The following is a 72,089-nucleotide window of genomic DNA, read 5'->3' as shown; positions in this document are numbered from 1 at the left end:
TCTCTCTCTCTCTCTCTCTCTCTCTCTCTCTCTCTCTCTATCTATCTCACTCTCTCGCTCTGTCTCTCACTCTCTCTATTCCTTTTAGGAAAGTTATTTAAGATACACTGTTGCTAAAACTCTAATAGTTTGTCTAATTTCAGTTTATGTGACAAAAATAATATATCGTGTAGATAATCATTTTACCATCTAAACTGCTGTGAAATATATTTTCCATAACCAAATATATTGTATTTTCAGCTGTTTGAAGCTGCTGTACAAAACTGAAAGTAAAAGATGCAAAAACTAAAGTTAAGAACGGGAAGCATAGAAAAAATGCACACACATATAACCGATCTAACGATTCTTAGACTTGCTTTCAATAGCAATTACATATTTATAACTCTATTACTTTATTATATTATATTCATAACTTTATTTCTATGTGAATTGGGTCGGGTCGCCCAAAAACTTACGTATTTAAAGCGTGACTTCAATACTTTCGTGTTCAAATGTAGCCTTCAAAAAAGGTTACAATGTTGCACTTACCATGAACCCCACCACATAGATACATTGTATAATCCGTGTTCGTCTCCTTGGTATTTGATTTAATATGCTACATTTTGCGTTATTCATTCTCCCGCAATGACAGCACGCTACGAGTCGATGCGGAAGCGCTCACTGTCATCTACAGTGCCGATCAACCATAACAAAGAACACCCTGCACTCTCGCGAATATTCGCTCTCTTTAGGGGTGTTCGTGTTCAATTTAACTTCCAACCACCTCAATTCTCAGTTAAATTTTGAGGATGTACCGATATTGTCATATTTGGCAGAAAATAGCGTACATTTAATCAAAGTGGATTAATTGAAGCGTCATGTGGATGATTGACCTGCTGGGGTCTAGTCTCGTCCCATTTGGCGCGAGAGATCTACCAGGTGGTATCGACCTGATGTCAGACAGTAAGCCAAGCGCTGTATTTAATATCTGTCAGTCGTCCTAATACAGTAACTCCCTCAGCAAGACTCTCAGCTGGACTCTATGCTAGTATGCATACATTCTGTGTGTCTTGCTATGACTGCGTAAACGTGTCTGCAGTTATTAAATCGTTACTTAAATAGTTAGTGTGAAAGTAACGTGTGTCACGGCTGAGGGAGATGGCAGGCGCGGGACAACAGTCTTTCATGTGAAGTCGGGTGTATTATTTACAGCCCGGTGTTCAGTGTTCAGCGGGCGACTTGAATACAAATAGATCCAGAATATTAAGCATAAACCAGAATAAACTTTTCTAGTAAACACTATTCTCAGTGTACTACAGCTATTTATCTTTGAGCTGCTGGTTGCTTCTAGTCCACCTACTGGACGTGGCTGGAACATTAAATGCTTCCCATTGTCACGACGCATTCCACTTTTCTAGCGTGTCCTGAATCGCATCGATGTGCTTGCAGTCTTATCACTGGCACGTCTCACACTGTTATAGCAGATAGATGAGGCCATTCCTTTACTCACTTTCCTCCTCTTCAGGCCCAGAGGTTGAGTTCTCCAGGTTATGGGGTATTGTGATGTCATTATGGGGTATTGTGATGTCATTATGGGGTATTGTGATGTCATTATCGGGTATTGTGTGTAGATTGGTGAGTAAAAAAAACTGTTTAATCAATTTTAGAATAAGGCTGTAACGTAACAAAATGTGGAAAAAGTCGAGGGGTATGAAGACTTTTGGAAGGCACTGTATAGCCCTATATAGATGTCCTAGACTACCTCTTTCAGGTAATACATTTAATGCAGTATTAGCCTTATATTTAGATAATTAATTATGGGCTATGCATAATAAGCTTCTAACTTATATCATCTGTCTCTTGCGCAATATGCACACAACTGTGCTCCGCTAGTGTCACGACTTCTGCTGAAGTCGGATCCTCTCCTCTCCTTGTTCGGGCGGTGTTCGGGGTCGACGTCACCGGTCTTCTAGCCTTCGCCGATCCATTTTTCATATTCCATTTGTTTTGTCTTGTTTTCACACACACCTGGTTTCAATTCCCTAATTACATGTTGTATATTTTCCCTCTGTTTCCCCCATGTCCTTGTCGGGAATTGTTTATTTGTAAGTACTCGTGCTATGTGTTACTGGTGCGCTACGGGTTTTGTACCCATGTGTTTGTTGTTTTGTATGCCGTTAGTTTTATATATTAAACTGCTCCAGCTATTCACCAAGTTCTGCTCTCCTGCATTTGACTTCCCTGACACCAGTTACGCACCCCTTACAGCTAGCCTCTCCTTAAAACATGCTCCTTAGCTCTTGGGAGTCCCATGCAGGAAAAGCTAGACTAGAGTAGTAGAATGGTGGACATTCTTTTTTTGCATTTTTTATACCAATAGACTATTCGAAGAGGGACGCAAGCTCTTCTTTGCTGAATGTTAAATACAGCATCCAATAGAACTTTGAAAGAAGAGCGAACGTGCGATGGCGGTAGGCTAAAGCAGGTACTTATTCAGACCCATAACTATTCAGATGGCGGTAGGCTAGAGCAGGTAGTTATTCAGACTCATAACCATTCAGATGGTGGTAGGCTAGAGCAGGTACTTATTCAGACCCATAACCATTCAGATGGTGGTAGGCTAAAGCAGGTACTTATTCAGACCCATAACCATTCAGATGGTGGTAGGCTAAAGCAGGTACTTATTCAGACCCATAACCATTCAGATGGCGGTAGGCTAAAGCAGGTACTTATTCAGACCCATAACTATTCAGATGGCGGTAGGCTAGAGCAGGTAGTTATTCAGACTCATAACCATTCAGATGGTGGTAGGCTAGAGCAGGTACTTATTCAGACCCATAACCATTCAGATGGCGGTAGGCTAAAGCAGGTACTTATTCAGACCCATAACCATTCAGATGGTGGTAGGCTAGAGCAGGTACTTATTCAGACTCATAACCATTCAGATGGTGGTAGGCTAGAGCAGGTACTTATTCAGACCCATAACCATTCAGATTGCGGTAGGCTAAAGCTGGTACTTATTCAGACCCATAACCATTCAATTGTCGTGAAGAGAAGTGAAAGCCTTCTGCATCTTATTCTAGTCCTATATTATTCAAGGATGTCATTAGAATGATGAAAATAAGGACAACAAAACTTATTTAATTTAACTGTTAAAAGTGAGGAAGGAATGATCTAACAATAGAGAACGAGGAGGTAGGTAAATAACATTCAGGGAAATATTATGAAAGGTATATATGCGTCAGCCTACTAATTATACAAATAGTCCCTATAATATTTCAAAATTAAAATCTAATTCGCTAGCCTATACTTGTAACTTTGTAACTCATGTGCTGTACCAGAATCGCATGTTCTCTCCCTGCTTTATCATGGTTTGAATAATGTGTGTAATTACATTCCATATAATACATTATAATACAATACAGTACAGTAATACAGTTCACGCCTAAAAGATATTAGCCTACTGGAGCTAGTTTCAATTATTTACCCAAGAGAGCATATACAGTGGGGAGAACAAGTATTTGATACACTGCCGATTTTGCAGGTTTTCCTACTTACAAAGCATGTAGAGGTCTGTAATTTTTATCATAGGTACACTTCAACTATGAGAGACGGAATCTAAAACAAAAATCCAGAAAATCACATTGTATGATTTTTAAGTAATTAATTTGCATTTTATTGCATGACATAAGTATTTGATACATCAGAAAAGCAGAACTTAATATTTGGTACAGAAACCTTTGTTTGCAATTACAGAGATCATACGTTTCCTGTAGTTCTTGACTAGGTTTGCACACACTGCAGCAGGGATTTTGGCCCACTCCTCCCTACAGATCTTCTCCAGATCCTTCAGGTTTCGGGGCTGTTGCTGGGCAATACGGACTTTCAGCTCCCTCCAAAGATTTTCTATTGGGTTCAGGTCTGGAGACTGGCTAGGCCACTCCAGGACCTTGAGATGCTTCTTACGGAGCCACTCCTTAGTTGCCATGGCTGTGTGCTTCGTGTCGTTGTCATGCTGGAAGACCCAGCCACGACCCATCTTCAATGCTCTTACTGAGGGAAGGAGGTTGTTGGCCAAGATCTCGCGATACATGGCCCCATCCATCCTCCCCTCAATACGGTGCAGTCGTCCTGTCCCCTTTGCAGAAAAGCATCCCCAAAGAATGATGTTTCCACCTCCATGCTTCACGGTTGGGATGGTGTTCTTGGGGTTGTACTCATACTTCTTCTTCCTCCAAACACGGCGAGTGGAGTTAGACCAAAAAGCTCTATTTTTGTCTCATCAGACCACATGACCTTCTCCCATTCCTCCTCTGGATCATCCAGATGGTCATTGGCAAACTTCAGACAGGCCTGGACATGCACTGGCTTAAGCAGGGGGACCTTGCGTGCGCTGCAGGATTTTAATCCATGACGGCGTAGTGTTACTAATGGTTTTCTTTGAGACTGTGGTCCCAGCTCTCTTCAGGTCATTGACCAGGTCCTGCCGTGTAGTTCTGGGCTGATCCCTCACCTTCCTCATGATCATTGATGCCCCACGAGGTGAAATCTTGCATGGAGCCCCAGACCGAGGGTGATCATCTTGAACTTCTTCCATTTTCTAATAATTGCGCCAACAGTTGTTTCCTTCTCACCAAGCTGCTTGCCTATTGTCCTGCAGCCCATCCCAGCCTTGTGCAGGTCTACAATTTTATCCCTGATGTCCTTACACAGCTCTCTGGTCTTGGCCATTGTGGAGAGGTTGGAATCTGTTTGATTGAGTGTGTGGACAGGTGTCTTTTATACAGGTAACGAGTTCAAACAGGTGCAGTTAATACAGGTAATGAGTGGAGAACAGGAGGGCTTCTTAAAGAAAAACTAACAGGTCTGTGAGAGCCGGAATTCTTACTGGTTGGTAGGTGATCAAATACTTATGTCATGCAATAAAATGCAAATTAATTATTTAAAAATCATACAATGTGATTTTCTGGATTTTTGTTTTAGATTCCGTCTCTCACAGTTGAAGTGTACCTATGATAAAAATTACAGACCTCTACATGCTTTGTAAGTAGGAAAACCTGCAAAATCGTCAGTGTATCAAATACTTGTTCTCCCCACTGTAGCTAGCTACATCTATGGGCTTTCATAGATGGGAGGCACAATCATTTGGGCTTTTTTGGGCTTGGGCTCATTAAATGTCCTTAATGTAGGGCTCATAAAATGTATTTAATGTATGGCTTATCGAGCTAAGGTAGCATCAGGCTTGAATTTTCGATCTAAGCTCTACTCAAATCCAGATATAAGCCTATTTATATGCTTTATAATTCTTTTGAAAGACAAGACACTTCCAGTTTTGGCGGGAAATACCGGGTTACCGGGAGAAAAGTGATTTATCACCATTCAACCCTACTCTTCACAGTTTGCTGACATCAACGTTGTGAACGGAGTACCCCATGGTAGAGGTGAGGTTATGGTATGGGCAGGCATAAGCTATGGACAACGAACACAAGTGCATTTTATCAATGGCAATTTGAATGCCCAGAGATACCGTGACGAGATCCTGAGGCCCATTGTCATTCCATTCATCCGCCGCCATCACCTAATGTTTCAGCATGATAATGCACGGCCCCATGTGGCAATCTGTACACATTTCCTGGAAGCTGAAAATGTCCCAGTTCTTCCATGGCCTGCGTACTCACCAGACATGTCACCCATTGAGCACATTTGGGATGCTGTGGATCAACGTGTACAACAGCGTGCGCCAGTTCCTGCCAATATCCAGCAACTTTGCGCAGCCATTGAAGAGGAGTGGGACAACATTCCACAAGCTACAATCAACATCCTGATCAACTCTATGTTAAGGAGGGCCTCCCGAGTGGAGCAGCGTTCTAAGGCACTGCATTTCAGTGCTAGGGGCATCACTACAGATCCGGGTTCAATCCCGGGCTGTGTCGCAGCCGACCGGGAGACCCATGAGGTGGTGCACAATTGACCGAGCGTCATCCAGGTTAGTGGAGGGTTTGGCTGGCTGGGATGTCCTTGTCCCATCGTGCTCTAGCAACTCCCTCTGACACGTTGGTGCGGCTGGCTTCAGGGTTAAGTGAGCAGTGTGTCAAGAAGCAGTGCGGCATGTTTCGGAGGACGCATGGCTCTCAACCTTCGCCTCTCCCAAGTTCATATGAGCGTTGCAGCGACATGACAAGACTGTAACTATCAGTGAAAAATAAAGGGAGTGAAAAATAAATGAAACTTAATGCTAAGCAGATGTGTCGTGCTCCATGAGGCAAATAGGGGTCACACCAGATACCAACTGGTTTGCTGATCCACTGTTTTCTGATCCCAGTCATGTGAAATCCATAGATTAGGGCCTAATTTATTTATTTAAATTGACTGATTTCCTTATATGAACTGTAACTCAGTAAAATCTTTGAAATTGTTGCATGTTGCGTTTATGTTTTTGTTCAGTGTAATAACAGTATGATGTAATATAGTAACAGTATGATGAAATATAGTAACGGTATGATGTAATAAAGTAACAGTATGATGTAATATAGTAACGGTATGGTGTAATATAGTAACAGTATTATGTAATAAAGTAACAATATTATGTAATATAGTAACAGTATGTAATAGAGTAACAGTATGATGTAATATAGTAACAGTATGATGTAATAAAGTAACAGTATGATGTAATAAAGTAACAGTATGATGTAATATAGTAACGGTATGATGTAATATAGTAACAGTATTATGTAATAAAGTAACTATATTATGTAATAAAGTAACTATATTATGTAATATAGTAACACTATGTAATAGAGTAACAGTATGATGTAATAAAATAACAGTATGATGTAATATAGTAACAGTATGATGTAATAAAGTAACAGTATGATGTAAATAAGTAACAGTATGATGTAATATAGTAACGGTATGATGTAATATAGTAACAGTATTATGTAATAAGGTAACAATATTATGTAATATAGTAACAGTATGTAATAGAGTAACAGTATGATGTAATAAATACTGAACAAAAATATAAACACAACATGTAAAGTATTGGTCCTATGTTTCATGACCTGCAAAAAACAATTTGCAGACATTTTCCATAAGCACAAAAAGCTTATTACTATAAAACTTTGTGCACAAATTTGTTACATCCGTGTTAGTGAGGAGTATTTCTGTCTGTTATAAAGCCCTTTTGTGGGGAAAAACTGATTCTGATTGGCTTGGCCTGGCTCCCAAGTGGATGGCCTACCCATGGCTGCGCCCCTGCCCGGTGTCATGACGTGGCCCGGGGACTCTCCACCTGGCCATGCAGAAAGAGAGACACAGAGAGACCAAACGATTTCACATGGCAAAGTCCTAAATCCCCAAAATGGGGATTTGAAACAAAAGGTCCACTTGTGAGAAGGTGGGAATGGTCCGTGGACACTTAAGGGACGGGTATGACGAGTGTGTTTCATTTGGTGATCTCAGAGAGGACAGGAAACACACATAACTATATCTCTGAATATGTACATTTCTCAATTATGGGGTTTGCATTTAATTCTTGTATAAAATGAATGAGTAAAGATAAAACTATTTGTGAAATTATGTAACGTGATGTTAAACCTTTAATGTGAGAGAATTGTATTCCCTTTAAAGTTTAACTAAGTCATTGGCCCGCCCCTGTGAGCACAGACATGATCCGGCGTCATTGACCCGCCTTTTCTATTGTTACGAATAAAACCCCCTCCTGAGGAAATCCTCCTCAGACCACAAAAACCTCAGTGTAAGCTAAAGTTGCAATGGTTGTTGAATTCCTAACCATACCATTGTGAACGCTGCGTGTAACACATCCGGTGTCAGGATAAATAAAAAGCAAGGTCTGCTAACTTTCTTTAATTATGTTTAATTACCGCAAACAATGAATGGCAAATGCAATTTTCGTATATACGGGTTCGCTGTATCACCACGCAGGGTACACAGGGAACTGCAGGAAGTACGTAAACAGCTGTTCTTATACCGTGATGACGTAGTTCCAACGCGTCTGTTGGCCTATCACAGTAGAGGCTGGGCGCGGTTTAGACTTTGCCCCGCCTTTGCTGGCCCTCGGATTTGTCCAAGCCCCTTGGCGCGTTCCTTTTGTCCACATCTGGTTGGTGGGTAGATTAGATCCGTCTTGTGTCTGTCGATTCTACACTGAAACAGTTCCTAATATGGTATTGTCCAGTATTCTAACCTCCTGGTTGGCCTAGAGAGATGCACCCCTCCCCTCTCCAGACTGTCCACAGCTTTTATGGCCTGTGTTGGTCAGTCCTTACACCTACACACACACCCCCCTCTGTATTGTTTGTGTGTGTGTGTAACAAAACAATATTCATCTTCAAACAATATGCTAACAGGCTATAGTGCATAAACATAAATCCTAACACCACGTGGAGCATTGGCTACACGGTGGGAAATGGTTCAACTCTGAGACTATCGATCCCGACAGAATAAGAGCAAATCTTAGATACTAATTACTAGTCTGCAGCTAGAAATGATGTAAACCTGGGATGAAGACCGCCAACTGCAGGAACATCTATCTATGAGAACATTTCTGAATGGTACTCTGAAGTATCCATTCTAACCACGAAAGACTTTGATCTTCAGGGAAGCAGAGAGAGAGACTATGATGAACTGACTCTCCAACAGAAGGATTGACGATTCCAACAGAGATCACGATGACACACTGGGCGTAAATATATATGGATTGCAATTATTCCCGAATGAGTGAGCGTTCATGTGCAAAGGATTAGCATTTCAATTAATACAATTATCAACTGTGTAGTGATCCCTTTTGTCTTTCCCGCATGATCTCAGTCCACACCCACTTCCCTTTTGTCTAAAAGGCCTTCATATTGGCTTAGCCCACTAGGGAACCTCCCCTATCATTTCCTTGTAACCATATCTACTGTTCGTTTGTTTATGTATTTCTGTGATTATTTAGTTAGTTAGTAAATAAATGATTAAGCCAATTGGTGTATGGATAATTTATAGGAAAGGCTGGGTTCGTGCAGATAACAAACAATTTACGATGTTTGGAATGAGACAGACGTGAGGTAAATAATAATTCATTAATAAGAAGACTAATTGATCAGATATTAAAATATTTGAAGTTATATTAGGAAAATTATAACTTTGTAATCTGAAGATTTTCCTTGGTCCCCTGATTTCCTAGTTAATTACATTTACATTAATAGTGTAATCACGTAATAATAAATACAGAGAATTGATTTGATAAAATAACATTCTTCACTTTTAATGATGCCAAAGACATGACACCGGTCATGTGAAATCCATAGATTAGTGCCTAATGAATTTATTTAAATTGACTGATTTCCTTATATGAATTGTAACTCAGTAAAATCGTTGAAAATGTTGCATGTTGCGTTTATATTTTTGTTCAGTGTAGTAAAAGTATGTAATATATTAACAGTATGATGTAATATATTAACAGTATGATTAGCTGTTATCTCCATCTCCCTGGATACTAACACAGAGGGAACACAAAGAGCCTCACTAGCAAATCTCTCATCTTATCAGTCCATGGCTCTCACAAAAACAAACAACGTTGGGCTTGCTTGCTTAGTTCCTCTTGTGTTCTGTGCGAAGTGCCTATTTTATTTATATTTTTTACTTTGGAATTACTGTAACTGCCTTAATGTTGCTGGACCCCAGGAAGAGAAGCTACTGTTTTGGCAGCAGCTAATTGGTATCATTAATAAATACAAATACAAATACTACTACTGGTAATACTACTACTACTACTACTGGTACTACTACTACTACTACTGGTACTGGTACTGCTACTACTACTACTACTACTACTACTGGTAATATTACTACTACTACAACTACTGGTACTGTTACTTATACTCCAACTACTACTGGTGGTACTACTACTACTGGTACTACTACTGGTACTATTATTACTACAACTACTACTGGTGGTGGTTCTACAACGACTACTGGTACTACTACTACTACTAATGGTACTAATACTACTACTAATGGTACTACTACTACTACTGCTACTACTAATACTGATACTACTATTACTGGTACTACGACTACTGGTACTGGTACTACTACTGGTACTATTACTCCTAGTACCACTACTACTGGTACTACTACTGGTAATACTACTACTACTGCTACTACTACTGATACTACGACTACTACTACTGGTGGTACCACTACTGGTACTACTACTACTACTACTGGTACTATTACTACTACTACTGGTACTACTATTACTACTGGTGGTACCACTACTGGTACTACTGTAACCAATGTGAAATGGCTATCTAGTTAGCGGTGGTGCGCGCTAATAGCCTTTCAATCGGTGACGTCACTTGCTCTGAGACCTTGAAGTAGTGGTTCCCCTCGCGGAGTTTGTGGAGTGATGGGTAACGATGCTTCGTGGGTGACTGTTGTTGATGTGTGCAGAGGGTCCCTGGTTCACGCCCGGGTCTGGGTGAGGCGATGGACTAAAGTAATACTGATACATTGATGCTGTTGACCCAGATCACTGGTTGCTGCGGAAAAGGAGGAGGTCGAAAGGGGGTTGAGTGTAACCGATGTGAAATGGCTATCTAGTTAGCGGTGGTGCGCGCTAATAGCCTTTCAATTGGTGACGTCACTTGCTCTGAGACCTTGAAGTAGTGGTTCCCCTTGCTCTGCAAGGGTCGCGGAGTTTGTGGAGCGATGGGTAACGATGCTTCGTGGGTGACTGTTGTTGATGTGTGCAGAGGGTCCCTGGTTCACGCACCGGGTCTGGGAGAGGCGATGGACTAAAGTAATACTGTTACACTACTACTACTACTACTGCTGCTACTACTACTGGTACTATTACTACTACTACTAGTACTACTACTACTACTACTACTGCTGCTACTACTACTACTGGTACTATTACTACTACTACTACTACTGCTGCTACTACTACTACTGGTGGTACCACTACTGGTACTACTACTACTACTACTACTACTGGTGGTACTACTACAGGTAATACTACTACTACTGGTACTATTACTACTACTACTGGTACTACTACTACTACTCAGGGTGGTACTTTCCAAATCATCTCCAATCAATTGAATTTATCACAGGTGTCAAGTTGTAGAAACATCTCAAGGATGATCAATGGAAACAGGATGCACCTCAACTCAATTTCGAGTCTCATAGCAAAAGGTCTGAATACTTATGTAAATAAGGTGTTTCTAAAAACCTGTTTTCACTTTGTCATTATGGATTACTGTGTGTAGATTGACATAGGTTTTATTTAATCCCTTTTATAATAAGGCTGTAACGTAACAAAATGTGGGGAAAGGGCAGGGGTCTGAATATTTCCCAATGTACAGTCGTGGCCCAAATTTTTGAGAATGACACAAATATTAATTTTCACAAAGTCTGCTGCCTCAGTTTTTATGATGGCAATTTGCATATACTCCAGAATGTTGAGTGATCAGATGAATTGCAATTAATTGCAAAGTCCCTCTTTGCCATGCAAATGAACTGAATCCCCCCAAAAAATTCCACTGCATTTCAGCCCTGCCAAAAAAGGCCCTGCTGACATCATGTCAGTGATTCTCTCGTTAACACAGGTGTGAGTGTTGACGAGGACAAGGCTGGAGATCATTCTGTCATGCTGATTGAGTTCGAATAACAGACTGGAAGCTTCAAAAGGAGGGTGGTGCTTGGAATCATTGTTCTTCCTCTATCAAACATGGTTACCTGCAAGGAAACACGTGCTGTCATCATTGCTTTGCACAAAAAGGGCTTCACAGGCAAGGATATTGCTGCCAGTAAGATTGCACCTAAATCAACCATTTATCGGATCATCAAGAACTTCAAGGAGAGCGGTTCAATTGTTGTGAAGAAGGCTTCAGGGCGCCCAAGAAAGTCCAGCAAGCGCCAAGACCGTCTCCTAAAGTTGATTCAGCTGCGGGATCGGGGCACCACCAGTACAGAGCTTGCTCAGGAATGGCAGCAGGCAGGTGTGAGTGCATCTGCAATCACAGTGAGGCGAAGACTTTTGGAGGATGGCCTGGTGTCAAGAAGGGCAGCAAAGAAGCAACTTCTCTCCAGGAAAAACATCAGGGACAGACTGATATTCTGCAAAAGGTACAGGGATTGGACTGCTGAGGACTGGGGTAAAGTCATTTTCTCTGATGAATCCCCTTTCCGATTGTTTGGGGCATCTGGAAAAAAGCTTTTCCGGAGGAGACAAGGTGAGCGCAACCATCAGTCCTGTGTCATGCCAACAATAAAGCATCCTGAGACCATTCATGTGTGGGGTTGCTTCTCAGCCAAGGGAGTGGGCTCATTCACAATTTTTCCTAAGAACACAGCCATGAATAAAGAATGGTTCCAACACATCCTCTTCTCCCAACCATCCAGGAACAGTTTGGTGATGAACAATGCCTTTTCCAGCATGATGGAGCGCCTTGCCATAAGACAAAAGTGATAACTAAGTGGCTCGGAGAACAAAACATTGATATTTTGTGTCCATGGCCAGGAAACTCTCCAGACCTTAATCACAAATATTGACTCTTTGCATCAACTTCATGTAATTGTCAATAAAAGCCTTTGACACTTACAAAATGCTTGTAATTATACTTCAGTATTCCGTAGTAACATCTGACAAAAATATCTAGATACTGAAGCAGCAAACTTTGTGAAAATTAATATTTGTGTCATTCTCAAAACTTTTAGCCACGACTGTACTGTATGTTTTTTTATCCAGTTACTTTCAAAGAGGGAAAATGGGGGATAAAAATATCTGTTCATTTCCTTATTAGAGGAGATGAAATAAAAGCCGATAGCACTGTGCTAATTAGGCTGTGTCTTTCTATGGGTGATGTGCTAAATATCCCTGTGTGTGTGTGTGTGTGTGTGTGTGTGTGTGTGTGTGTGTGTGTGTGTGTGTGTGTGTGTGTGTGTGTGTGTGTGTGTGTGTGTGTGTGTGTGTGTGTGTGTGTGTGCGTGCGTGCGTGCGCGCGCGTGCGTGCGTGCGTGCGTGCGTGTGTGTGTGTGTGTGTTGTTAAGAGAATTATGTTCTCAATGTTCATAAACTGAACTTCAATTAAACTACTCTGTCTGTTACCAAGAATGTGTAAGGTTCTTGTTGAAATTAAACAGACAGAGGCCAGTCTACAATAGTCAGAATGTTTATTTAAGAGAGCTCTGCTTATCATTTCCTGTACATTGGTTTATATACCTCTCATTTCGTCATATATGTCCCTCCTCCTCTCAGAGACAATGACAATATAGTTCACAAGTCTTCTCCTTCTCATACATTGACTGCCACCTGTTATACAATCTACTACAAGCCCAAGGTTTCTCCCCTCCCTGGGTGGGGAGACTTCCTTCCCTGTTATCAGTTCCACAGTGGTCACAAGTTGTCTGCCACAGTTCCTCTTTTCTTATGGACAAACATTCTTCATCATTATACAGAGACAGGGTAGAATTATGTTAGATAGAGTCCTATCATTACTTTAAATGTATACATCATTTAGTTATTATACATACAATTCATAACAGTGTGCATATGGCAGTCTGTGTGTCTGCTAATGAGCAGCAAGCTCTCCTCAGTTCCACTCTCATACTCAACGAGACCAATAGCTACAGACTAGCTTTGAAAATAAAACCCTGTGTGTGTCATGTGTTTTTGTTTATAGAGTAATAATTCCTTCCAATTATATAGTGCTTTTCCAAGTGCTCAAATCACTTTGCATTGCGTGTCGGTAATAACCTGGTCCACCATCCTCCAATCAGAGTTGTCACTCACTACTCTACTTGTGCTAATGTGTTAAGTGTGACATTACAGTGCAGTTGGCTATGCTGCCAAGGCCAATGAAACAGTATGGATGCCAGTGGAGTCCTTAATGAAAATGTTAGAGGCCCTGGTCGTCCTATCAGCCAGATCTCAGAGATGTTCAGCTTTACCTCATCTCTGTCTCTGCTGTCATGAAGTCAAGTGACACCTGTGGATCCCATGGAAGTGACGCATGAGGACACATCCTATTTTCACCAACCCCTCCACATCCCACCATGGGGGTGGTGGCTTGAGGTTGTGAGTGTGTGTGTGTGTTGGTCCCGACATGGGGTGGTGGCTTGAGGTTGTGAGTGTGTGTGTGTGTGTGTGTGTGTGTGTTGGTCCCGACATGGGGTGGCGGCTTGGAGTTCTGAGTGTGTGTGTGTGTTGGTCCCGACATGGGGTGATGGCTTGGAGTTGTGAGTGAGTGTGTGTGTGTGTTGGGTTCAAACTTGCAGGACGCAGGAATGCCTTACTCCTGCACCCCCTCCCTCCCAGATTTTATTGTGCATGAAGGGGGTGGCCAGTTGCTGGTAGATATTTCTGTGCCTGAACCCCTCACCCCTACCTCGCCCCAGACCACTCCTGTGACAGTGGGGAGAGTGTGTGCAGCAGGCACCTTCAATCAGCCCCCCAAAATAGCACAGGGGGAGGGATCCACGCCACTGTCAGTTTCCCGACTGTCTTGTCCAGCCCAGCCCAGTCCAGCCCATTCCTGTCCTCAGCAGCCCACAAACAGAGAAGAGAGGAGCCAGGATAAGACCACTATTCGACAATACACAGCAAAGTGGCATTCTACCGTGGAAGAAGAATCGTAGCTTGGACTATTGCAACACTAGGAATAGACACACATACGTAAAGTGTCTAAGTGGACCCAGCATAGACACACACACTCCGACTATGTGAAAATACAGTTTTTGATTTCTCAGAGGAAAACACACACAGGGCTAGTTGATTGGTCTCCATACAGTGACAGTGTGTCTGGCCAGTACAGCACAATGAAGCTGAGTGTGGCTCTGTTCTTCGCGGGGCTGTTTGGGGCTCTGGCAGGCATGTTTGTCCTCCTCTCCTTCGGGACGGATTACTGGCTTCTGGCTTCGGAGACATGTGACAAAGAAACTAACGGAACTATGGGACCTTGGGCCTCCGCCATAGAGGTAAGGAACACTTTATCCCTACCTATATGTACATATCTACCGCAATTACCCTGTTCCCCTACACATTGACTCGGTACTGGTACCCTGTGTATATAGCCAAGTTATAGTTACTCATTGTGTATTTATTCCCTGTGCTATTATTTTTAAATGTTTATATTATTTATATTTTTTTCTCACTGCATTGTTGGGAAGAGACTGTAAGCAAACATTTCACTGTTAGTCTACACCTGTTGTTTACCAAGCATGTGACAAATACGTTTAGATTTTATTTGAACATGGAGGTCTGGTGTGGTTTTTATGCTTAAAATATTGTAGTCCAATTTTACTTCGTATTTACAATAGCCCACTCATTACCTGTGTAGTAGTCATGAAATAATGGCAAAGTATTTACTTTTTGGTGTTATTGGGATTCAGGTGGAAACAGCAGGTGCAAGGCAAGGCAAGGCAAGGCAAGGCAAGGCAAGGCAAGGCAAGGCAAGGCAAGGCAAGGTGTGGCCTCTCTTGGATGTTCCTTATCCTGGTCTCTTTATATATGTGGTCATGAAAGACAAAAGAGCTGAGGAACGTAGCCAGTGGTGTAATATTGGGGGTAACATTGGATAAAACTATTGTCTTGTTTGCTGAATTGAGGGTTAAGGGTTAGGGTTGATCTGGGAGGCTCAGCTGGTCAGGGACTGAGGTGAGACCATGGAGGGCACGGCGACTTGTTCCTATTCTGGTTGAAGTCTTCTTAGAGGAAGTGGTTTTGGGGTGTCAAGTGGTGTCAAGGTCTAACACGGTGTGTGCTCCAATGCACCTGATTCCACCAATCAAAATGTCCACCCCTGTTTGTCACCAGGAAGAGAATGAAGAAACCTTGCTTTAGATCATTGTTTGGTCAGTGTGGTGTAACGTTGCTTCAACATCTGTCAATACTGTGGTTAGGACTGAGATAGAGTCCGTTACATTGGCTATTGGAGATTAAGGTCCTCACCTTAGTGCCGACCCTAAAAGTGTTTCTCATGAAAAACCCTCCAAACCTGGGCACATTTCGATTAATCAATTTATTTTGGTGGTAGTTTCTCATGGGTGGATGGTCCAATAACTCTTTCAGTAAGACTTGACCTTTGCACTGTGTAGGGCTCTGGTATATATGCCTACCTACTGTAGGGGCTGCTAGTGTAATCAAACACCTTCTAATGCAGTTGCTCTTCAACCATCCAGCGATTGAGACATATTGGATTCTCAAGTAATAGAAATACAAACATCAGTATTTACAACCCCACAATGATATCACCCACTATAGCAGATACAGGTAAGCAATGACACAGGAATGTCTGCATGATATCTACACTATCAAACCACATGCACTGTATATAATATACCATGCACACTACTACATAGAGACATATCATTTTTATCAGTGTCCTAATGAGAGAGAGAAGCATGAGAAGGAGTTTTTTTCTGAAAGGTAAAGGTCAAAACAGAGAAAGGTACAGTCTATAGTAGGACAGGAGAACAGGGGAGAAAGGGAGAATAGGAGAGAACGGGGAATAGGAGAGAAAGGGGGAATAGGAGAGAACAGGGAATAGGAGAGAACAGGGAATAGGAGAGAAAGAGGGAATAGGAGAGAAAGGAGGAATAGGAGAGAAAGGGGGAATAGGAAAGAAATGGGAATAGGAGAGAAAGGGGGAATAGGAGAGAAAGGGGGAATAGGAGAGAAATGGGAATAGGAGAGAAGGGGGGAATAGGAGAGAAAGGGGAATAGGAGAGAACGGGGGAATAGGAGAGAAAGGGGGAATAGGAGAGAAAGGGGGAATAGGAGAGAAAGGGGAATAGGAGAGAAATGGGGAATAGGAGAGAAAGGGGGAATAGGAGAGAAAGGGGAAATAGGAGAGAAATGGGAATAGGAGAGAAAGGGGAATAGGAGAGAAAGGGGAATAGGAGAGAAAGGGGGAATAGGAGAGAAAGGGGGAATAGGAGAGAAAGGGGAATAGGAGAGAACGGGGAATAGGAGAGAAAGAGGGAAAGAGGGAATAGGAGAGAAAGAGGGAATAGGAGAGAAAGGGGGAATAGGAGAGAAAGGGGGAATAGGAGAGAAAGGGGGAATAGGAGAGAAAGGGGGAATAGGAGAGAACGGGGAATAGGAGAGAAAGGGGGAATAGGAGAGAAAGGGGGAATAGGAGTGAAAGGGGGAATAGGAGAGAACGGGGAATAGGAGTGAAAGGGGGAATAGGAGAGAAAGGGGGAATAGGAGCGAAAGGGGAATAGGAGAGAAAGGGGGAATAGGAGAGAAAGGGGAATAGGAGAGAAAGGGGGAATGAGAGCAGCTGTTTAGTGAGTAGAGGGGACTCTCCATGCTGACTCAACAAACTTCTCACAACCCCACAGGAAGTTAAGGGTGTTCCCTAAGGTCCCCTTGACCTTAGAGTCACCAGCTTCAGTAGTAGCACCATATACTCTGACAACATTCACCTGAACCAGCTGGCGTGGGGCTGAGAAGTCATTAGCTGATTCACTAGGTATTTTCTAAGAAAATAACAGGTTGAATGTGAAGAAGAAGATAGAAGAAGATAGAAGAAGTTTATGATGTGTTATTATGTCATTGTTATAACTGTAACATGAAGGCTTTATGATGGAGTGTTCTACTAATGTGTTACTATCATTATCTTCCCCCAGCGTCGTCCAGACACCACCTTCTACCACGAGGGCTTCTTTTGGAGGTGCTCCTTCAGGGGAAACCTGGACGACCACACCCTCTTGAAGTTCTGGATCAGTAAGTCAGATAATATTGCACTGCGCTTATTCACTACTTGTATAAAGTAGAACACTGGGGTCTTTCAATCCTATTACTTTCTTTAATTGACATGTTGGCCAGTACAGGGCCAGAATGAAACAATGCAAACAGTTCATGACAGCAGAGAGGAAGAGACGAAGCGAGAGGTTTCACTCTCACCAAAATCTGTCCAATATAAGCCCAATGCGTTTGTATGGGTTTATTTTGGACCGAAGCTTGTTGCCTGCCTTCCCGCCTTTGGGACAACAACTCCAAATGTTAGGGCGGAGACATGAGCCCCACTCATTTATCGAATGTGACTTCTTGATGCCTTGAAGTGGTATGAGACCCCTATCATGTGATATTATTCTTGGGTCATGTGACTCAATGGAAAGGCTGCATGTGCAGTCATTCAGTTCCGTTGTCATCTGATGAGATTTGTTGACAGTCTCTAATAGGGAGACTGTCAACAGGGAGGGTCATTGTCCCAAACACCCTCAAACGTTGGTAAGGACCTGGAGAGGGTCTGCTGAATTCCACAAGGCAGAGGAGAGCGAGAGAGGAGAAAGAGAGTTAGAAGAAATTGAAAAAAGAGAGAGTGGAAATTAACAACATTTAATGCAATTATCAATTTTTATGCATTTGATAAAACTGTAAGACTATTCCAGCTTGTTCTCTGTATAGATTCCACTAGTACATGCTGTCTTTGTAATATAAGGGCCCTTGATGAGGAGAGGATGATAATGCCAGTGTCACAAACCATTTTCCAAGCTGTTGAAAGGCACAGTCAACTTAGTGTATGTAAACTTCTGACCCACTGGAATTCTGATACAGTGAATGTTAAGTTAAATAATCTGTCTGTAAACAATTGTTGGAAAAATTACTTGTGTCATGCACAAAGTAGATGTCCTAACCGACTTGCCAAAACTATAGTTTGTTAACAAGAAATTTGTGGAGTGGTTGAAAAACTAGTTTTAATGACTCCAACCTAACACGGAACCCAAACCGGCTGCTCGCGTGCGCCATCATGCATAAATGTATTTTGTCCCCCCACACCAAATGCGATCACGACACGCAGGTTAAAATATCAAAACAAACTCTGAACCAATTATATTAATTTGGGGACAGGTCGAAAAGCATTAAACATTTATGGCAATTTAGCTAGTTAGCTTGCACTTGCTAGCTAATTTGTCCTGGGATATAAACATTGAGTTATTTTACCTGAAGTGCACAAGGTCCTCTACTCCACCAATTAATCCACACATAAAACGGTCAACCGAATCGTTTCTAGTCATCAAGCCTCCTTCCAGGCTTTTTCTTCTCTTGACTTCATGTTGCGATTGGCAACTATCATAAATTAGGTGCATTACCGCCACTGGTCTCGTTCGTCTTTCAGTCACCCATGTGGGTTTAACTAATGAGGAGATGGCACGTGGGTACCTGCTTATATAAACCAATGAGGAGATGGGAGAGGCAGGACTTGCAGCACGATCTGCGTCAGAAATAGAACTGATTTCTATTTTAGCCCTTGGCGCACACGAGCAGTGTGGGTGCAATAATTGAATAACATAGATTTCTACATTTATTTTCCAACGCTCGTGCACACGACGCGAGCGGTATGGTCAGCCTGTGAGTGTATGTAAACTTCCGACTTCACAGCTGAAGTACACTCACAGGCTGACCACACCGCTCGCGTCGTGTGCACGAGCGTTGCAAAATAAATGTAGAAATCTATGTTATTCAATATATATATATATATATATATATATATACATGTATATATATATATATATATATATATGTATGATTCAATGTATGTCACAATGTGTTTGTTTGTCTCTCACTAGCCAATCAGCCACATGCCAAAGTTTGCACACACGCCTACCTCTTCCCCTTTCCAGTGTCTCAACAGACTCACAATGCCACTGCATATGACTCTGCAATCAGTAAGTCTCTGTGTGTGTGTGTGTATATTATATGTAATTGACATATAATATATGTAGCCTACTATGAGATTGTGAGTGTCCACATGTGCTTGTGTTGGTGTATTCAAATTAAAGTCAGCCTATCATTCTGTTACTCATGGTTCTCACAATGATTGACATTCGTCTCATCCAGTCTACAGAGGCTTCTGGAGTATCTTCATGCTAATTGGTGTGGCTGCCGTCGTAATGGGCGGGTTTTTTATCATCTGTGCTGCCCCATTTGCCAGTCATCGTCTATATAAGGCTGGGGGCGGCCTCTTCCTGATGTCCGGTGAGTCATTGGCCGATAACATCATACATTTCAGGATACACAACATAGGATAGGATTGAGCTAAATAGTTTCCCTCTGTTGAACGGATGTACGAAGATGAAAAGCTCATGAATACCATCCATAATACAAATACCTGCTTCAGCCAGTCTGATACGGTCTCTCTATCTCTCTGTTTTTTCTCCCTATCACCTCCTCTCCGCCTACCTTTCTCTCTCCCATCATCTCTCTCTCACACACACACACACACACACACACACACACACACACACACACACACACACACACACACACACACACACACACACACACACACACACACACACACACACACACACACACACACCTCTTCAACCTTGCCTATCTTTCTCTCCCCCTCCCTTCCCTCAGCTCTGTTCCTGCTGGGTGTGGTGTGGATGTCTGTGCTGTGGGTGGAGTTGATGGATGTGGTGCAGTTCTACGTGGACCACCAGCGCTCCTCTTTGTGCCCCACCTTCGACCTCACCATCCACTACGGCCTGTCCTTCTTCTTCGCCCCCGTCGGCATCTCCTTCTGCCTCCTGGCCGGACTCCTCTTCCTCCTCATTGGCCGGTCCGTACAGATGCAGTATCACTGATTGGTGTTACCGTGACGATAGGGGGAGGCTTCCGAAACTCTGCAACAGGTTTGGGGCCAATTCTATTTCCATTCCTTTAATTCAGGAAGTCAACTGAAATTCCAATTCCACATTCCTCTCATAGAGAAGCATTGAGATACATTTGAATTGGAATTTCAGTTTACTTCCTGAATTTACTGAATTTACAAATAATTGACCCCAACCCTGCGCTGTAACTTCAAGAATGTGTTGAAAATCTCTGCGTTCTGTCAATCATCCACCAATAGAATGAACTCTGTGTTGTCACTGATTTGACTGGTCACATGACATGTTTCAGTCACTGCCAGTGTTTGACAGAGTTCCACCTAAAGTGGAGTTCAGGATCGATTTTTTTTTAAAATGACACCCTATACCCCCATATTAGTGCACTACTTTTCACCAGAGCCTCTATAGGGAATAGAGCACCATTTGAGACGCAGACAAGTCCTAAATTCCCCATCACTACATGTTCTTCACCTGACACATACAGTACTGGGAGACACACGATTGGTTGGTTGAAACGCGGCAGCGGATGTTGGTGATTTGCTTATGCAGGCTGTCTGCAGTCACATGTCAGATGTTGCCGTAGCAGCGAGTAGGAAATGACGATGATAAGGGATCAGGAAAAGTGTTTTGTTTGGGAGTTGTTTCTCTTTGTATTGGTATCCTTAGTCAAATGGTTTTTAGAAGGCTGCTACTGAGTGTGTTGAGTCGAACAAGTCACTTTATATGCTATAGATGTGGTTACCACTTTTATAAATGGAAAACATGTGTATTCCTTTTTCAATTATTAACACATTTTGAGAGGAAATGTGAATGCCTCAACGTGATAGAATCATGCTGCGTGAAGAGTTAGAAATAAGACATAGAAGTGGAGATTAGATCATCATAGAGTGATATTAATGATCGGGGCATTTCACGGTGTGATTTTAAGATTTTGATATTCAGCCTTCTTGACACTGCACTGTCAGTTTAGTCCTTATTTTTGGTCAAACCAGTCAATCAGATATCTTAGTGCCTGCTGAGAAAAATGTGTGTTATAGTGAATTAATGGTTAATATAAGAGCCATATATTTAGAATATATGAAAATACTGTATGGCTCTGGTTATAATGTTTGAGTAAAGGACTTGTTTGCTTTGTAAACACACTGAACAAAAATATAAACTCAGCATGCAACAATTTCTAAGATTTTACTGAGTTACAGTTCATATGAGGAAATCAGTCAATTTAAATGAATTCATTAGTCCCTAATCTATGGATTTCACATGACTGGGAATACAGATATGCATCTGTTGGTATCTGGTGTGACCACCATTACCATAACCCCACCGCCACCATGGGGCACTCTGTTCACAATGTTGACATCAGCAAACCACTCACCCACACAACGGCATACACGCTGTCTGCCATCTGTCTGGTACAGTTGAAACCAGGATTCCTCTGTGAAGAGCACACTTCTCCAGCGTGCCAGTGGCCATTGAAGGGGAGCATTTGCCCACTGAAGTCGGTTACGATGCCGAACTGCAGTCAGGTCAAGACCCTGGTGAGGACTACGAGCACACAGATGAGCTTCCCTGAGACGGTTTCTTCTGTTGTGCAAACCCACAGTTTCATCAGCTGTCCGGGTGGCTGGTTGTGAGGCCGATTGGACGTACTGCCAAATCCTGTTAAACGACGTTGGAGGTGGCTTATGGTAGAGAAATTAGCATTCAATTATCTGGCAACAGCTCTGGTTGACTTTCCTGCAGTCAGTATGCCAATTGCCTGCTCCCTCAAAACATCTGTGGCATTGTGTTGTGTGAAAAAACATTTTAGAGTGGCCTTTTATTGTCCCCCAGCACAAGGTGCACCTGTGTAATGATCATGTTGTTTAATCAGCTTCTTGATATGCCACACCTGTCAGGTGGATGGATTATTTTGGCAAAGTAGAAATGCTCACTAACAGGGATGCAAACAAATTTGTGCACAAAATATGAGAGAAAAAAGCTTTTTGTACGTATGGAATATTTCTGGGATCTTTTATTTCAGCTCATGAAATATGGGACCAATACTTTACATGTTGCATTTATATTTGTGTTCAGTGTAGTAGATTATTTATCGAACAATGTAAATTACTACACATGCAGGTTAAAACACTAATAAATGGATAAAATATTTTTTGTGAATGTGTTTTTTGGATACATTTTATTCAAAATGAAAGTGTAGTTGTTATGTTAATGACTTGAACGTTCACATAACAAAGCCTGATTTTATGATCAAAACATACTCTCTCCTTCAGTGTTTTTTCTGGCTTTTACTCATTCAATCAAGAGCCATGAATTTATCACAAAGTATTTGGAAAGGGAAAGAGGGATACCTAGTCAGTTGTATAACTGAATGCATTCAATTGAAATGCAGTCTGCCGCATTTAACATGCCAAGAAAATGTATGTTTTGGACGTGACACAGACAGGTCTAATCACTGTTCTCTAAACCAATATCCACATTTTATAATATTAGCTACTGCCTTTCTCTCTTTAGTGGCAGCTGTGCATTTGATTTGGCTAAGAAGATCATCATTAGAGAATATTCAAACCCAGACTGTCCCCACCATGCCAAAAGCACTGGGTAAACTTAGACACATCTAATGATTACAATGGCTATTTGAATCTACAGGTGTGCCTCATTGAAAATACCATCTAGTCAAATGTGTCTAATGACTGTCTGTGGTATGGTCTGTTTTGGTCTGTAGTGTGTACTCTGTGTAGTCTCAGAGCACCACTCTTCACATCTAGACAGTGCTCTAGATGGATGTTCTTATCAGATAAGGACTTACTGCAGCTAACCAGATCGACCGACTCACCAGAGACCGAGTGAAACTAGAAGGTCCATCGATGGACCCTCCAGACGTCAACTTTTACCATCCCGGCATTATGAACCACACTACCATGTCTCAGTGGTACAAGTGTTGGGAGTGGCCCACCGGTCTGCCGTTCTACCTGGGAGTTGAGGTGTTCAACTGCCTCCTGGGTCTGGTCACCAACAGCTGGTACCTGTGGCTGGTCGCGGGCGGCCCTCTGGTCCAGGTCATCAAGGAGATCTTCGCCCTCAACCTGGCCATTATGGAGCTCCTCTACTGCCTTATTTCACCACTGACCGTCTTCAACACCCTCTTCATCAAAAGCCAGACCATCTTCCAATTCAGCGGCTATGCGATCGGCTTGGTCAGCACCGGCCGCCCTCTGCTCCAGTGCTTTATATGTGTGGAGCGCTACCTGGCGGTGGTCCACCCACTGCTCTTCCTGAAGTACAGGCCTCTGAGGTACAGGGGGGGGTGTGTGACTCTGGCTTGGCTGCTGTCTCTCATATTCTGTGTTGTGATCGGCTTAATAGGCAGCGTGATAGTCAATGCCGCCGTTTTCTCAATCACTCTGGCCATCGACTTCTTCTGCTGTGTCTCCATCCTGAGGGTGCTGGGCAAGTCCGGTCCAGGGGATGGAGGGAAGGAGAGACAGGGGGAGAAAGAAGAGGGAGGGGACTTGATGAAGAGAAGAGCGTCCCGTACTGTTCAGATCATTCTGCTGACTCTGCTGGTGAATTACACTCCTTCCATCATCGGAGGTGTCCTGGTACGTTGTCTCCCTGATGGTTCAGTGATAGCGTTGTGTGTCGTGGTTCCTATCACTTTGATGTTTACTGTTTTTGGGAGTTTCACTCAGCCACTTCTCTACCTAACCAGGGCTGGAAAACTACCCTCTGTCTGTTGGAAAAGAGATGGATGATAGCCCTACTTTGGAGGAAAGGTTGCCTGGTTAAATTGTATTTATAAACACAAACAAACACAAACAACACTGTTTTTGAATGACATTAATTATAGATACAGTTGTAGGATCTTAATTTGAGCCAGTTTGCTATAGCAGAAAAATAACCGTAAATGTGAATCATTATGTGGATCGTAATTAATGAAAAAAAAATTGTATGGGTTGATACATTTTTCGTTAGGGCAAATCAATTATGAAGTGGAAATTACAAACGTTAGAAGCCTTTTTAAACCTTCAATAGACATTTGCATTTCCTGCAATGCAGGAAAATTCTCAACCACAAAAGAGAGAATTTTTAAAATGTAACCTTTATTTAGCTCTGGATAAGAGCGTCTGCTAAATGACTTAAATGTAAATGTAAATGTATTTAACTAGGCAAGTCAGTTAAGAATAAATTCTTATTTACAATGATGGCGTATCCCGGCGAAACCTGGACGACGCTGGGCCAATTGTGCGCCGCCCTATGGGACTCCCAATCACAGCCGGTTGTGATACAGCATGCCTCATGAGAGCTTAGTTCAACTGTGCTACTCCATCAGAATCTGAAATATAAGCTTGTTTAACTCCAATGTTTGTAAATAAGGTAAATGTAAAAAAACACTGGTAAAATGGTTAAAACTATCATTTTTTATATGGATGGTCAGTCCTTGCATCCATAGCTGTCTATAAATTTGAGAGTGGTTATATTTCTCAGGGGTGGCGGGGTGACCGCTTCCTTTAACTTGAACTGCAGAGTTCCACTTTAAACTTGATAATGTTAGTACATTGTAAGGGTTCATTTTACTTCAGCTATTTGTAATACTGTATGTAATACAAAAGTAATGTTAGTGTAATATCATAATTACTTTTGCAACAAAACCTGCCCAAGCAGTTGTATTTTATTTTTTTGTGATCTTTATTTTGATGTGTTCTTATGATGTCTGTGTGAATTTTGTCTGTGAGAGCTTTGTCTGTGAGAGCTTTGTGAGACCTTGTGCTGTGTTGGCCTATCTTGCTATTTCAAGGTCAGTTGAACCAAAGTACAGACATAATGCCAAGGCTTAACACAGTCAACTTTAAACTTGTATTTCTATCCTTTCTATTTCATCTCCTTGTGGTCCTGTATGACTTATTTCAAAGTCAGATATGTCAACTTCATTATATGCCTGCTTGGTCTGTATGCCATCATTTGTTATGTAAATCTGTCCAAAGAAACAAATAAAAATACATGCCCCATTTTTTTGTAAAATGACAGACCCAAATCCACCCTTTAAAATGTGGAGTAAATGAAAAAAATGGAACTCAACACACTGATCTATTCATATCCTAACCACTAGAGAGCAGTGTTGTCCTATTGCTAATTTAGCCTCTGCTGAGAAACAAACTTGTTGTTTCGAACTATTGTTCGACTGGATTTCTAATCACCTTGTATTTTATGGCTTATGCGTTCCCTCAGAGGGAGGATTTGTATAGAGCTCCTGTGTATGTGAAGATGGATATGAAGGTGTTCACACCTTGTCTGACAGCAGCAGGGTCATTTGACTCATGAATGGAGGACTTGATCAGTGTCCTGTGCTGCTGATTCTCCTGAATCTGTGTTAAAGAAATACCCTGCCATACATCATAATACATTTACTTTTAAACAAAGTGCATCCATAGATTTACCATTCCAGACAGAGTGTGACTTCCTGTAAGAACAGAGTGTGACTTCCTGTAAGAACAGAGTGGCACGGTATTACTGTGTGATCATTCAGAGAGAATTACCTCCTGGCCCTGATGTTTGGGGTGAATAAAGCTATGGAGACACAATCCTTTTCTCTAGAATAAGGAAAACACACACCTGAATGGGATAGGCCCAAGCTGGTCAAACTGACTAACACTCTTGTGCAGATGCCCATGATTTATTATAAGGTAAAACCACCAATGTGTCAGCAAAAGCTGCCTTTCCTCATGCAGACATTCTACAGTACCTCCTTCTCTAAGAGTGTCCGGACACCGGGGATAGACGCCACACAAGTCACAAAAATAGCAGGCACTAACTCTGCCTTGGTTCGTTGGACAAAGCCTATGGGGAAATGAATGCCGTTTTTGGATAAACGCTGACAATAAGTTCTGTGGTAAACACAGGCTTAGGAGATCTGATACAATTTGTTCTGTGAGATAATCTTCATCAGCTAATGTCACTTTTTGAGAATTTGGAAGCATTTATGTCATTTAAAAAAGCACAAAGGCTTCATAATTCATAAAGGTCATGTTAACTGACTGATATTATCTCATAGAACAAAACATATAACATCTCCTAAGCCTGTGTTAACCTCAGACCTTATTTTCGGACTTTATCCCAAAACCCTATTCTTGCCTCATTAATTTTCCCCATAGGGATGGCTGAAGGAACCAGATGTAACTCACTTACTGAGATGATCATATTCCCCATAGGGATGGCTGAAGGAACCAGATGTAACTCAGTTACTGAGATGATCATATTCCCCATAGGGATGGCTGAAGGAACCAGATGTAACTCAGTTACTGAGATGATCATATTCCCCATAGGGATGGCTGAAGGAACCAGATGTAACTCACTTACTGAGATGATCATATTCCCCATAGGGATGGCTGAAGGAACCAGATGTAACTCACTTACTGAGATGATCATATTCCCCATAGGGATGGCTGAAGGAACCAGATGTAACTCACTTACTGAGATGATCATATTCCCCATAGGGATGGCTGAAGGAACCAGATGTAACTCAGTTACTGAGATGATCATATTCCCCATAGGGATGGCTGAAGGAACCAGATGTAACTCAGTTACTGAGATGATCATATTCCCCATAGGGATGGCTGAAGGAACCAGATGTAACTCAGTTACTGAGATGATCATATTCCCCATAGGGATGGCTGAAGGAACCAGATGTAACTCAGTTACTGAGATGATCATATTCCCCATAGGGATGGCTGAAGGAACCAGATGTAACTCACTTACTGAGATGATCATATTCCCCATAGGGATGGCTGAAGGAACCAGATGTAACTCAGTTACTGCGATGATCAGGGAGTCAAAGACAGACAGGAAAGATGAGTGACAAGGTGAATGGAAAGTATACAGTGTGAGATACAATTACAGTTTTTTACAATCACTTTGGCACTAATTTCTGAACCTTGATGTCATTTTTCAAAACTCTAGACAAAACTCACAACCGATGATCAAAATGCATATTTTTCAAAACTCTTAACACTTTTTCCATTTGCTTGGATACAATACACGTAAAGCTAAGATCATTTGTTCATTGAACTAAAATCACATGTTCAAATAGACAAAACTTAACATCAAAGTATTACCATTTCAAAATGCAATTCACACATTACATCTGAGATGACTGTCTATTCATTTCATTACAATGATCTAACTATCAATTAATACAATCGCTCAAAATGATAAGTAACTGTTGCATTACTCTTAATGCATAGTTTTATGGAAACTGACAAACAATACACCATGTTTAGATTATGAAAGTTTCAGGATAACGAGGTCCATTGACACCAATTACCGTGGAATGTGAACCAATTGGACTACATTATCTATGGATGTAATATTTCATCATCATTCTTTATCAGACACTGTTTCTATTGTGCCATGTACCACTTTTCCAGACCATGTTTTCAGATTTGACATTACTGTACACTCACCGGCCACTTTATTAGGTACACCTATCTAGTACTGGGTAGGTGTGTTGTACAGTGTTGTATGTTAAGAGATGCCATTCTGCCCACCACAGTTTTAAACGTCTGTTATTTGAGCATTTGTGGCCTTTCTGTTAGCTTGAATGAGTCTGGACATTCTCCTCTGACCTCTCTCATAAACAAGGTGTTTTTTCCCACAGAACTGCCGCTCACTGATTGCGTTTCTTTATCGCACCATTCTCTGTAAACTCTAGAGACTGTAGTCCGTAAAAATCCCAGGAAGACACTGGCACCAACAATCATACCACGGTCAAGGTTGCTTAGATTACGCATCTTGCCCATTCTAATGTTTGGTCGAACAATTAAAGCTCTCTAATCTATATACTCTATATATTGAGTTGCAGGCAGCCACATGATTCGCTGTTCGAAGGAACAGGCTATTTGCGTTAACACGCATGTGTACCTAATAAAGTGTCCGGTAAGTGTATGTATGCAGGACCACGTAATTGCTTTTCCAATACTGGCAACTTGTTACTGATGATTGATTTCACATTGTGATACGAGTATATAGTGAAATGAGTGGTATCCACCTACAACAACATAGCGAGAACATGGAGCCGCCAGGTGATCCAGGTCACAATAGAGGTCAAGCAGGGTGAGGAGGAAGACAAGGAAGACGTGGTGGCCAAAGGAATAGCAGGGGACAAGCACCCTTTCTGAGAGGTGGTCGTGGGCCTCGTTTGAGAGTATTGGGGGAACGTGGTAGAGGACAAGCACCCCTTCTGAGAGGTGGTCGTGGGCCTCGTTTGAAAGGTGTGGGGGAACGTGGTAGAGGACAAGCACCCCTTCTGAGAGGTGGTCGTGGGCCTCGTTTGAAAGGTGTGGGGGAACGTGGTAGAGGACAAGCACCCCTTCTGAGAGGTGGTTGTGGGCCTCGTTTGAAAGGTGTGGGGGAACGTGGTAGAGGACAAGCACCCCTTCTGAGAGGTGGTTGTGGGCCTGGTTTGAGAGTATTGGGGGAACGTGGTAGAGGACAAGGCCACGGACCAAGAGAGCGGCAGCAACAGCAAAGAGTGTCCAATGAAATCCGAGCAATAGTTGTAGACCATGTCATAAATCATGGCAAGACAATGACTGAGGCAGCTACTATGATTCAACCAAACCTCAGAAGATCTGTCATGTTTTGTCTTTGATCATGTCTTGTCCCTGTGCTTCCCTCTGCTGGTCTTATTAGGTTCTTTCTCTTTCTCTCTCTCTATCGTTCCGTTCCTGCTCCCAGCTGTTTCTCATTCTCCCTACGACCTCATTTACTCTTTCACACCTGTCCCCTGTTTTGCCCTCTGATTAGAGTCCCTATTTCTTCCTCTGTTTTCCGCTCCTGTCCTTGTCGGATTCTTGTTTGATGTTTGCTGTTCCTGTGTCCTTGTTTCGCCCTGTCGTGTTCTTTGCCTTCTTCAGATGCTGCGTGTGAGCAGGTGTCTATGTCAGCTACGGCCAGTGCCTTCCCGAAGCGACCTGCAGTCTGTGGTCGCGTCTCCAGTCGTTCCTCTCTATTGACGAGAGGATTTCAGTTTCCTGTTTTGGATTACCATTGATTATATCCAGGAGAATCATTATTTGTTTAATACTGGAATAAAGACTCTGTTACTATTACGTCGCTTTTGGGTCCTCATTCATCAGCATAACAGAAGAATCCGACCAAGATGGACCCAGCGACTATGGATTCTCTCAACACTGCCGTCGAGTTCCAGGGAGCAATGCTCGGCAGACACGAGCAGGAATTGTTTGCTGCTCGTCATGCCGTTGAGACCCTGGCCGCTCAGGTCTCCGATCTCTCTGGACAGTTTCAGAGTCTTCGTCTCGTGCCACCAGCTACTTCCTGGTCTTCCGAGTCTCCGGAACCTAGGGTTAATAACCCACCATGTTACTCTGGGCAGCCCACTGAGTGTCGTTCCTTTCTCACCCAGTGTGATATTGTGTTCTCTCTCCAGCCCAACACGTACTCAAGAGAGAGAGCTCGGATCGCTTACGTCATATCACTCCTTACTGGTCGGGCTCGGGAGTGGGGCACAGCTATCTGGGAGGCAAGGGCTGAGTGTTCTAACGATTATCAGAACTTTAAAGAGGAGATGATACGGGTTTTTGATCGTTCAGTTTTTGGGAAGGAGGCTTCCAGGGCCCTGGCTTCCCTATGTCAAGGTGATCGATCCATAACGGATTACTCTATAGAGTTTCGCACTCTTGCTGCCTCCAGTGACTGGAACGAGCCGGCGTTGCTCGCTCGTTTTCTGGAGGGACTTCACGCTGAGGTTAAGGATGAGATTCTCTCCCGGGAGGTTCCTTCCAGCGTGGACTCTTTGATTGCACTCGCCATCCGCATAGAACGACGGATAGATCTTCGTCATCGAGCTCGTGGAAGAGAGCTCGCGTTAACGGTGCTTCCCCTCTCCGCATCTCAACCATCTCCTCCCACCGGCTCAGAGACTGAGCCCATGCAGCTGGGAGGTATTCGCATCTCGACTAAGGAGAGGGAACGGAGAATCACCAACCGCCATTGCCTCTATTGCGGTTCTGCTGGACATTTTGTCATGTCATGTCCAGTAAAAGCCAGAGCTCATCAGTAAGCGGAGGGCTACTGGTGAGCGCTACTACTCAGGTCTCTCCATCAAGATCCTGTACTACCTTGTCGGTCCATCTACGCTGGACCGGTTCGGCTGCTTCCTGCAGTGCCTTGATAGACTCAGGGGCTGAGGGTTGTTTTATGGACGAAGCATGGGCTCGGAAACATGACATTCCTCTCAGACAGTTAGGGAAGCCCACGCCCATGTTCGCCTTAGATGGTAGTCTTCTCCCCAGTATCAGATGTGAGACACTACCTTTAACCCTCACAGTATCTGGTAACCACAGTGAGACCATTTCCTTTTTGATTTTTCGTTCACCTTTTACACCTGTTGTTTTGGGTCATCCCTGGCTAGTATGTCATAATCCTTCTATTAATTGGTCTAGTAATTCTATCCTATCTTGGAACGTTTCTTGTCATGTGAAGTGTTTAATGTCTGCTATCCCTCCTGTGTCTTCTGTCCCCTCTACTCAGGAGGAACCTGGTGATTTGACAGGAGTGCCGGAGGAATATCATGATCTGCGCACGGTCTTCAGTCGGTCCAGAGCCAGCTCCCTTCCTCCTCACCGGTCGTATGATTGTTGTATTGATCTCCTTCCGGGGACCACTCCCCCTCGGGGTAGACTATACTCTCTGTCGGCTCCCGAACGTAAGGCTCTCGAGGATTATCTGTCTGTTTCTCTCAACGCCGGTACCGTGGTGCCTTCTTCCTCTCCCGCCGGAGCGGGATTTTTCTTTGTTAAGAAGAAGGACGGTACTCTGCGCCCCTGCGTGGATTATCGAGGGCTGAATGACATAACGGTTAAGAATCGTTATCCGCTTCCCCTTATGTCGTCAGCCTTCGAGATTTTGCAGGGAGCCAGGTGCTTTACTAAGTTGGACCTTCGTAACGCTTACCATCTCGTACGCATCAGAGAGGGGGACGAGTGGAAAACGGCGTTTAACACTCCGTTAGGGCATTTTGAATACCGGGTTCTGCCGTTCGGTCTCGCTAATGCTCCAGCTGTCTTTCAGGCATTAGTTAATGATGTACTGAGAGACATGCTGAACATTTTTGTTTTCGTTTACCTTGACGATATCCTGATTTTTTCACCGTCACTCGAGATTCATGTTCAGCACGTTCGACGTGTACTCCAGCGCCTTTTAGAGAATTGTCTCTACGTGAAGGCTGAGAAGTGCGCCTTTCATGTCTCCTCTGTCACTTTTCTCGGTTCTGTTATTTCCGCTGAAGGCATTCAGATGGATCCCGCTAAGGTCCAGGCTGTCAGCGATTGGCCCGTCCCTAAGTCACGTGTCGAGTTGCAGCGCTTTCTCGGTTTCGCTAATTTCTATCGGCGTTTCATTCGTAATTTCGGTCAAGTGGCTGCCCCTCTCACAGCTCTGACTTCTGTCAAGACTTGCTTTAAGTGGTCCGGTTCCGCCCAGGGAGCTTTTGATCTCCTCAAGAAGCGTTTTACATCCGCCCCTATCCTTGTTACTCCTGACGTCACTAAACAATTCATTGTCGAGGTTGACGCTTCAGAGGTGGGCGTGGGAGCCATTCTGTCTCAGCGCTTCCAGTCTGACGATAAGGTCCATCCTTGCGCTTACTTTTCTCATCGCCTGTCGCCATCGGAACGCAACTATGATGTGGGTAACCGCGAACTGCTCGCCATCCGCTTAGCCATAGGCGAATGGCGACAGTGGTTGGAGGGGGCGACCGTCCCTTTTGTCGTTTGGACTGACCATAAGAACCTTGAGTACATCCGTTCGGCCAAACGACTTAATGCACGTCAAGCTCGTTGGGCGTTGTTTTTCGCTCGTTTCGAGTTCGTGATTTCCTATCGTCCGGGAAATAAGAACACCAAGCCTGATGCCTTATCCCGTCTCTTTAGTTCTTCTGTGGCTTCTACCGACCCCGAGGGGATTCTCCCTGAAGGGCGTGTTGTCGGGTTGACTGTCTGGGGAATTGAGAGACAGGTAAAGCAAGCACTCACTCACACTGCGTCGCCGCGCGCTTGTCCTAGTAACCTTCTGTTCGTTCCTGTCTCTACTCGTCTGGCTGTTCTTCAGTGGGCTCACTCTGCCAAGTTAGCTGGCCACCCCGGCGTTCGGGGTACGCTTGCTTCTATTCGCCAGCGGTTTTGGTGGCCTACTCAGGAGCGGGACACGCGTCGTTTCGTGGCGGCTTGTTCGGACTGCGCGCAGACTAAGTCAGGTAACTCTCCTCCTGCCGGTCGTCTCAGACCGCTTCCCATTCCTTCTCGACCATGGTCTCACATCGCCTTAGACTTTATTACCGGTCTGCCTTCGTCTGCGGGGAAGACTGTGATTCTTACGGTTATCGATAGGTTCTCTAAGGCGGCACATTTCATTCCCCTCGCTAAGCTTCCTTCCGCTAAGGAGACGGCACAAATCATCATTGAGAATGTGTTCAGAATTCATGGCCTCCCGTTAGACGCCGTTTCAGACAGAGGTCCGCAATTCACGTCACAGTTTTGGAGGGAGTTCTGTCGTTTGATTGGTGCTTCCGTCAGTCTCTCTTCCGGGTTTCATCCCCAGTCTAACGGTCAAGCAGAAAGGGCCAATCAGTCGATTGGTCGCATTTTACGCAGCCTTTCGTTTCGAAACCCTGCGTCTTGGGCAGAACAGCTCCCCTGGGCTGAGTACGCTCACAACTCGCTTCCTTCGTCTGCTACCGGGCTGTCCCCGTTTCAGAGTAGTCTTGGCTACCAGCCTCCTCTGTTTTCGTCCCAGCTCGCCGAGTCCAGCGTTCCCTCCGCTCAGGCTTTTGTCCAACGTTGTGAGCGCACCTGGAGGAGGGTCAGGTCTGCACTTTGCCGTTACAGGGCGCAGACTGTGAGAGCCGCCAATAAACGTAGGATTAAGAGTCCTAGGTATTGTCGCGGTCAGAGAGTGTGGCTTTCCACTCGTAACCTTCCCCTTACGACAGCTTCTCGCAAGTTGACTCCGCGGTTCATTGGTCCGTTCCGTGTCTCTCAGGTCGTCAATCCTGTCGCTGTGCGACTGCTTCTTCCGCAACATCTTCGTCGCGTCCACCCTGTCTTCCATGTCTCCTGTGTCAAGCCTTTTCTTCGCGCCCCCGTTCGTCTTCCCTCCCCCCCCCCCCGTCCTTGTCGAGGGCGCTCCTATTTACAAGGTACGGAAGATCATGGACATGCGTTCTCGGGGACGTGGTCACCAGTACTTAGTGGATTGGGAGGGTTACGGTCCTGAGGAGAGGAGTTGGGTTCCATCTCGGGACGTGCTGGACCGTTCGTTGATTGATGATTTCCTTCGTTGCCGCCAGGGTTCCTCCTCGAGTGCGCCAGGAGGCGCTCGGTGAGTGGGGGGGTACTGTCATGTTTTGTCTTTGATCATGTCTTGTCCCTGTGCTTCCCTCTGCTGGTCTTATTAGGTTCTTTCTCTTTCTCTCTCTCTATCGTTCCGTTCCTGCTCCCAGCTGTTTCTCATTCTCCCTACGACCTCATTTACTCTTTCACACCTGTCCCCTGTTTTGCCCTCTGATTAGAGTCCCTATTTCTTCCTCTGTTTTCCGCTCCTGTCCTTGTCGGATTCTTGTTTGATGTTTGCTGTTCCTGTGTCCTTGTTTCGCCCTGTCGTGTTCTTTGCCTTCTTCAGATGCTGCGTGTGAGCAGGTGTCTATGTCAGCTACGGCCAGTGCCTTCCCGAAGCGACCTGCAGTCTGTGGTCGCGTCTCCAGTCGTTCCTCTCTATTGACGAGAGGATTTCAGTTTCCTGTTTTGGATTACCATTGATTATATCCAGGAGAATCATTATTTGTTTAATACTGGAATAAAGACTCTGTTACTATTACGTCGCTTTTGGGTCCTCATTCATCAGCATAACAAGATCACCCATGGCCTCAATCATCAGAACTTTCCTCAATGAGAACCGGTAAGTCTTCAGCATGCACTAAACATTAGGCTACTCTCAACTGTCAAATGACTGTATACTGCATGCCAATGTGTACCACAGAGTAGGTGATGTGACTAAATGTGTTCTTGCTGTCATTTTCCCTGCAGAATTTAGACTAGGCCAAATAGGGGAGGCAGAGGCAAAATTCTGACTGACCAACAAGAGTGGGCTGTGGTCAATTTGGTTCGGTCCAGAAATTATATTCGCCTTACAGAAATTCGGCAGCACATCTTGGACAATGATGTTCAACAATGTGGAAGCCATAAGTTTGCCGACTATTGCACGCATGCTGAAAAGGCACCAGGTGTCTCTAAAACAGCTATACCGTGTGCCTTTTGAAAGAAATGCAGACAGAGTGAAGCAACTGAGGACTGAGTATGTTCAGGTATGTTCAGTTTCAAGATGCCTGTTGTGAAAAATTGCCCCAAAATTCTACATCATTGAAATCAGTAATTATCTTTCCAAAATGTATTTTTAGAGGGTGATGGAGCTGGATGCTGACGAAAACCATCACAAATTCCTCTTTTTGGATGAGGCAGGCTTCAACCTGGCCAAGACAAGGAGGAGAGGTCGGAATTGTATTGGCCAGCAGGCAACCATTCAAGTACCTGGACAACGTGGGGCCAACATCACCATGTGTGCACCTAAATCGGAAGATGGTGTGGTGGGACGCAGACCTCGTATTGGATCATATAATGCAGCTCTCCTTGTAACCTTCCTTGATGAGCTAAATCAAGTCTGTAGAGCTGATGGCGTGACCTATGTCATTGTGTGGGATAATGTCAGGTTCCACCATGCTCAAATGGTGCAAGCATGGTTTCAGGCCCATCCACAATTTACCACCCTGTACTTACCCCATACTCTCCTTTCCTTAATTTTTCTCCACATGGAGGTGGAAGGAATATGATAGGAGCCCTCACGAACAAGCCACCCTTCTCCAGGCCATGGATGACGATGACAGCAATGACATCACGGGCAAACCAGTGTCAGGCCTGGATTCACCATGCCTGAAGATTCTTCCCAAGATGTTTGGCTAATGAAAACATCCATTGTGATGTTGATGAGAACCTGTGGCCAAATCCACAAGACAGGGTTGATGGAAATATAGAAGTACAGTAATCAATCCTTTGTTTTGCTTTTTACAGTAAGCCAGGTGAGGAACACTGCAGTTGACGTTTTACTGTATTTTTTTTCTTTTTTTGTAACTAATTATTTTTCCTTTGATTCAAAGAAACCTGTTGCGATTTTATTGTATTTCATCAATACATTTCAGATTTTGTTCAATGATTCCACTGTGTCTGTTGTATTCTCTCTACTAGTCCTTTTACAGTGATGTATTTACGTGCAGTACATAATGAAACATGTATCACCTATTTTGTACTACAAAATGTAATGATTGTACTTTTAATTTTTTACATTTTTATTTCAACTTTATTTAACCAGGTAGGCCAGTTGAGAACAAGTTCTTATTTACAAATGCGACCTGGCCAAGATAAAGCAAAGCAGTTCGACACATACAACAACACAGAGTTACACATGGAATAAACAAATGTACAGTCAATAACACAATAGAAAAAGTCTATATAGAGTATGTGCAAAGGAGGTAAGGCAATAAATAGGCCATAGTAGCGAAGTAAGTACAATTTAGCAAATGAACACTGGAGTGATAGATGTGCAGATGATGATGTGCAAGTAGAAATACTGGTGAGCAAAAAAAGTTTATAAAAACAATATGGGGATGAGGTAGGTAGTTGGATGGGCTATTCACAGATGGGCTGTGCACAGCTGCAGTGATCGGTAAGCTGCTCAGATAGCTGATGCTTAAAGTTAGTGAGGGAGATATAAGTCTTCAACTTCAGCGATTTTTGCAATTCGTTCCAGTCATTGGCAGCAGAGAACTGGAAGGAAAGGCGGCCAAAGTAGGTGTTGGCTTTGGGGCTGACCAGTGAGATATACCTGCTGGAGCACGTGCTACGGGTGTGTGCTGTTATGGTGACCAGTGAGCTGAGATAAGGCAGAGCTTTACCTAGCAAAGACTTATAGATGACCTGGAGCAAGTGGGTCTGGCGACGAATATGAAGCGAGGGCCAGCCGACGAGAGCGTACAGGTCGCAGTGGTGGGCCGTATATGGGGCTTTGGTGACAAAACGGATGGCACTGTGATAGACTGCATCCAGTTTGCTGAGTAGAGTGTTGGAGGCTATTTTGTAAATGACATTGCCGAAGTCGAGGATCGGTAGGATATTCAGTTTTACTAGGGTATGTTTGGCAGCGTCAGTGAAGGAGGCTTTGTTGTGAAATAGGAAGCCGATTCTAGATCTAATTTTGGATTGGAGATGTTTAATATGAGTCTGTAAGGAGAGTTTACAGTCTAGTCAGACACCTAGGTATTTGTAGTTGTCCACATATTCTAAGTCAGAACTGTCCAGAGTAGTGATGCTAGTCGGGCGGGCGGGCGGGTGCGGGCAGCGGTCGGTTGACGAACAACTACACAGTGAAACTATCGGTATCTTGTGTGTGAGTGACCTAAATTAATGTTCCTATAGTATTTCATGATACATTTGTTATTTAAACCAATGATTCTGCAAATGCACGGTTTCTTTAAAGATATGAATGCACAATGCAACGTTTTGAACATTGGACAGCCTGTGTTACAAGTGATGACCATTTTGAGTTTTGAAAAATGACCACAAGGTTCTGACATTAGTGCCAAAGTGATTGTAAAAAACTGTAAAACGTGATATGGAGACCAAAAGAATTGTCCTGAATTTTATACAGAACCTTCTGTGCATGCTATCTCTTGATAAAGAGATTATTTATCTAAATGGGATTTCCTAGTTTAAATGGAAAAGATAACATAACTAGAAAGTTCTCTATCTCCTTATCTCCGAGATGTGTTTGTGTGTGCCAGTGTGTGTGTCAGTGTGTGTGTGCATATATATATGTGTGTGTGTGTGCATATGTGTGTGTCAGTGTGTGTGTGTGTGTCAGCGTGTGCATGTGCGTGTGTGTGTGTGTGTGTGTGTGTGTGTGTGTGTGTGTGTGTGTGTGTGTGTGTGTGTGTGTGTGTGTGTGTGTGTGTGTGTGTGTGTGTGTGTGTGTGTGTGTGTGTGTGTGTGTGTGCTGCAGGTGCTAGGCCAATTCCTCCACAACCAGGCCTAGCAGACAGTAATGCCATCGGAGCGGGACCCAGCTGAATTCAGCTCTGTTCTGCATGGTTGCCCATGATAATTGCGTGATGATAGCGAGCGAGGGAGATGGGATATAATTTCCACCTCGAGATTCCTAAACAAATACCTGTGCTCAGCAAATGGATGGAGGGAAGAAGGGAGGAGGAGAGGAGTAGAGGGGGTGGCAGGTTGAGGGGAAGATGTGAGAGGGAGGAAGTGGTAAGGTGAGGAGCTGAGGGTGAGTGGATAAGGGATGAGGGGTTGAGGATGAGAGGGAATAAGATGTGAGGGGGTGATGGGAAAAGGGAAAAGGGGGTGAAGGGATGAGGAGGAGATGGAATGAAGGGGGTGAGAAAGTGAAGGGTAGAGATGGCAAGAGGTAAAAAACTATAAAGGAGGAAAATAGGGGAGAGAGGGGAAGGGGGGAACAAACAGTAGCCTAGTGGTAATTTAAACTGTCAACGTTGTTAGACTGCTGCTTGACCAATGGGGATTCATTGAGGTGAAGTCAAAGATTCTCCGATGTATTCTGAATAGTAAAAACAGACTCAAACAAGAAACTTCTGCATATATTTGAACATCTTTAGGAAAGTTTTAAGTTAATAAAAAACTAAAATGCTATCACCTCACGGCTCATCCAGGCCTCTTAAAACAGATGATCATCCTAATGTCTCATAATCCCAGAAGACATTAACGTCTGATTTAATTTAAATCTGATGACTTTCCCCTCAGACACTGGATGCATTTGAATTGCATGAACAAGATGGCACGTCCTGTTACACGCTGCACTCTTCTTCAGAGATAGTTTTACATAATGTCCCATTCCATTTGAAATAATGAATAGACAATGGGCCCATGTTAATGTGAGAATTTACAATTCAGAACACAGGGTCGTATAATTACTACGACTCATAACTCAGGGGCGTCCAGGCAGGGCTGGTGGTCCTTCATTTGCCTGGCGACCCAAACTCCGGCCAAAAGCTACGCCACATTAGTTTCTTCTCCGCAATGAGGTTGAATTTGAGTACCTCCCCAATGATTTCTAGAACCCAAACACATTGTAACCGTTCTGATTGGTCCAAAAAACCGATGTGTTGGGTCAGAGCCAGAACACAGGCTGTGTTTTGAACACAGGCAGTGTGTCATTGGACGGAAGAATGTAGCGAACGATAGAGTACTGGAAGATTCAGCTTGAGTCATCAGGCAAGTCCGTCATGGTGGTACAAAACGTGTAACATTTCAGCAGTCCGTCATGGTGGTACAAAACGTGTAACATTTCAGCAGTCCGTCATGGTGGTACAAAACGTGTAACATTTCAGCAGTCCGTCATGGTGGTACAAAACGTGTAACATTTCAGCAGTTCGTCATGGTGGTACAAAACGTGTAACATTTCAGCAGTCCGTCATGGTGGTACAAAACGTGTAACATTTCAGCAGTCCGTCATGGTGGTACAAAACGTGTAACATTTCAGCAGTCCGTCATGGTGGTACAAAACGTGTAACATTTCAGCAGTTCGTCATGGTGGTACAAAACGTGTAACATTTCAGCAGTTCGTCATGGTGGTACAAAACGTGTATCATTTCAGCAGTCCGTCATGGTGGTACAAAACGTGTAACATTTCAGCAGTTCGTCATGGTGGTACAAAACGTGTATCATTTCAGCAGTCCGTCATGGTGGTACAAAACGTGTATCATTTCAGCAGTCCGTCATGGTGGTACAAAACGTGTATCATTTCAGCAGTCCGTCATGGTGGTACAAAACGTGTATCATTTCAGCAGTTCGTCATGGTGGTACAAAACGTGTATCATTTCAGCAGTCCGTCATGGTGGAACAAAACGTGTATCATTTCAGCAGTCCGTCATGGTGGTACAAAACGTGTAACATTTCAGCAGTCCGTCATGGTGGTACAAAACGTGTAACATTTCAGCAGTCCGGTGAGAATGCAAACTATATTTTACTTTCAAAGTAGTAATATAAAAGCTATTTTAAACATGGAAAACACACATCTTTCATGATGCTGCCAATGCTGCTAACACATTGTATTAGTTAATTATGCAAAAACCCCAGCCACCATATGGGGTAATAAATGTAGCTTTTTATGTATATTCTTTGGTTTAATTTGTCTATTCTCTTCAAGCATATGTATTCTCTTCATGTGGCTACTGAGCAGCCGTAGAGGATAGCCCTCTTCACCAACTCAAGGCCTCTCTCTTCAAAGGAAACTAATGTCTTATATAATAACCTCTCAGAAGTTCCTTTTAATCTGCTGCCAGAATGGACATATAGGCCAACAGTGTATCTACATGTTTAATGGAGTGAGCTCCATTTAGTTAATGAGGGTTCCATTTTGTTCTCTTAATATTTTCAACCATGATCTCAGAACAGTTTGTCTGTCTGCTGAGCCAAGCTGCGTAGTAGTAGTGCCAGTAGTAGTAGTACCGCCAGTAGCAGTAGTAGTAGTAGTGTCACCAGTAGTAATACCAGTAGCAGCCAAGCTGCATATTAGTAGTGCCAGTAGTAGTAGTACTAGTACCAGTAGTAGTAGCAGTACCAGCAGTAGTACCAGTACCAGTAGTAGTACCAGTAGTAGTAGCAGTAGTACCTGTAGTAGTACAAGTAGTAGTAGCAGTAGTACCAGTAGAAGTACCAGTACCAGTAGTAGTAGTAGCAATAATATTAGTACCAGTAGCAGTACCAGTAGTAGTAGCAGTAGTACCAGTAGAAGTACCAGTACCAGTAGTAGTAGTAGCAATAATAGTAGTACCAGTAGTAGTAGTAGTAGTAGTACCAGTAGTGGTAGTAGTACCAGTACCAGTAGTACCAGTAGTAGTAGTAGTACCAGTACCAGTAGTACCAGTAGTAGTAGTAGTACCAGTACCAGTAGTAGTAGTAGTAGTAGTAGTAGTAGTAGTAGTAGTACCAGTAGTAGTAATTGTAGTAGTAGCAGTAGTATTAGTGAATATATTGCTAATGCAGGGACAGAGCCTCGTTCTACCATCCTCCTCCTCAATTGCCAACACTGAGTTTAAAACTTGTATACGATTTAAAATAAAATGAAATATGTGTAATTTAGGATATGTTTCACATGCTTTGTCTCTGATGGATTAACTGTGGAGTCTATTTCACAAAAGCCAATCATCCTCTCATTGCTTGCTCTCCAATGAGGCAGAACATAGTTTCATGTGTCTGGGAGATGAGTTCCCTGTGTCTTATGTAGTTATTTATACATTATTATATACTGTATACAGACTACACACATCCCCTTTAATCCCACCAGGATACCGTTATATATTCAATTACAGTTCCATGATTCTATTTCAACACAAGCAAGTATGTTTGGTTTTTCATCATCAAATATGCTTTTTCCATTACAACACGCCATCTTGTTATAAATTTAGAAATGGCAAAGGTAGTCAGCAAATATTTGTAGAGTAATCTGTTCATTCTCTTTTATTAATTATTAGTAAATGCATTGCCTTGTGAAGCTCATCCATACAGAACATGTATTAATATTGTAGCTATGGAAGAGTCCAGAATTCAGTGTTCAGATAAATCTCCTTATTTGGGCCCGAGGGACATTATTCAGTCATGATTTGGTCTTAGTTTCCCTTCCAGCAGTTATTCATGCCATTGAACCACACTCATGAATATTCAAATGACACTTAAATAACACTATTTTATTCAGTGTTGTGGGGCTGGGGATGGGGTTCAGGGGTACAGGCTTGATGCACTGAAGCTTAAAGGTGCAGTTTGTAACATTTTATTAATGATTTGGGGTTTGAAGATTATGATTTATAAATGCCTGACATAGCCTACAGTATCTTACGTTACAAACAACCCCCCAAAAAAGTGTTTCCAAGGATATTGGTTCTCTTTTCAACTGCTGAGAAAAATAAAACAATATTGTTTTCTCTTAAGGATTTCAATTATTTTACTACTACACACACATTATACAGCAGAGAAAATGTCTTTCCGTCTGATGGAGGCATTTTGTACTAGGTCCCAAACTAAATCATTTCTCATTTCTTCAACTGTGGATCGAGTTTGTCTTCTACGTGTTCGAGTCGCGGAACCATTCTTTTTGTGACTTTATAGTTTACATGCTTATTAATGCCATCTTCCAAGGGGCTGTCATCTATCATTCTCAGTAATGTCAGCTGGCGGAATTGGATAAAAAAATATATATACACAGACAAACACTGTTTATCATATTTTATTACATAAATATACAATTCTAATGTGTTTATTCAGATGCATAACATTTTCTTTGTTTTTTTCTTCATGTATATTCATAAGAGTTACTTCATATGCGACCCTAACCTCATTAGGGTAACATTTATGAAAATCATTATGTATTATGTATTGGAATTAAACAAAACAAAACAGGCATATTACTAATGCTTGAACTACATCAGTACAGGCATGAGAGTCACACAGTGTGGCTAATCTAGGTGACATCTCTCTGAAGTTAGAACAACACACTCAGGCTTATTTATGGGGGGGGGGGGGGTCACTAAGATACAGGACTGTAGAACAGAACAGGCCCACTGGTGAATCAGCTATTAACATCACTTGAAGAAATCCCTATGAGCAAGGTTTGTCTTCCCTTCACATTCCAACTCGTATAAGAAGTTGTGGGAGAATGTCGAGGAAAGAGCGGTACCAGACATGAGGAGAACAGGGACAGACTACAGGTTCACCTGAGCATCCAGATTAACTGAGAAAACCAAACCAAATAAATGATCTTCCAAAGGGAAACAATCCTGATCATCTTCAGCAACAGACAGACAGACAGACAGACAGACAGACAGACAGACAGACAGACAGACAGACAGACAGACAGACAGACAGACAGACAGACAGACAGACAGACAGACAGACAGACAGACAGACAGACAGACAGACAGACAGACAGATCGATCTGATGAGGTGAAGGTCCTTGTAGGTATTGGTTGTTGATCTTTCCTTGTTGGCTTTACTGGAGCAGTACCTAGGGGTAGTAGACAATCCACTCGTTCAAGTCTTCTTCCCAATACAATCCATTCAAATCCTGCATTGTCTCTCAAAAGACTACAAGTGGTATCTCGTCCTCGGAGCTGAAGTGTTTTTATGCAGGGATCGACCTGCAAATACTACCCATGACCCTGAGTGGGATTGATATTTCTTGAAAGTAAAATATGTTATACAGTATGTAGTTTACTGGTTTTCAATGGTAAAGCCAAATAGTATTAATTGAAGTATAATAATATCCTGAGCTTTATGTTAGTTGGGTCAACACATAATGCAACTCATAACTGCAGATCACAAATGAATATGTTCATATATTCATTTATACATTTGGATAGCTGTTTAGTTAAGACTTTTTGCAAGTCACAAGATGTACCATTCAATCTCTCTCTGGTGAATTCGCAGAACTTTCTTCTTTTTGAGTTTCATCATTTTAACAGAATATACTCGAATTGCCTTGGGAGTTTCTCAATGTATTGCAGGAGGAACATTGTTTCCTAAGAGCACACGTTCCACCTGATTCTAACACTGGAAAAGAATTCAGAACCACTCCAAACACCAACTATTTGTCCTCCTCGCTTTTACAAACTTTTACAGAGAACTTGTATCCAGACAAGCCAAACTAGGAGGCCATGCAGGAAGCCAGTCAGCTGCCAGTGGGGGTGCATGTGTTAAGGGTTTGTGAACATTTTTGCATTGATAAATAAACATTATTTTACATTATTTACATTATTTAAAAGATCTGTCAGGTCCCGTTAGAAGTTCCCGTTCACCATCGTGGTTGATTCGATCCATTGCTCTCAGGGTAAAGAATATTTAATTAACACACTGAATGAAATGAATAATCAATTTCCTAACAGCCACCAGGCAGCAGTGCATTGGGGACATGTGCATGTGTGATTCATATGTGCATACAAAATCATCCCTTCATCCCTCTGGTATCTAACTGGAGGAATAACATAATGTATGAATAGTTACCTCCTGCTGTATTCCTCACCTTACAGCAAACTTGTTCTGACCAGCTTATGGATATAATATATACAGGTGTGTCTTGTTGAAGAGTGTGTTGATGTTTGTGTGTGTGTGTGTAGTTGTCTATCAGAGAGGGCACATGTTTTTGTCAGTGTGTCCAGGTGAATAGAATGTGTGTATACATCTGTCTTCACCCTTCTCCCTGCCCCACAATGACCGTTTCCTCACACACACTCGTTGACACCTGCCCAATTGAATGTTGAACACCTGCTTGTTGGCATGGCGACATCTGTGCCTCTAGGATGGGCCAGGGGGCATCTGCTCGACAGAGAGGAGAGGGGTGAATGGGTTGCCCTTGGCAACTGTGTTCTGAACAGACCCTGGCATGGGCACAAGGCATCATGGGTAGAGAAGCAGGGAGCTCAGTGTGAGGGAGAAACGCTTTGGCCTCCTGCTCCTCCTGGCACACCTAGGAATCATCCCAAATGGCATCCTATTCCCTGTAGGATGCACTATACTTAACCAGGGTCCATAGGGTGCTGTTCAAAATTAGTGCATAGGGTCCCATTTCAGGCACACCCAGGACTTTTCATTTGGGTATCTCTTTCTCCATTGCTCTTGTCTCCTGGCCCCTGCTCTGTCTCGCGTATGTGCACAGAAAAGCCTCAATTAGTCGGGGTATGGACTCTACAAGGTGTCCAAAGCGTTCCACAGGGATGCTGGCTCATGTTGACCCCAATCCTTCCCACAGTTTTGTCAAGTTGGCTGGATGTCATTTGGGTGTTGGACCATTCTTGATACACACGGGAAACTGTTTAGTGTTAAAAACCACTGCAGCATTTGAATTCTTTACTCAAACCGGTATGCCTGGCACCTACTACCATACCTCATTTAAAGGCACTTAAATATTTTGTCTTGCCCATTCACCTTCTGAATGGCACACATACAGTATACAATCCATGTCTCAATTGTCTCAAGGCTTAAAAATCCTTCTTTAACCTGTCCCCACTCCTTCATCTACACTGATTGATGTGGATTTAACAAGTAACATTAATAAGGGACCATAGCTTCACCTGGATTCATCAGTAGAGGTTCATGGGTAAAATCACTGGGGAAGCAATAACCTGTTCATTCATATGCCTTGCAAACGTGACATATAGGCCTAAAGGACGAGAAAAATTCAACCACACCTTTGTTTTATCACAAAACCGGAGAGCAACCTCTGTCCACAAAGCCTATTGCATGTAACAGATAGTTACATGACATACAGCATGGACAAGCAAGTTAATGTTTCCGACAATATTTATGACCACTAAACAATTATTGAAAAGAAAAAAAAGTACAACCACAGAGAGTTACCGCAAGTCACAAAGAAAACAGGAGCTGCCTCCACTATTCCAGCACCATTTCAACATCATCATACCCCCTCTGCTTAGTCTAATACAGTGACAACTAAAAGACACCAAAAACAATTTAGTTCAATCAACGTAAGCTAAGTATGTGGCTGTCCATGGTTCTGATTTCTGTGTGTGTGCGCGTTCATGAAAGTAGAAAAACATGTTGACTCACCCTACTTGAAAAGAAACGCCAATACCATCCTCCTCTCTTTCCTGTTGAAGAAACCGTCTATCACTCTGTCATACAGTACACACTTTTATTTGTTGTCTTAGGCTACATTGCTAAAATGTTTGCTCGCTAGCCTAACTTCCATTCATTGGCAATGTTAGCTAGTTAATTGATATGCCCTTATAATCATTGGCCAATATGGAGAATTAAGTAAAACCACAAGTCCAAATCCCTATCTCCATCCATGGCTAATTTAGGAAAGGGACAATTTTAGCTCGCTAACTAGCCACCAGACGACAACAACACTATGAGATACAACAATTCAAGTTTTTCTGTCAATGGCATATGTTCTCACTGGGATTTGATAGGAGTGACGCCAAAATCCAAGCTGGCTTCCCTTGACACTTTATTTTGCTGCGGCAGGACCATTCACAGTTGACCTTAGATCAGTTTAGCGCAACGCTCAGTTTAGCTTGGCCTCCCTTTTTATCAAGGGAGGCCAAATGCTCGTTTGGACCAGACAGCATCAGATAGATGGCCTACACATAAAGAGACAGAGGGGGTGCTGTTTCGCTCGCTCTGATTCTTTCATCTGTGAGTTACATTCAGCCTCTTGCGAATTAAAGGAAAATTAGGAAACACAGAGACACGAATTATAAATTATTTAATGATTTAAAAAATATATATTGGTAAATATTTTTGGGAAGCCTGGCTTCCCTTGGCATCCATGGTCAGTCTATGTCATGGAAAAAGCAGGTGTTCCTAATGTTTTGTACACTCACTGTATTATTGCAGTTATTCATAGAATAAATTCTTTAAAAATGTGATTGACATTTCTGCATGTTTTATCGATCTGTGCCATCATGTTAAAACATGTAAAACAGAGATAAACACAAAATATCTATGTGCAGGAGATTGACAATTTGATATTTGAGGTATCAGCATCAGGATCAGTTTTTAGATGCACTTGTTATTGATTTTTATTTCCATTGTTCTTTTGCACTATTTTCTCTAAGAGAACAGAGTGTATTAGATTACTTTTACACGTTTCACATGTTTTACACAAGTATGAATTTAAGAAAGTGTTCAACTGTAGTATTGGTCTGCAAAAAAAGTATTTATTTTAAATAGATTATTATTTTCCTTTGTGAAGTTAATGTACACTAGCTAAACAAAAATGAAATGTGTGGCCTAACATCAATGACATCAAATTATTATTATTTTTTAAACGATAACTACCCTAAAAACAGTTATTTTAAAAGTTTTACATTTTAAGCTGTATGCGTTACCAATGGTCTTGTCCTTTTCTTAGCCTTCACTAAACACTTCAACCGTGACTTAATTTATTTTTGTTTCATATGCCACAATGATGGATAGTTCTGATTTTAAATCATGGCGTTGACAAGAGAGTAGGTAAAAGAGGGGATAAATAGAATAAAAACGTAGATTGGGGCGTTTATTAGTTACGATCCTCCCCCTGCTAGACAATAAATCTTCTGAATGCATATTTAACAGTGAATCAAAACACACTATAGCTTGAAGGTTAACCTGCATTGTGATTGAATTTGCTTTTTAAATACAACGAACTTGGTGCATTAGCCTTTGTCCCACCACGGCAATAGTTCGAGGTTAGTTCAGTGATAGTTCATGGCATGGTTCAGTGATTCTCACAGAGCAAAAATGACCACAAGTTAAATGACCACAAGAATGAACTCAGCAATTTGTATATTAAAACCATTATAGAATCCAAACACAGTAGATCCCCACTAGGCACAGACGTCAAATTCAATGTAAATTCCACGTCATTTCAATGAGACATCGCGAAGTCGCACTGCTTCTTGACACAATGCCCGCTTAACCCGGAAGCCAGCCGCACCAATGTGTCAGAGGAAACACTGTACACCTGGCGAACGTGTCAGCGCACAGGAGTAGCTGGAGCGCGATGGGACAAGGATGTCCCGGCCGGACAAACTCTCCCCTAAACCGGACTACGCTGGGGCAATTGTGCGGCGCCTCATGGGTCTCCCGGACGTGGCCGGCTGCAACACAGCCTGGAATTGAACCAGGATCTGTAGTGATGCAGTGTCCTTACACAGCTCTCTGGTCTTGGCCATCGTGGAGAGGTTGGAGTCTGTTTGATTGAGTGTGTGGACAGGTGTCTTTTATACAGGTAACGAGTTCAAACAGGTGCAGTTAATACAGGTAATGAGTGGAGAACAGCAGGGCTTCTTAAAGAAAAACTAACAGGTCTGTGAGAGCCGGAATTCTTACTGATTGGTAGGTGATCAAATACTTATGTCATGCAATAAAATGCAAATGAATTACTTAAAAATCATACAATGTGATTTTCTGGATTTTTGTTTTAGATTCCGTCTCTCACAGTTGAAGTGTACCTATGATAAAAATTACAGACCTCTACATGCTTTGTAAGTAGGAAAACCTGCAAAATCGGCAGTGTTTCAAATACTTGTTCTCCCCACTGTATGTCTTGTTCGATTAAGTTCATATTTATATCCAAAAACCTCAGTTTACAGTGGCGCCATGATCAGAAATGCCTCCAAAATATCCAGAGAAATTTCAGAGAGCCACGTCAAATAACAGAAATACTCATCATAAACTTTGATGAAAGATACATGTTTTACATAGAATTAAAGATACACTTGTTCTTAATGCAACCGCTGTGTCAGATTTCAAAAAGCTTTACGGCAAAACACAATACTCAATAATCTGAAAACAGCGTTCAGCCACAAAAGCAAGCCATACAGTTACCCGCCAAATTGTGCAGTCAACAAAACTCATAAAAAGCATTATAAATCTTCACTTACCTTTGCTGATCTTTGTCGGAATGCACTCCCAGGACTCCCACTTCCACAAGAAATGTTCGTTTTTTTCGGTAATGTCCATCATTTATGTCCAAATAGCTATTTTTGTAGCGTGTTTGGTAAACAAATTCAACGTCAGGGAAGCGCGTTCACTAAAACCTGACGAAATGTCCAAAAGTTCCGTAACAGTCCGTAGAAACATGTCAAACGATGTATTGAATCAATCTTTAGAATGTTTTTAACATAAATCTTGAATAACGTTCCAACCAAAGAATTACATTGACTTCAGATGAGCGATGGAACAGAGCTCCCTCTCATGTGAACGCGCATGGTCAAAGAATGGTCAGGTTATGGCAGACCTGACTAATTCCCCTCTCATTTGACCCCCCTTCACAGTAGAGGCATCAGACAAGGTTCTACAGACTGTTGACTATATCTAGTGGAAGCCGTAGGAAGTGCAAACTCATCCATATCTCGCTGTGATTTCAATAGGATCTTGGTTGAAAATCGACCAGCCTCAGAATTTCCACTTCCTGTTTGGATTTTTTCTCAGGTTTTTGCCTGCCATATGAGTTCTGTTATACTCACAGACATAATTCAAACAGTTTTAGAAACTTCGTAGTGTTTTCTATCCAATATTAGTAATAATATGCATATATTAGCAACTATGACTGAGGAGCAGGCCGTTTACTCTGGGCACCTCTGTGCACCTTTCATCCAAGCTACTCAATACTGCCCCTGCAGCCATAAGAAGTTAACATGGTGTCATGGCAAACTCCTACCTGAAACCTCCTTTGGATGATGCATTTAACTCATAAAGATCTTATTAAATTATTAGGTTCTAATTCCTAATTCTATGATTCTACTGCCCTCACACAAACTTCTTGTTTTACTGAATACTGGAAGCATTACCCTGTTAAAGGGAGTCCACCTAGGATGGTGCTGGAGGAATAGCGGCTGTTTTATGGTCTCCTGACCAATTGTGCTATCTTGTGTATTTTTTTGTGCTGATCTAGAAGTTTTTTTGTACATAACGTTTCCGCCATCGTTTCCTATAACCGAAAAGAGCTTCTGGACATTAGAACAGCCATCACTAACCTTGATGAGGACTTCTACTTCAATGAGTCGGAGGTGAAAGACATAATGATTATCGCGGACCAGCCCCAAATCCCTGACTCTAGAAGAAGGAGGAGACAGCACCATAGAGGCGGGGATACCTGACAAGACTACGTCGGAGAGTGGATAAATCACTTCTACCCTCCGTTCTATTGGCAAACATGCAATCAATGGAGAATAATCTGGATGAGCTCTGTTCGAGACTATCCTATCAATCTGATCTGAAGAACTGTAATATCCTATGTTTCTCAGTGTCATCGCTGAACAAAGACACGGTAAATATAAATCTGGTTTTTCTATACATCAGCAGGACAGAAAGGAGGTGTCGGGGAAGCTCAGGGGAGGTGGTGTGTCTCTTTGTTTAATGAGCAATCTCTAATATTAAGGAAGTCTCGAGGTTCTGCTCGCCTGAGTTAGATAACCTCATGATAAGCTGTAGACCATACTATTTACCAAGAGAGTTTTCATGTATATTTTTCTTAGCTGTCTATTTACCACCACAAACCGATGCTGGCACTAAGATCGCACTCAACAAGCTGTATAGGGTCATTAGCAAACAAGAAAATGCTCACTCAGAGGTGGTGCTCCTAGTGGCCAGTGACTTTAATGCAGGAAAACTGAAATCCGTTTCACCTACCAGCATGTCACCTGTGCAACTAGAGGCGAAAATACTCTAGATCACCTTTACTCCACATACAGAGAAGCACACAAAGCTCTCCCTCGCCTTCTATTTGGCAAATCTGACCATAACTCTATCCTCTTCATTCTTGCGCACAAGCAAAAACTCAATATGGAAGTGGTCCGATTAAGTGGATGCTTAACAGGACTGCTTTGCTAGCACAGACAGGAATAAGTTCCAGGATTCATCCGATGGCATTGAGGAGTTCACCACATCTGTCAACGGCTTCATTAATAAGTGTATCAACGATGACGTCCTCACAGTGACCGTACGTACATATCCCAACTAGATACCATGGATTACAGGCTAAAGGCTAGAGCTACCGCTTTCAAGGAGCGGGGCACTAATCTGGACACTTATAAGACATCCTCTACGCCCTCCGACTAACCATCAAACAAGCAAAGTGTCAATACAGGACCAAGGTCAAATCCTACTACACCGGCTCTAATGGTCATCAGATGTGGCAGGACTTGCAAACTATCACAGATTACAAAGGGAAACCCAGCCGCGAGCTGTCCAGTGACGCGACCTTACCAGACGAGCTAAATACCTTCTATGCTTGCTTCGAGGGTATCAACACTGAACCATGTATGAGAGCACCAGATGTTCCAGATGACTGTGTGATCATCCTCTCCGTAGACGATGTGAGGAAGACCTTTAAACAGGTTAACATTCCCAAGGTCACAGGGCCAGACGGATTACCAGGACTCGTACTCTACCCTGACGTTTTCAACCTGACCCAGTCTGTAATACCTACATGTTTCAAGCAGACCACCATAGTCCCTGTGCCCAAGAACGCCAAGGTAGCCTGCCTAAATGACAATCGCCCCGTACCACTCGCATCTGTAGCAATGGAAGGCTTTGAAAGGCTGGTCATTGCTCACATCAACACCAACACCATCATCCCAGACACCCACTCCAATTTGCATACCGCCCCAACAGATCCACAGATGATGCAATCTCGATTGCACTCCAAACTGCCTTTTCCCATCTGGACAAAAGGAACAGCTATGTGAAAATGCTGTTCATTGACTACAGCTCAGCATTCAACACCATAGTGCCCTCCAAGCCCATCACTAAGCTAAGGACCCTGGGAAGGAATTCAATTTTATTTTCGTGGCAAATCGCCAGTTGGCAACCCATCCCTTATGGGACACAAACAAACATTACAATAATTCACTGTGATAATTCAGTGATAATTATTCCGGTGTTCTGTGCAGTGCAGACTGCACAAAGAGTGAAAAATAAATCAATACCTAATAGTAATAAGGTTATCCAAGTAATAATTACATCCCGAGAGCAGTAAAATGAATAATAAAAGTCTGGCACAAAGAGAAGATTCAAGAAGATACACACAATCTATATACATACGTGCCATTTCCTATATAGGAGCTAAATATTTGTATAATTTAATTACACGTCGCCCTTTTTCTTTTATTCCAGGCTTGATCTAAAAAAATCCGCTAAAGGAAATACACAATGGACAAAAAAACATTTCAGTTTCTCCTCATAAAGCCAGGGTATATCTGGTGGGCTTTCTGGAACAAGGACAAACGTATATCGTGCTATAAAGGGCAATAGAGGATCCAATGAATTTCATTCTCTATTTTTTCGAGGTCACAATAGATACATTTAATTGTTTTTTTATTCATTTATTTGCACCGAAGAGAACAAGTGATAACCAACAATACAGAAAAAATGTGAAGGTGTGGTTTTGCAGCCCAAGGGTTTATATGAAAACCACACCAAATAAATACAAAAATAAAAACATAATGTTGATCAGGCTGACCCCCAGTCTTTACTTGAAGTTATTGAGGGATGATGATGTTTTGGCATTGTGAAGATAATAATTTCAGAGTATGGCACCTCTGTATCTGATAGAGCAGTGGTTCCCAAAGTTTTTACAGTCCCGTACCCCTTCAAACATTCAACCTCCAGCTGTACCCCTTCAAACATTCAACCTCCAGCCGTACCCCTTCAAACATTCAACCTCCAGCTGTACCCCCTCTAGCACCAGGGTCGGCGCACTCTAAAATGTTGTTTTTTTGCCATCATTGTAAGCCTGCCACACACACACTATACGATACATTTATTAAACATAAGAATGAGTGTGAGTTTTTGTCACAACCCGGCTCGTGGGAAGTGACAAAGAGCTCTTATAGGACCAGGGCACAAATAATAATAATCAATAATTTTGCTCTTTATTAAGCCATCATACATATAAAACTTTATTTGTTCATTGAAAATTGTGGATAACTCACCACAGGTTAATGAGAAGGGTGTGCTTGAAAGGATGCACATAACTCTGCAATGTTTTGTTGTATTGGAGTGAGTTTCAGTCTTAAATCATTTCCCACATACAGTCTGTGCCTGTATTTAGTTTTCATGCTAGTGAGGGCCGAGAATACACTCTCAGATAGGTACTAGGTTGCAAAGGGCATCAGTGTCTTAACAGCGTGATTTACCAAGGCAGGATACTCTGAGCGCAGCCCAATCCAGAAATCTGGCAGTGGCTTCTGATTAAATTCAATTTTCACAGAACCGCTTGTTGCAATTTCGATGAGGCTCTCTTGTTCAGATTTCAGTAAGTGGACTGGAGGCAGGGCATGAAAGGGATAATGAATCCAGTTGTTTGTGTCATCCGTTTTGCGCATCCAACTCACTCAGGTGGTTCGGTATATCACATTTGACATTGTCCGTAAGCTTGATGGAAAGACCTGTGTGTTGTCCTTGTTATTGCAGACAGAGAAGAGCTCCAACTTCTTAATCATACCCTCAATTTTGTTCCTCACATTGAATATAGTTGCGGAGAGTCCCTGTAGTCCTAGATTCAGATCATTTCAGGTGAGAAAAAACGTCACCCAGACAGGCCAATCGTGTGAGAAACTCGTCGTCTTGCAAGTGGTCAGACAAGTGAAAATTATGGTCAGTAAAGAAAACTTTAAGCTCAGCTCTCAATTAAAAAAAACGTGCCAATACTTTGCCCCTTGATAACCAGCGCACTTCTGTATGTTGTAAAACGTTACATGGTCGCTGCCCATATCACTGCATAGTGCAGAAAATACACGAGAGTTCAGGGGCCTTGCTTTAAACAAAGTGAACCATTTTCACTGTAGTGTCCAAAACGTCTTTCAAGCTGTCAGGCATTCCCTTGGCAACAAGAGCCTTTCGGTGGATGCTGCAGTGTACCCAAGTGGCGTCGGGAGCAACTGCTTGCACGCGCGTTACCACTCCACTATGTCTCCCTGTCATGGCTTTTGCGTCATCAGTACAGATACCAACACAACTTGACCACCAAAGTCAATTTGTTGTCACAAAGCTGTCCCGTACTTTAAAAATATCCTCTCCTGTTGTCCTGGTTTCCAGTGGTTTGCAGAAGAGGACATCTTCCTTAATTGACCACCCATAAACGTAACGGACATATACCAGGAGCTGTGCCAGGCCCGCCAAGTCTGTTGATTCATCCAGCTGTAACACATAGAATTCACTGGCTTGTATGCGAAGCAGTAATTGTTTCAAAACATCTTCCATGTCAGTGATGCGTTGTGAAACTGTTGTTTTATGAAGGCATTATCTGAATTACTGATGCTAGCATTGGATGTGCTCGTGGAAGCAGAACAACTTGTGTCATGAACAGGTGCAGGTGTAGCACTGCTGGTAGTAGCAGTACTACCAGTAGAGCTGGTATGTGTCTCTATGGACGCGGGCCTTACTTTTTTTATCCTGTCATTCATATTTCGAGCAAACGTAATGAGAAGCAGCTACGTTTGGCTACATACGGACCGTTAGTGGAATTCCCGCAAGAGAGTAACGGTTAATGTGATTGGATGTTAATTATTTGACTAGGCTTCCTGTATTTGACATTGTGCTGTTATTTCGCTGAACACTAGATGGTTACATTTTATTTTTGGCAGTGAAATGAGGCGACTCAGGAGAGAAAAAAACCTCATCCAAATGTATAGCCCCGTTGGAAAATATAAATGGACTGTTTGAAAATGTGAATCACATTTTTATTTGCCGTACCCCCGACGGCATTGCGCTTGGGAATACATGTGATAGAGAATTGACTATGTGAGGTGCGGATAGTGGGGAGTGTGAAAGTTATCGCAGTGTCTTGTGTTATATAGATGGATTTCAGAATTAACCTGGAAGAATCCATTAAAGGGTTTAGATAAACTGTCTGGGAGCTATGAGTATTTGTAGATGAAAGTGCATAATTGGTGTACATTAATGTCGTAAATAGACAAGATATTGAGTTTCTTAAAACAAAGGTGCAGATGGAGCCAGGTAACTAGAGGAGGTGGCTAGTCTTCTAATTTATTTTGTATGATGAGTAATTTGTGTGGATAGGAGGCATATAAGTTAACTGACCCTCTCTGCCCATTCATCGCCATTTTACCTGCTGTTGTTGTCTTAGCTGATTAGCTGTTGTTGTCTTACCCATTGTTGTCTTAGCTAGCTATCCCAATCAACACCTGTGATTGCTTTATGCCTCACTTTATGTCTCTCTCTTATGTCAATATGCCTTGTATACTGTTGTTTAGGATAGTTATCATTGTTTTAGTTTACTGTGGAGCCCCTAGTCCCACTCAACATGCCTCAGATACCTCTTTTGTCCAACCTCCCACACATGCGGAGACCTCATACAGCATAACTAGTGCGTCCAGAGATGCAACCTCTCTTATCGTCACTCAATGCCTAGGTTTACCTCCACTGTACCCGCACCCTACCATACCCGTCTGTACATTATGCCCTGAATCTATCCTACCATGCCCAGAAATCTGCTCCTTTTATTCTCTGTCCCCAACACACTAGACAACCAGTTTTGATAGCCTTTAGCCGTACCCTCATCCTACTCCTCCTCTGTTCCTCAGGTGATATAGAGGTTAACCCAGGCCCTGTGTGTCCCCAGGCCCTCTCATTTGTTGACTTCTGTAACTGTAAAAGCCTTGGTTTCATGCATGTTAACATCAGAAGCCTCCTCCCTAAGTTTGTTTTACTCACTGCTTTAGCACACTCCGCCAACCCTGATGATAGAACTGCCAAATGGGGAGGAGTTGCAATCTACTGCAGAGATAGTCTGCAAAGTTCTGTCATTCTTTCCAGGTCTATGCCCAAACAGTTCGAGCTTCTAATTTAAAAATGTATCTCTCCAGAAATAAGTCTCTCACAGTTGCCGCCTGTTATAGACTCCCCCTCACCTCCTAGCTGTGCCCTGGACACCATATGTGAATTGATTGCCCCCCATCTATCTTCAGAGTTTGTTCTGTAATGTGACCTAAACTGGGATATGCTTAACACCCCGGCAGTCCTACAATCTAAGGTAGATGCCCCCAATCTCACACAAATGATCAAGGAACCCACCAGGTACAACCCTAAATCCGTAAACATGGGCACCCTCATAGATATTATCCTGACCAACCTGCCATCCAAATACACCTCTGCTGTTTTCAATCAGGATCTCAGCGATCACTGCCTCATTGCCTGCATCCGCTATGTGTCCGCGGTCAAATGACCACCCCTCATCACTGTCAAATGCTCCCTAAAACATTTCTGCGAGCAGGCCTTTCTAATCGACCTGGCCCGGGTATCCTGGAAGGATATTTACCTCATCCCGTCAGTAGAGGATGCGTGGTCGTTCTTTAAAAGTAATTCCCTCACTATCTTAAATAAGCATGCTCTCGTTCTCAATAAAAAACATTTTTAAGGAACGACCAGACCTGACTGACCTCGACCAGCACAAAAACATCCTGTGGCAAACTGCACTAGCATCGAATAGTCCCCGCGATATGCAACTTTTCAGGGAAGTCAGGAACCAATACACGCAGTCAGTTAGGAAAGCAAAGGCTAGCTTTTTCAAACACAAATTTACATCCTGTAGCTCTAACTCCAAAAAGTTTTGGGACACTGTAAAGTCCATGGAGAATAAGAGCACCTCCTCCCAGCTGCCCACTGCACTGAGGCTAGGTAACACTGTCACCACCGATAAATCCACGATAATTGAGTAATTCAAGAAGCATTTCTCTACGGCTGGCCATGCTTTCTTCCTGGCTACCCCAAACCCAGCCAACTGCTCCGCATCCCCTGCAGCTACTTGCCCTGCAGCTACTTGCCCAAGCCTCTCCAGCTTCTCCTTCACCCAAATCCATATATCAAATCAATCAAATCAAATGTATTTATATAGCCCTTCTTAAATGTTATCCCATGAAAGTGAGAGGTCCTCTCTTACAAATAATTGAAAATGTTTATGAACAAAAATGGACACTACGACTACTGTTCTACAGTGGTGAACAGCATTATAAGGAGACGTGTCATAAAGCACGGTTGTCTCTTCAGTCAACCATGTTTCTGAAAGGGTAACAATGGAACATTCATGAGTGAGAGACGACAGATAATGAACGAAGTGGTCATGATTTTTAGGAACACTGCGATTGTTGAAATGAAAGGTATAGAAAAAATAAGCTTGTCTTGGAATTAGATAAAGTGATATAGAGGTTGTTCAATTTCTTAACATTATAGTAATCACAAGTGATAGACTCATCTCTGGTTAATTTCAGGAAATATGAATCTGGATCAACACAATCATTATATTTATCGGTCGCTTCGTTAATATCTAATGGGTTAAAGACCATGCTATCAGTGTTGGTATCCTTGGCTTCGTTAATATCTAATGGGTTAACGACCATGCTATCAGTGTTGGTATCCTTGGCTTCGTTAATATCTAATGGGTTAAAGACCATGCTATCAGTGTTGGTATCCTTGGCTTCGTTATTAATATCTAATGGGTTAAAGACCATGCTATCAGTGTTGGTATCCTTGGCTTCGTTAATATCTAATGGGTTAAAGACCATGCTATCAGTGTTGGTATCCTTGGCTTCGTTAATATCTAATGGGTTAAAGACCATGCTATCAGTGTTGGTATCCTTGGCTTCGTTAATATCTAATGGGTTAAAGACCATGCTATCAGTGTTGGTATCCTTGGCTTCGTTAATACCTAATGGGTTAAAGACCATGCTATCAGTGTTGGTATCCTTGGCTTCGTTAATATCTAATGGGTTAAAGACCAAGTTATCAGTGTTGGTATCCTTGGCTTCGTTATTAATATCTAATGGGTTAAAGACCATGTTATCAGTGTTGGTATCCTTGGCTTCGTTAATATCTAATGGGTTAAAGACCATGCTATCAGTGTTGGTATCCTTGGCTTCGTTAATATCTAATGGGTTAAAGACCATGCTATCAGTGTTGGTATCCTTGGCTTCGTTAATATCTAATGGGTTAAAGACCTTGTTATCAGTGTTGGTATCCTTGGCTTTGTTAATATCTAATGGGTTGAAGACCATGTTACAAGGGATGATATCCTGCTCAACTAACACACAGTGGGAATCATCCAGAGAGTGTGACAGAAACATAGAAGTACATGTCTCACATGTCCAATACAACATACATTTGTGTTAGTTTTATCAATAGGGGTGCACTTCCTGTGGAATGCACATTGACACAGTCCACATAACACCACTGAAGACTTCAGAGGATTATGGCATTTAGAGCAATGTGTGTTTTAGGTCATGAGGTAAGGTGAAACACATGAACAAAGTAGAGTATATATATTCGTGTGTCAAATCAGTCGATTATAGCGGAGTCACTTCCCATAAGCCTAGGAGAGGGGAGGGGTGAATGACCAGCTGATCATATTTCAGGTATGCAATGTAGATCTTGGCCGTCCATCGGGGAAGAAAGTGCCATTCCTTTTCATCCTCTCCAAATTTCAGTCTTTACTTCTTCAATTCCATGAGATTAAAATGTTATTGTGCCTCGATTGGTTTTCGACGTAGTCTCCTTTTGGAAAATTGCTCCTCCAAACTGTGTTTAAATTCAATTACATCCTTAAAAAGATGATCAACCCTTTTGTTGGTAGAATCCATGTTAGAGTTGCAGGAAGGACTTAAAGTTATTTTCCTGCAGATCTATTATATCTTTATATACTTATTTTTGTTGATCGAGTAGTTAATGATGTAGTGCTTGGTACGCATTCCTCTTCCGCACTGCGCATCTGTAATATTAGCTAATATTAGCCATGCTACACGCTTAAAAAAGTGTATTTTTTGGCCATGCAACAAGATTGTTGTGAGCTAAAATGAGTTCGCAAACACAACCCACACCCCGCCTCCCGAAAACAAGCTCCGCCAGTGAAATGGCAAACACACAAAAGCAACACACACATGCACCAGTACGATAAACAGAAAGCGGGGGAATTGCGCACTGTATGGATCCTGGCTGCACTTTACTTAACGAGCGGGAGATTGCCAATGTTAGTACTGTGGATACAAGCAGTATTCAGGGCAGTAAGCCAAAACACGGTCAAAGATGCTTGGGAGAGATAGTGGTAGGAGCATTCGCTTACCCGCGGAACGAGCAGGGTGAACGCGCAGAGTCCCTCCGGCGTGGCTGATTTACATAGTCTTTCATTTCATAATTAGACCATTTCATTACGCAGGGGCAATATCCCTGATCTTACCTGTGCACATAGTGATCTCCTGCTTCTAGGTAGGTTATAAATAATATCTCTCACACACGAATTCACCATAAATCAAACAAAAGGTTCTCAATTTGGGTTTATGATTAATCTCCACCCATTTCTTTCCATATTGCATCATCCGTTGTTTTTTAATAAAACTGTCTCCTTTAATTTGGTTTTCGTACTGCTGTTCACAGTCAGACTGTTGGAAAAGGTCAGACATTTCAGTTGCCCAGGCTCCTCCTATGGAGAGATTCCATTGAAAAACGTTTCTGGCTATTCTGGCAATAGGCATATCCAACAGTCTATTCCAAAGTCTCACCATACACGCCTTCCATTTCACCTCACAGGGTTCCCAGCCCATGTCCCCAGTTATTGCCAGTATAGGTGCAAACTTGTGGATACCAAAAAAATATCGCACTGCTCTGTTATGGACATGTTCGTTTTTGAGATACCTCTTAGCACCCCACAGTCCTGCTGAATAGTCCAGAACAGGACAGACGCCTGTCTGATACAGTTGGGAATATGTAGCATCACTAATATCTCTGAGTGTTTCTGTTGTTCCTGTAACTCCCCCAGGAGCTCTACATCCTGAGTCGGCCAGGGCAGATATAACAAATAGAAAGGGCATGTGTTCATTACAAATTGCTAGTATACTCAATCATTTCTTCACCAAAACAAAACTGAAAAACACTTCTCTTAGTACCTGAGTTCTTTTGCACCAATTTACTGGACATAATAATATTTCATGCAGGTCTTGTTCAGCTTCTGCCGTCAAAATAATATAATCAGCATATAAGAGGATGCTTAGCATTTCATCATCATATCTTACTCCAATATTTAACAGTTTCATTTACTTGGACTATTGACCCTTTTTTCACTAACTGTGCTGCAACTGTTTAATATCTATCCTGTTGCCTAGTAAACTTTATCCCTACCTATATGTACATATCTACCTCAATTACTTCGTACCCTGGCACATCGACTCTGTACTGGTACCCTGTGTATATAGTCAAGTTATTTCTTGCAGTGCAGGTTAGATTGAATGGAGTCCTGAGTGCCTCCCCGGTCTCCATGTGTCCTAGCATGAATGTCATCTTCAAACAGTCTTTTATGTGAGTGGCCAACTCTTCACCAGCCAGAGAATAGAGTAAGCAGGCGATTCATTCCCCGGCCGACCAAATAGGAGTCTAATTAATGTAGGGCTAGGAGCTGCTTTTGAAACAACAGGGCCGCAGAATGAAAGGGATGCCCGTTGTTTTATTCTGACGAGACAGTGGCCTTTATCTAGTGATAATACATAATGTTATCAGCATCAGAACTGTCCTGCTGTAATCAAAAGGTCATACAACCTGGTCGTAACAGCATCTACTTGAAAGCTAAAAAAAACCATTGGATCTCTAAAGAATGGGCTGGATGAAAGAGAACTGAATTGATGAGGTTTGGTGTGTGTGTGTGGGGGGGTGGGCGGGGGTAATGGGAATGGGTGGTTGTGGGTATTAGAACATACAAAAGACACCATGAATAAAGTAATGGTAAGACAAGGTAGAGAAAGGGGAGGAGGAGGGAGAGAGAGATATGAGGAGGGGGTTAAGGATGAAGGACATAGTAGAGTTTTTTTCAGGGTAGATATCTCCCTCTTGCACAGCGATACTGACTTTGAGTTTGCCTCTGTCTATTTGAACTGGAATAATTAGATGCATCGTTTAATTAACAAGAAAGAAATTAATCAAATTCACAATTTCATTACTGGTGATACATTAAAAGTTTGTCTGTGTGATGATTTTAATTGGTCCTTACCCAACGATGTTGAGAGCTGAATACATATTTGGGGAATTAGATATAAAATATGAAACATTTAGCTGAAGAGCTCTAAACAATTTTCTTCTTAGAATTTGACCCTTGGTCAGATATTTGTTCTTCACTCTAGTGGCTAGGTTTTGGATTAGAGTAGGGGAATCCTATGTAAGGGCAGCAACTTTAATGAACGTAAAGCATGACAGTCCAGCATATTGCACTCTGTTGGGCATCTGTGCATTAGCTCTGGTAATGACTTAAATGGTGGATCAGCTATGGCTCGTTTGATAGAGAGAGAGAGAGAATGGGGTGGGGGCATGTAGTCTAATTAGGGAATGACTTAGAAACAGGTCCCCGTGACCCCATCATATTAGCCTTATCTTGTCTGGCTATTAGTGTTTTCTCCTGGCCACTCCACCAGACTGGTACAGGGCTGTAAGACTATGTTGTCCCCAATCAATACCTACAGGGTCTTTATCATTAAGACCAGTTATCAGAGCCAATCATTTATTAGTGGTCTAATACTGCTGTTGATATGCCTCAACCACAAATCAATGGAAAAAGATAAGCACTGATGAAATTAGACGGTGCCCATTTTCTCCCATTCATTTAGTAATGAGGCATATAGCTGGATCTACACAATAGAGGTGGACACTCAACATTACACCATTCTCCAGGTTCAATAAAGTCTGAAAACGTACATTTTTGGAGTGAACTCTCATTTAATCCCGCGATGACATTAATGCCTTGTAGCAGTCCATGGTCTGATAGCAACACTATTTCGGAGTACAGTAGTCAAATGTTAATCCATCCAAAGTTTTAGAGTCATCCTCCATGTACATAAAGGAAAATAAAAAACCTCTATAGTAAGTTTCTCTCTTCATCAAGACGTGATCAAACGCAAAGACAGCCTAGACTCTAAATAAAACATTAATGCCATTCTAACAAACTATAGTTTTGGCAGGTCGGTTAGGACATCTACTTTGTGCATGACACAAGTCATTTTTCCAACAATTGTTTACAGACAGATTATTTCACTTTTAATTCACTGTATCACAATTCCAGTGGGTCAGAACTTTACATACACTAAGTTGACTGTGCCTTTAAACAGCTTGGAAAAATCCAGAAAATGATGTCATGGCTTTAGAAGCTTCTGATAGGCTAATTGATATAATTTGAGTCAATTGGAGGTGTACCTGTGGATGTATTTCAAGGCCTACCTTCAAACTCAGTGACTCTTTGCTTGACATCATGGGAAAATCAAAAGAAATCAGCCAAGAGCTCTGAATAAAAAATGTAGACCTCCACAAGTCTGGTTCATTCTTGGGAGCAAATTCTAAACGCCTGAAGGTACCACGTTCATCTGTACAAACAATAGTATGCAAGTACAAACACCATGGGACCACGCAGCTGTCATACCGCTCAGGAAGGAGACGCGTTCTGTTTCCTAGAGATGAACGTACTTTGGTGCAAAAAGTGCAAATCAATCCCAGAACAACAGTAAAGGACCTTGTGAAGATGCTGGAGGAAACCGGTACAAAAGTATCTATATCCACAGTAAAACAAGTCTTATATCGACATAACCTGAAAACCCGCTCAGCAAGGAAGAAGCCACTGCTCCAAAACCGCCATAAAAAAGCCAGACTACGGTTTGAAACTGCACATGGGGACAAAGATTGTACTTTTTGGAGAAATGTCCTCTGGTCTGATGAAACAAAAATAGAACTGTTTGGCCATAATAACCATCGTTATGTTTGGAGGAAAAAGGGGGAGGCTTGCAAGCTGAAGAACACCAATCCAACCGTGAAGCACGGGGGTGGCATCATCATGTTGTGGGGGTGCTTTTCTGCAGGAGGGACTGGTGCACTTCACAAAATAGATGGCATCATGAGGTACGAAAATTATGTGGATATATTGAAGCAACATCTCAAGACATCAGTCAGGAAGTTAAAGCTTGGTCGCAAATGGGTCTTCCAAATGTACAATGACCCCAAGCATACTTCCAAAGTTGTGGCAAAATGGCTTAAGGACAACAAATTCAAGGTATTGGAGTGGCCATCACAAAGCCCTGACCATAATCCTATAGAAAATTTGTGGGCAGAACTGAAAAAGCGTTTGCGAGCAAGGAGGCCTACAAACCTTACTCAGTTATACCAGCTCTGTCAGGAGGAATGGGCCAAAATTCACCCAACTTATTGTGGGAAGCTTGTGGAAGGCTACCTGAAACGTTTGACTCAAGTTAAACAATTTAAAGGCAATGCTACCAAATACTTATTGAGTGTATGTAAACCTCTGACCCCCTGGGAATGTGATGAAAGAAATAAAAGCTGAAATAAATCATTCTCTCTACTATTATTCTGACATTTCACATTCTTAAAATAAAGTGGTGATCCTAACTGGCATAAGACAGGGAATTGTTACAAGGATTAAATGTCAGGAATTGTGAAAAACTTAGTTTAAATGTATTTGGCTAAGGTGTATGTAAACCTCTGACTTCAACTGTATATGTACCCCCACACACACTGGGACAGTAGACAGGGGGTTCAAAAACGTCCTCCTTACCCCTTCATCTGAGAGCTCAGCTGGGCTGTCTGCATGGAGTCGTAGTGGGGATATAGCTCTTAACCCTTCATCTGAGAGCTCAGCTGGGCTGTCTGCATGGAGTCGTAGTGGGGATATAGCTCTTAACCCTTCATCTGAGAGCTCAGCTGGGCTGTCTGCATGGAGTCGTAGCGGGTATATAGCTCTTACCCCTTCATCTGAGAGCTCAGCTGGGCTGTCTGCATGGAGTCGTAGCGGGGATATAGCTCTTAACCCTTCATCTGAGAGCTCAGCTGGGCTGTCTGCATGGAGTCGTAGTGGGGATATAGCTCTTACCCCTTCATCTGAGAGCTCAGCTGGGCTGTCTGCATGGAGTCGTAGTGGGGATATAGCTCTTACCCCTTCATCTGAGAGCTCAGCTGGGCTGTCTGCATGGAGTCGTAGTGGGGATATAGCTCTTAACCCTTCATCTGAGAGCTCAGCTGGGCTGTCTGCATGGAGTCGTAGTGGGGATATAGCTCTTAACCCTTCATCTGAGAGCTCAGCTGGGCTGTCTGCATGGAGTCGTAGTGGGGATATAGCTCTTACCCCTTCATCTGAGAGCTCAGCTGGGCTGTCTGCATGGAGTCGTAGCGGGTATATAGCTCTTACCCCTTCATCTGAGAGCTCAGCTGGGCTGTCTGCATGGAGTCGTAGCGGGGATATAGCTCTTAACCCTTCATCTGAGAGCTCAGCAGGGCTGTCTGCATGGAGTCGTAGTGGGGATATAGCTCTGTGATGGATGACTCAGGAGTTCTCACTGTTTTCCCCAGGGACAATCCTGGGAGGGAGGGAGGGAGGGGTTACTGCCTGCAACCAGTCCACTATGAGGCAGTCTTGGATGTCAGTCACCTACTGTACAGAGAACAGTTGGATACATAGTGAAGTGTAATGCTGTTTAACAGGCACGATAATGAGCTGGAGTCTCTGTTAATTAAGAGTGCTTTGTAATGCGACGTAAATAGAAAGAGGAGTAGGGAGAGAAAAGGAGAGTGTAATCTTTATTTAACTAGGCAAGTCAGTTAAGAACAAATTATTATTCTCCAGACAACGCTGGGCCAATTGTACATCGTCCTATGAGACTGCCAATCACAGCCAGTTGTGATACAGCCTGGATTTGAACCAGGGTACATACATCTATTAGACCTATTATATTGACTATATTGAGCAGTACAGAGCAATCATGCCACAAATAAAAATGAAAATGACATTTTATTTGCAACATGCTTTGTAAACAGATGTAGACTAACAGTGAAGAGCTTACTTACGGGCCCTTCCCAACAATGCAGAGAGACAGAAAAAAAGAAAAGAAAGGGCACACAAGGAATAAATTCACAATGAGTAAGGATAACTTGGCTATATACACGAGGTACCAGTACCGAGTCCATGATAACTTGGCTATATACACGAGGTACCAGTACAGAGTCCAGGATAACTTGGCTATATACACGAGGTACCAGTACAGAGTCCAGGATAACTTGGCTATATACACGAGGTACCAGTACAGAGTCCATGATAACTTGGCTATATACACGAGGTACCAGTACCGAGTCCATGATAACTTGGCTATATACACGAGGTACCAGTACCGAGTCCAGGATAACTTGGCTATATACACGAGGTACCAGTACCGAGTCCATGATAACTTGGCTATATACACGAGGTACCAGTACCGAGTCCATGATAACTTGGCTATATACACGAGGTACCAGTACAGAGTCCATGATAACTTGGCTATATACACGAGGTACCAGTACCGAGTCCATGATAACTTGGCTATATACACGAGGTACCAGTACCGAGTCCATGATAACTTGGCTATATACACGAGGTATCAGTACCGAGTCCATGATAACTTGGCTATATACACGAGGTACCAGTACCGAGTCCATGATAACTTGGCGGTATACACAAGGTCCCAGTACCGAGTCCATGATAACTTGGCTATATACACAAGGTACCTGTACCGAGTCGATGTGTAAGGGTACGAGGTAATTGATGTAGATATGTAGATATTTAATAAGCAGTAGCAGCAGTGTATGTGATGAGTTAAAAGAGTTAGTGCAAAGTGGGGTCATTGCAGATAGTCTGGGTATCTATTTGGTTAACTATTTAACTAACTATTTACAGTCTTATGGCTTGGAGGTAGAAGCTGTTCCCGGTCCTGTTGATTCCAGACTTCGGTATTGCTTGCCGTGCGGTAACAGAGAGCACGGTCTATGACTTGGGTGGCTGGAGTATTTAACCATTTTTATTGATCTGCATTGAGTTAGCCACACTCCCTATAGGCCTACGAAGTTCTCTGTAATGTGTTTTTCTGTGAAGATGCTTTCTTGGCTCTACATATGACAGTTTCTCCAGAATTTGGCACTTATTCAACTCTCCCTAATTGAAGAATGACCTGGCTTTCTTTTCACTATGAACTTTCCTCACAGCTTGTCAATACAATGAAAGAAAGAGTATTGGTCTACTTTTAATAATGGAAATGCTGACGACTACAGAAATCCAGAGAGCTCCTCTGGACTCCCATTGCTCTGTGATAAAGACTGAGCTTGTTCCTCTGGCTCCAAGACTAGTCATGTGGATAATTGCCTCTCGCTGCTATGGGACGGAGAACGCACCCGTGTGAATATAAAGGAGAGGCCTTTTTAATAAGAAACACTGTCCAAACAATACAGCTCCATTCTGTTGTTATATCCGTGGTCGCAGGGAAGCTCCAGACATTACAGAGTGGGGCTGGGGATGATGAGGAAGGTGTGGTCTATGTTCTACCCAACAAGATAGCAATGACCCTAGGAGCATGAAGGTGAGAGAATGAAGAGAGAGGAACGAGAGAGAGAGAGAGAGAGAGAGAGAGAGAGAGAGAGAGAGAGAGAGAACAAGAGACAGACAGAGAGAGACAGAGAGAGACAGAGAGACAGACAGAGAGAGAGAGAGAGAGAGAGAGAGAGACAGACAGAGAGAGAAAGGGATAAATAGAGAGAGACTAAGTGGGGCTAACGGCTAAGTGGTCACAGTAAATGTCCCATCGGTAGAATACAAAGAAAGGACTCGAAGGAGAGAGAGATATAACAGGCAGAGAGTTAATGTCAATGTGGCATTGCTCTGTGAGGCAGAGGAGGACAGCAGCTCTGCTCTTATTGATCATCCCAAAGCCAAGGTCAGAATTAGCCACACACCTCGGAGACTGAACCCTACTGTCCCCTGCCACCTTGGCCTTGGCCTGAAGGCAGCAATCTGACCGTTGACCCCTAGCATCTGACTCCTGACCCCTATGGTTCTCCCATATGTGACCTTTGCCGGGTGGTATTTTGGCTTCAGTTGCATCACCCCCTCTCCGTCTTCCATCCCCAACACAGCCCCACCTCCCCCCTCTCCGTCTTCCATCCCCAACACAGCCCCACCTCCCCCCTCCCCCCTCCCCCCTCTCTGTCTTCCGTCCCCAAGACAGCCCCACCTCCCCCCTCTCCATCTTCCGTCCCCAAGACAGCCCCACCTCCCCCCTCTCCATCTTCCATCCCCAACACAGCCCCACCTCCCCCCTCTCCATCTTCCATCCTCACCCCCACCTCCCCCTCTCCATCTTCCATCCTCACCCCCACCTCCCCCCCTCTCCGTCTTACATCCTCACCCCAGCCCCACCCTCCACCTCCCCCCTCTCCGTCTTCCATCCTCACCCCAGCCCACCCTCCACCTCCCCCTCTCCGTCTTCCATCCTCACCCCAGCCCAACCTCCCACCTCCCCCCTCTCCGTCTTCCATCCTCACCCCAGCCCACCCTCCACCTCCCCCTCTCCGTCTTCCATCCTCACCCCAGCCCAACCTCCCACCTTCCCCCTCTCCGTCTTCCATCCTCACCCCAGCCCACCCTCCACCTCCCCCCTCTCCGTCTTCCATCCTCACCCCAGCCCCACCCTCCACCTCCCCCCTCTCCGTCTTCCATCCTCACCCCAGCCCACCTCCCACCTCCCCCTCTCCGTCTTACATCCTCACCCCAGCCCCACCCTCCACCTCCCCCCTCTCCGTCTTCCATCCTCACCCCAGCCCCACCTCTCCGTCTTCCATCCTCACCCCAGCCCCACCTCCCCCCTCTCTGTCTTCCATCCCCAACAGGACTTCAGAGAAACATGCTATCCCTAGGCTTGAGTTCTGCATCGTAGCATGCACTTATATTTACAGACATAGAGAGGGAGAAAGGTAGAGACGGAGTAACAGGGAGAGGTGTAGGGAGAGTAAGAACGTGGCATATTGTAACGGTCTTGAGAGGGAGTCATAGGCTGCTGGGTAGTATTGATCTAGTGATTTAATTATGAACATGCACAACACACACACACACACACACACACACACACACACACACACACACACACACACACACACACACACACACACACACACACACACACACACACACACACACACACACACACACACACACACACACACACACACACACACACACACACACACACACACACACACACACAGGATGTAGTGGATGATGGATCACAGTATTAGGCAGCTCTGACAGTTCTGCTCCCCATATTGCTGTAAAGGATCAAGTGCTGCTCAACACTTCATTCTGCATAGTATTAGTATAGGTAATCACAGACAGACAGACAGACAGACAGACAGACAGACAGACAGACAGACAGACAGACAGACAGACAGACAGACAGACAGACAGACAGACAGACAGACAGACAGACAGAAAGACAGATTCACTTACTTTGTTTAGAAATCACAGTTCCAATACTTCTACAATACTTCTACACTATTGCATCATGGGACATAGCTCCATGTCCTATCAGATGGCTGCCAGATGTCCATTTATGACTGTTTCAAATCTCCATCTCATTTCCAGGCTTTGCATATTTCCAGATCTGACTGCCTTTCAAGTATGGTAGAAAATCTCCCCTAATGTTTTTACATGAGGTAACTAAACATGCCATTCTCTCGAAATTCTTGGGAAAAGGCTTTCTGTATTGCGTGACATAAATTTGAAGATATACATTTATTTCCCCATCCATGGAAATGTATGGATATTAGTGCATTAGGGATGTGGCCAGGGAACAGGATTATACATGCAATGTCATTACAATAATCCCATTTAACCACATCAATGTCCTCTCTACTATTGGTGATCGGACGCAAGTCCAGACATGATCTATAGGTCTTCAGACAAGGTCAAAGGAGAGAGGTCGTGGTCACTGTGTGTGTGTGTAGGTGTGTGTGTGTGTGTAGACAGGGTCTTTAATGCTGAATCAGGATCGAAACGAAAATGTACCCCCGTCCCCCCCAAACATCAATAACATCCTTTCAACAGATAATTCCTTTTTTTTCTTCTGCAGACCACCTGAGCCTACCATAAACCAAGAAGGGAAAATGTTAAGAGATTCTCCAGTACTTTTGTACACTTTTTAGCCAGTAGTTCTGAAAGTAGAGCTCACGAGCCAAATGTGGTCCCCGAAAATTGCGTACTACGTCACATACTGTACCAAGTCATTGCTCTCTCTCTCGCTCTGCTGTTTGTGCATCTTGCTAGCTGTCACTCAAATTGGAAAGGGACGAAGCTCATTGTCTAGAACTCGAATTGCTAGGGGGCTGGCCCATGTGGGAAAAATGCCACAGCACAGCTTCCAGAAAAATAGTTGCTTTCAATCTAGGGATTTCATGGCTAACTGAGGTTAAATTAAACAGGTATTTTGCTCATAGATTATGCATGTATGAACTACACATTGACAAATCCATCCCAAGCGGAAGGTTTAAAAAGTACTTAGTCACCAAAGTTCTGGAGCATGTCTTTAAGAAGGGAGGGATCAATAAAAGCTTCCTTGACTCAAAAAGCAACTACAGGGGAAAAAATGTAGATACTTTTCAGGCAGTTTAAAGTTTGTAGGCATTGGGATGATTTTACTCAGATCTTCTTCTGCTGTGGTTCTGCACTGCTTCCAATCCTACACCTGGTTGTTGATAACCAGAGCTTATCTTCTAATTAGATACATGCAGATAAGATCAGATGCCTCAAATCATCTATGGCAACATCGTGACACACCTGCATCTCTGTGGGACTCCACCATCACAACTTCCTTGATAACGAGCTGAGGCAGGGTTTCATTTCTCTGCTAATTGTCTTGTAGTTCCATCCTCTCATGTTCGAGCCTCCACACTAAAGTTCACAGCCAGAGACCCATCTTCTTCTTATTCTCAGAGTCTACAAGTTCTGGTTATTGCCTTTATCAATCTCCTAGAGCACAGAAGAAAGCAGCCTGTGTTCAAACACCAGTTACTCTCTCATCTCCTGAGACATCAGCCTAAGCCTAATTGGATTTAAATGAACTCCAAATTTCCCTTTGTTATGGCAAATAACACGCAACGCTTTTTAATTAAGATGCCCATGCTTTCCCACGTGGAAGGGACTGCAGTCGCTTTCATGTTCCACTCATCAACTGGAGAGAGGCAGAGCCAGAATGGCGGATGGGCCTGCCCACTGTCTGGTCCAGCGGGGGGCTCTATCTGGAGGGGAAGATCGCTTAATTAAGATCCTGGTTCTGATCTGATAGATCAGTGGCTCTACGTTCTGGGGAGATGATATGTTCTGTGTTTGGATGTTACACTTCATGTGAAGGAATAGGCTAACAAAGACCCCGTTTCCCTCATCTATCGCCTATCTGTCTGATCTAACCCTGGTTGGGTTAACATATGCTGGGCTCCGTATACTGGGAGGGGATGTGTGTAAGTCTCATATCGCAGATGGATGTTAGATAGAGACGGAGAACATAGATCTTACTGATTCTACTAATCACCTGCTTATCGGGACTGTGATTAGCTGAATGAAGTGTGTTGGTGCTGGTTTGGAACAAAAGCCTGCTACAGAATGTAATAGAGCAACACATTAGTGTTTATTGATGCTTCACATGGACATCGTGAAAAACCCTGTGTCAAGCTGAGAGTTTCCATTGTAATGATCTGGGGGGGGAAGCAGTTTCCCACCTACAATGTGCCATGACAGGTAATGAGACAACAGGCAGAGATAGCTTCCATTCCCCAAACTCATACAAATAGAGAAGAATTGTTACGTTCTTCGTTATACAAAGGGGAAACACAGTTCTTTAATTGAATAGGACCCTGGACAACAGTTGCCTTATCAGTGAAATGGAGAGAAGCACTCATTATCAAGGCTTCAATGGATTATAGTTAAGTGTCTGTTAATTACATTTCAACACTTCATTCAATAACATTGGTTCTCTTATTGGCTTTTTGTCTGTTTGTGGCCCAGCAGACCAGAAGAAAGACTAACTGTTCAGCCTATGGTAGCAATTTAGGGGGTACAGTCAGGGGTCAAATTTGGAATGCAGAGGCGGGGGACGTCATTTGGAGGGGTTAGTGTAAGGGTTGAAAATAGGGTGTTGACAAGACTAGGGTTAGGGTTGAAATAGGACGCAGACGTTAAGCTAGGGTTAGGCATGAAGCTAGGGTTAGACATGAAGCTAGGGTTAGACATGAAGCTAGGGTTAGACATGAAGCTAGGGTTAGACATGAAGCTAGGGTTAGACATGAAGCTAGGGTAGAACATGAAGCTAGGGTTAGACATGAAGCTAGGGTAGAACATGAAGCTAGGGTTAGACATGAAGCTAGGGTTAGGAATGAAGCTAGGGTTAGATATGAAGCTAGGGTTAGGCATGAAGCTAGGGTTAGACATGAAGATAGGGTAGGACATGAAGCTAGGGTTAGACATTAAGATAGGGTAGGACATGAAGCTAGGGTTAGACATTAAGCTAGGGTTAGACATGAAGCTAGGGTTAGACATTAAGTTAAGGTTAGGGTTAAGGTTAGACCTGAAGCTAGGGTTAGACATGAAGCTAGGGTTAGACATGAAGCTAGTTTTGGGCATGAAGCTAGGGTTAGACATGAAGCTAGTTTTTGACATTAAGTTAGAGTTAGACATGAAGCTAGGGTAGAACATGAAGCTAGGGTTAGACATGAAGCTAGGGTTAGGCATGAAGCTAGGGTTAGATATGAAGCTAGGGTTAGGCATGAAGCTAGGGTTAGACATGAAGATAGGGTAGGACATGAAGCTAGGGTTAGACATTAAGATAGGGTAGGACATGAAGCTAGGGTTAGACATGAAACTAGGGTTAGACATGAAACTAGGGTTAGACATGAAACTAGGGTAGGACATGAAGCTAGGGTTAGACATTAAGCTAGGGTTAGACATGAAGCTAGGGTTAGACATTAAGTTAATGTTAGGGTTAAGGTTAGACCTGAAGCTAGGGTTAGACATGAAGCTAGGGTTAGGCATGAAGCTAGGGTTAGGCATGAAGCTAGGGTTAGGCATGAAGCTAGGGTTAGGCATGAAGCTAGTTTTGGGAATGAAGATAGGGTTAGACATGAAGCTAGGGTTAGACATGAATCTCGGGTAGGACATGAAGCTAGGGTTAGACATGAAGCTAGGGTTAGACATGAATCTCGGGTAGGACATGAAGCTAGGGTTAGACATGAAGCTAGGGTTAGACATGAAGCTAGGGTTAGGCATGAAGCTAGGGTTAGACATGAAGCTAGGGTTAGACATGAAGCTAGGGTTAGACATGAAACTAGGGTTAGACATGAATCTCGGGTAGGACATGAAGCTAGGGTTAGGCATGAAGCTAGGGTTAGACATGAAGCTAGGGTTAGACATGAAGCTAGGGTTAGGCATGAAGCTAGGGTTAGACATGAAGCTAGGGTTAGACATGAAGCTAGGGTTAGACATGAAGCTAGGGTTAGACATGAAACTAGGGTTAGACATGAAGCTAGGGTTAGACATGAAGCTAGGGTTAGGCATGAAGCTAGGGTTAGACATGAAGCTAGGGTTAGACATGAAGCTAGGGTTAGACATGAAGCTAGGGTTAGACATGAAGCTAGGGTAGAACATGAAGCTAGGGTTAGGCATGAAGCTACGGTTAGACATGAAGCTAGGGTTAGACATGAAGCTAGGGTTAGACATGAAACTAGGGTTAGGCATGAAACTAGGGTTAGGCATGAAACTAGGGTTAGGCATGAAGCTAGGGTTAGACATGAAGCTAGGGTTAGACATGAAGCTAGGGTTAGGCATGAAGCTAGGGTTAGACATGAAGCTAGGGTTAGACATGAAGCTAGGGTTAGGTTTAGGGTTAGACCTGAAGCTAGGGTTAGGCATGAAGCTACGGTTAGACATGAAGCTAGGGTTAGGCATGAAGCTAGGGTTAGACATGAAGCTAGGGTTAGACATGAAGCTAG

The 72,089-nt window shown here is 43.1% G+C and overlaps 4 protein-coding genes across 4 annotated transcripts in view; 3 read left to right on the top strand and 1 right to left on the bottom strand.

Moving 5' to 3' along the window:
* Positions 1-728, bottom strand: part of LOC139546348 (major facilitator superfamily domain-containing protein 9-like) — a 10,673-nt gene extending 9,945 nt beyond the window's left edge. Inside the window, exon 1 of the mRNA XM_071354634.1 lies at positions 529-728. Within this exon, the coding sequence (XP_071210735.1) occupies positions 529-615 (87 nt within the window). The 5' untranslated portion in view covers positions 616-728. The remainder of the gene's footprint in view (positions 1-528) is intronic.
* A 13,777-nt stretch (positions 729-14,505) lies between these two features.
* Positions 14,506-22,767, top strand: LOC139546347 (transmembrane protein 182-like). The gene is made up of 5 exons (XM_071354633.1): positions 14,506-14,967; positions 17,626-17,722; positions 19,570-19,668; positions 19,841-19,978; positions 20,366-22,767. The coding sequence occupies exons 1-5, from the start codon at positions 14,809-14,811 to the stop codon at positions 20,590-20,592; spliced, it is 720 nt and encodes a 239-aa protein (XP_071210734.1). The 5' UTR covers positions 14,506-14,808; the 3' UTR covers positions 20,593-22,767.
* A 716-nt stretch (positions 22,768-23,483) lies between these two features.
* On the top strand, positions 23,484-59,070 carry LOC139547076 (G-protein coupled receptor 35-like). The gene is made up of 4 exons (XM_071356135.1): positions 23,484-24,218; positions 50,086-50,212; positions 50,580-50,743; positions 59,035-59,070. Exons 1-4 carry the CDS (start codon positions 23,484-23,486, stop codon positions 59,068-59,070), a joined length of 1,062 nt encoding a protein of 353 aa, XP_071212236.1.
* A 6,562-nt stretch (positions 59,071-65,632) lies between these two features.
* Positions 65,633-67,032, top strand: LOC139547075 (uncharacterized). The gene is made up of 2 exons (XM_071356134.1): positions 65,633-65,638; positions 66,154-67,032. Exons 1-2 carry the CDS (start codon positions 65,633-65,635, stop codon positions 67,030-67,032), a joined length of 885 nt encoding a protein of 294 aa, XP_071212235.1.
* Positions 67,033-72,089: the final 5,057 nt, after the last annotated feature.

The sequence above is a fragment of the Salvelinus alpinus genome, chromosome 20 (genome assembly GCF_045679555.1).
Source record: "Salvelinus alpinus chromosome 20, SLU_Salpinus.1, whole genome shotgun sequence".
NCBI classification, from domain to species: domain Eukaryota; kingdom Metazoa; phylum Chordata; class Actinopteri; order Salmoniformes; family Salmonidae; genus Salvelinus; species Salvelinus alpinus.
The sequence above is the reverse complement of the archived record's forward strand: the minus strand, read 5'-3'. Positions and strand labels throughout refer to the sequence as shown.

Excerpts from the sequence above, each read along its gene's own strand:
- LOC139546347 (XM_071354633.1), top strand. The coding sequence starts at position 14,809 with ATGAAGCTGAGTGTGGCTCTGTTCTTCGCGGGGCTGTTTGGGGCTCTG. Across the intron at positions 17,723-19,569 it reads CCTCTTGAAGTTCTGGATCA|CCAATCAGCCACATGCCAAA; the intron begins GTAAGTCAGATA and ends GTCTCTCACTAG. Across the intron at positions 19,669-19,840 it reads TGCATATGACTCTGCAATCA|TCTACAGAGGCTTCTGGAGT; the intron begins GTAAGTCTCTGT and ends CGTCTCATCCAG.
- LOC139547076 (XM_071356135.1), top strand. The coding sequence starts at position 23,484 with ATGGACCCTCCAGACGTCAACTTTTACCATCCCGGCATTATGAACCAC. Across the intron at positions 24,219-50,085 it reads CCATCATCGGAGGTGTCCTG|GACTGCTTTGCTAGCACAGA; the intron begins GTACGTTGTCTC and ends GATGCTTAACAG. Across the intron at positions 50,213-50,579 it reads CGTCCTCACAGTGACCGTAC|ACGATGTGAGGAAGACCTTT; the intron begins GTACATATCCCA and ends TCCTCTCCGTAG.